General features: G+C 37.8%; 1 protein-coding gene across 1 annotated transcript; it reads left to right on the forward strand.

Moving 5' to 3' along the window:
* Positions 1-20,990: 20,990 nt before the first annotated feature.
* Ptchd1 (patched domain containing 1) lies at positions 20,991-54,143 on the forward strand. Its single transcript, XM_048796377.1, has 4 exons — positions 20,991-21,065; positions 23,136-23,204; positions 34,499-35,159; positions 47,146-54,143. Exons 1-4 carry the CDS (start codon positions 20,991-20,993, stop codon positions 48,798-48,800), a joined length of 2,460 nt encoding a protein of 819 aa, XP_048652334.1. The 3' UTR covers positions 48,801-54,143.
* Positions 54,144-68,709: the final 14,566 nt, after the last annotated feature.

A 68,709-nucleotide genomic window follows, 5' to 3' on the forward strand; every position in this document is an offset into this window, starting at 1 on the left:
GTAATTTAGCCAGTTCTGACAGTTGGAAATGACCCATTTTTTGATCGATGATCTACTAAGTGATGTTTCTCTTTGTATTTTTTTTCCCTGAGATGCTTCCATTGGCTTCCCCCCCCCCCAACAAACCATCACGCCACTGTGACAGGCAGTCACCAGTCACATTCATTCTCAAGGTTAATGAGACATCAACAGGCATATCAAATCTTTTTTTCAACTGGATTCTTTCTCCCTATTTAATTTTGATCAGTTCAGGACAGAAAAGCTTATTATAAGAGAAGGTTGAGACTAGATAGAGTGAAGCTGGCTTTGCCTCCTTGTATAAAAGGCAACTTTAAAGGACAGTGGTAGAGTCAGTGGACTGTTTTAAGAAATGAGGTGCGTTTTTCATGTTCTAGATGTCTTGATAAAATCAAAATCAAGGCAAATAGCAGTCAGTACTCAATTCTAGCCAATGGCTCTGTGGTCAAATGAGTTCATACAGTTTATAAAAACCCATACTTATGAACCTAGGGAACTGCCTTCAAAATATGCATTTTTCTTTCTACATCCAACCCCTATTTTTGGTAGGTATAGAACAGGGGGATAGGAAAATGGACCTTCAGTAGTCATGGTAATGTAAAGTGTGGGAGTAAGCACTTATTTTTTTTCTCTTTTATTTTCCATTTGGAAACAGGATGACTTGTCCTTTACAAAAAGTGTTAGGAGTGAAAGAGTCATTGCTACTGTATTACTAGGGTTATTCTGAAACTTTGTTGCTGGCATCAAGGACAGCACCAACAATTAACACTACACAAACCCCAGCAATCTCTGACTGTTTTGTGGCATCACATTTGAAATAAAATGAAATGGTCAGAATATAAGCAGGGCTTGGGAGCTTTCTCAGGACTACCAAATCAGAGGAAGAAACTTATAGGGCTGTGTAGGGTACTTCACAGATAATGTTCCTCTCACAATGTTTTGGGGTTGAACCTATTCATCGAACCTACCCTTCTTAGGATATTAGTGTAGCTACTTGATGACCTAAAATAGACTGGGGGGGGGTAATGACAGAAAATGAAAAAAAAAAACCAAGTTGACTTTTTATAAATGTAATTGAGAATATCACAGAGAAAATATTTGAAAATCCTAGTGATCTGGTTCAAAGGTGTATTCTCAAATTTGTTCAAGTAACACAATTATACTCTGATTCTATAATCTAGAATTTGACCTTATACTATGAGGGAAGTGACTCTCCCTAGCAATGGTTTCCTCTGAAGATTTCGGAGCAAAGATGTAATTTTGGGCAAAATGGATGGAACCTAAGGGTGCCAGTAAGGGTTCAACTATTAATTTCTGAACCTCTTTCAATAAGTGTTGATCTTCAAAGTCTTCATTTCACTAGAAAATTAAGTTTGGCTCATTATATTTTTAACAGAAAATCCACAGGGTTCATGTCATAGCAAATTTCAGAGTAGGGCCTCACAAGCTTTATGGATATTTTTTCATAATCAGCTAACATGAAATACAAGATCACATTTATAATTGATCTGGGTTATAACCAAGACAATACTTGATTTATCCCAAAATCATATATGTCAAATATTGGTGTAGCTAACTCCTTATGCTTATATTATCACCTTTATACTACTTTTTAGGTTATAAACATATAGTATGTTTAGATGTAATATACTTGGGAAAGTGTCATTATCTCATTTTATAGATGAGAAAAGCATTCCTTAGAAGTTAACTGACTTATTCATGGAAAAAACACAAGGACAGAGATACAGGGTTTTGGACTCCAAGCCTAGTGCTTTTTTTCACTATAATTCTCTGCCTTTCATATGATAAACTACTTGAATGAATTAAAATGTACATTTTTGTTACCCAAGTTAAATATATTTGACCCAAGTCTTGTATCCCATCCCACACTACCGTTCTTTCAGTGATCATTGGATGATAAGTATATTTTCATGATTTTGTCTGATGTCAATAAATTCTACATATAGAAATTTCAGATGCTCAAAGTAAAGCATTAGATATTTGTATTTAGCTATATACAATATAGAAAGAATATTTACTGGAAAAAAATCACTGGGTATTTGAACATAGCTGTTTCCTATAGGCATGTTTTTCTTTAGCAGGGTCCAGGTGGATTCAAGTCCAGTGCATCAAAAAGTCCCTGGCAGATAGTCAATAAATACTTGTTGAATGGACCTTCCCTAGTTTGCTAAAACATTTATGTGATTATTAAATAAATTTATCCATAAACTACTTTAAAATATATTTTCAAAATGACATTTTTATTTTTACAGTTTTACTGGCAACTTTTAGGGTTTTTTTTACCAAGACACCATTTTCCATTCCTTGATAATATCTATAGGCATATCAAAACATAATTTGGTTTTAAAATTGGGTAGGAACATTTCCTTTGTTCAATGCCTTCTTCAGAGGATGTTTACTCCCAAACCAAGGGAAGGACACATCCTTACTAAGCAGATGTTCTTCCACGTCTGTTCAAATATCAAGTCTGTTTTATTTGTCCTTTACATTTAAATACATTAAATAGAATTAAATTATAAGCAAGATTAATAGAATTTAACTTGGAGTTATTTAAATCAGGCTTTCCAAGTAGGACAGCATAACTGCTAGCTAAGGGTCACGAAGACCTGGTAGCTACATTAAGATCCTAATATTTCCAAAAACTATCTGAACACTTTCAATTATTATGGCAATTCATCATTTCTTCCTTTACAATCTAAGTTAAGCTCCTAAGCAACCTACCAAGACCCTGCCTCAAAATAAAATAAAAAGGGCTGAGGATGATGCTCAGTGGTAAAGAGCCCCTGGGTTCAATTCTCAGTACCAAAAACAAAAACAAAAACAAAAAACAACTAAGTTCAGCAAATTCAAGCCTAGTTTTGAACTTAAATGCTTTTACATTTTTAAAAGATTTTAAAAATATAAAACAAAGAAGGCTATGCAGCAGGGTCTGTAGGTGGCTCACAAAGCCTAAAATATTTACTATCTGCTTCTTTGCATACAAACTTCCCATGCTGAGTTCCAAAATTCCATTACTGGAGCCATTTTAGGATGTCAGTACTGATGAATTAACCTGGAAGGCAGTAATTCTCAGCTGGGGGAGGTCATTTTGCAATGCCTGAAGACAATTTTTGGTTGTCACAATGGTGGTGATGGGCAGGCTGTACTTTTGGCATCTAGTGGGAAGAGGTCAAAGATGCTGTATGCTGTAGTGCACAGCATAGCCCCCAGAACAGATAATTGTCTTTCCTCAAATGTCAGTAGTGCCAAAGTAGAGAAATCCTTCTTATGTTTTTGTTTTTATTAGGATTTTTTCAGCTACATTGATTATGTAAAATTTAAAAATGCCAAAGAAAAATTAAATCTTATAGAACTTTGGGGACAAATATATTACAATCTCTAAGGTGATGCTATCTTTGGCAATTAGGCAGACACCATATTTTCCAATGTAATCTTCCCCAAGATGCAGTAATCTTGCTCCCTCTATAACTCTGTCCCTTTTGGTTTAAATCCTGCCTGCTATAGAAGAACCCAAGAAACTGAATGCAATCTAACTTATTGAATGGCAAAGCTGCTGAACTGACACAGGCCTTTAAGACATCTCAGTTAGCAGAGTGCCCATTATTAGCACACCTAAAGGCTCAATCTGTAGCAGTTTCCCACTTAAGACAGGATTCTTCTAAGAGTTTAGAAGACTACTGTGAGTGGTGACCTGTCAAGGGGGCAGGAGGCAACACTTTGTTGCCTAATCCAGCTGCTTTGCTTTTCTGAGTGTAAAAGGACAAAAGAAGAGCTTGCATCCAAGGAGCATGTTATCAAAGATCCTTGGGTTCTTAAAGGTCATCTCTGCAGACATTGATGCAGGAATCTGCTCTTAACATCTCAGGGTTCTTTGTCTGATGACAGGTGCTATGATGCCTTGGGCAGTCCAGTCTCTTCTGTGAGTTATTCAAGTGGCAGATACTCTTTTTAAAAAGATTGAGCCCAGACCTGAAAGGGCAGCATTTGTGCATTTGCCCAGCCAGTCAATTGCTTTTTACACTTTATTTTTGCACTTAGGGGAAAATTAAGAAGAGATTGAGGTCACTTTTCAGTCTCCTTTCATTTTATAGGAAGTATGTCCAAATAACATAAGTACAATTTCATTCTAGTGTTGCCTGACATTTAAGTACATTTCATTTATGTGACTAAGTATCTCAAATGCCCACCCCACTTAACTCATTTAGATTTGAGGATCAATCTTTTTCTTTATCCATGCAGGTAAACATTTTGGGCAAACACTGGTTATTCATTTAAACTGAAATTTCAGTATAAAGCCACAAGAGGAAGCCCAATTTTTTAATGACTCGTGGTATCTTCATAGATGTCATATTAGAGTTAGGAAAGGATGATTATTTTTCTAAGTGGACACAAACTCTAAACCTCTCAGGATTCAACAGACCTATAAATCTCACAGAACAGTTGAGAATTAACTGGCAACACCTTATGATAAATAAGAGGAGAAGTAAGCTAACAGGATTTATTTGTTTTTCTTCCTGAGAGTTTGCAGCATCCCATGGCACAGGAGCTAGGGCACTGTGAGATGCGGGTGAGCTGATCAACATTGAATTGTGGGATGTGCCATCTGGTATGTGACTTTGGGGCTCAGTATGAGCCCCAAGTGATACTTGAGATAGGCTTAAAACAGACTTTTGAAGTCACCTGCTTGGTAGCACATCACAGCAAGCAGGCCTGTCTGAAGCACTGCCTGTGTCTCCACCACATACCCAGAAGGCCACAGAACTACTGAGGAATCCTGCCAGACTGATTTAATGACCAGCAGGGGAGGTGAGTAATCTCTAACCTTTAAAAGACAAGGGGGAAAAAGGAAATCAACACCAGTTGTTATTTCATATGGGAAGCCCTGAATAATATGTCATGCCTTCAACTTCAGAATTCATTTTTTTTAACAAAAGAAGGCAACAAGGGAATAGATAAGCTATTTTTATTTTCTTGCTGTCTAAGAAAGTCTCTTGAGAATATTGTTTCTGGTATTTTAGAAGATCCCCATTATTAGGACTTCCACTTTACGTTTAACTTGCACCGAGTCAAGATGATTTATTTGAGTGTAAAGCAGTTATCTTGGGAGGTGATATCAGAAAATGCCAATAAAGAAGTGGAGAACTAAAAGTAGGGAGTAGCAATTAGCCCAACAGGAAGGAAATACCAAACAAACATCCACTGTGGGCATCCAGGGCTCATTCTCACTGGGACTCTGGGAAACACTGTAGAATAGTGTCTGAGAAATCCCAACTTATGGGTAAAGAAGCTGGTTATTCCCCAACTCCAGTCTATGTGTCTGCCTGTGATGGCAATAAATCACTGGCATTTCCATACACTGAATTAGTCCTTATGACTGGATTTTTTTCAATATTCAGACAGAGCACTACAAGTGCTTGCAGTAAATAAGTCTGGCATGTAGAAGTGAGCGTGAACTGAGAGGATATGGGTGGAACCCTAAGAACATCTGTCTTAAGGGTCTCAAACCCAACCAGAGTTATACCTTTAGGAATTTAGGGCCAAGTTTCCAAAGGATATCCATCCTTCACTCTACTAGATGTCCACAATCCCATCTCCATGAAGCTAATAAGCATAGCTGTTATTTTTTTTAGTTTGACAGAAACAACTGGATGCTGGTTAAGATTATTCTAAACACATGGTTTTAGATGCCAAACCTCCACATTTGAGAGGCATATCCATTCTTTATGAATACAGAAGTCCGCACGTCCCCATCTCTTAGCCCCCATCTTCACACTTATACTGTTTTTGTTCTCCCTAGAAATAGACCCCCTCCATTTAAAGTCCAACTCACATGCTTACTACTTATGAGGCTTTCTCAGATTCATGTCTTTCCTAAATCTACCTGGTTTACACTTATATTCACATTCTTTAATGCTTAACTGCAGACCAATATATAATTTGCTATATGGTCATGCTATAGTTTCTCTTGTGCAAGATCACAAATTTTTCTAAGATAGGAACAATGTCTGATACTGCCAAATCTCTCCTAGACCCTAGCATAATGTGGAGTGTGCAGCATGTGCTTAATAAATTGTTGCTGCTTGATGGCTTAGAGGATGGGAAATGTGTTCTCCTTCGCTATTGATTTTTTTGGGGTCAAATAAATGTTTTGCCTGGTAGCACGAACACATGATTTCCTCAGATATATCTTCATCTTTCATCCTTGACAAATCTTGGTTTCAAACTTGTTGATAAGCATCCATTCTGGGCTTCCCTGCTGGCATTTACTTTATGAGGAGAAATTCTTAGAAAACCAAACACCTAACATCCTCCCTTCCTCTGGTTCAAGTTAAACTTGACCTTAGTCCCCATGTAAGAAGGGGGACCACTCTGCAGTTCACATAAGTATCCTGGAAGTCTGCTATTCACACTACAGAAGGATTTATTTGCTTGAAGCAAAATCTCAAAACATTGGGCCACACTCACACTCAAAAGTAAACATGACACACACTTTAAAATCAAGGACAGATGGTTTTTCCAGCCATACCAATCAATGTTAAAGTGATCAGCATTCTGATGTTATTTAGCCCTGCTCTTCTTTAGAGTGAGCCCAGGATAACAAAAAGTATTGTCTATGAGGAGAACTTAAAAAATGATACTGGTACAAAGCCAGCATATGTCTGAGCTTAATGAACATACTAGAACTATCAATTTTTCAGCTTTGAAGGTGAATATTCTTTTGCCTATTTGTCTGTGAAGCTCTCCCACTGTCATTAATACCATGACTTTGTCAATTCCAACTGTCAGAAGAAAAAACACATCTCTGCTATAGAGCTATCAATATAAGTGCTCAAAATATTTTTATGATATTTAATACCTAACTTTTGTGAGATCTGAGTTGTTGGATTTTGTTTTTATTCTTGTTGTGGTATAACATCTAGGCAAGTGGTCACACTGAAAGAAGTTTGATTGAACTCAGACTTTTTAACATGCACACACATCCCTTGTTAAAATACTGATTCTGATTCTGTGGGCTTGGGGTGGGAACTTCCAGTCTGCATTTGTGTCAAGTTCTCAAAAGAGATGCTGATGCTACTGGTCAGCAGACCACACATGGAGTAGTAAGGCTTAAATTAGCTGTTGTGAATAGAACACTGGATTTGGAATTAAAACAACAAAGTTCAGGTCTCAGTTCTCCTAAGTATGTAACTTTGGACAATTCACCTCAACTTCCTGAGAAACAGGTTCCTCATTTGCACTGGTGTCACAGTATCTTCTTCACCCACTTAAGGTAAGGATACAATGAGACAAGGTATGTGAAGGCCCTGTGTAACCATAGCCTTGTGTAGGTTGTGTTATCATTATTACTCTTTGCTTTGAAAATGACAGTTATTTTCTCATGTACTAGCTCTTTCAGAATGTTTTTTGCCTGTTGAGTAAATACACATGTAAGCATTTTTTCTTTGATCCAACAGGCAATAATGGGTGCTCAATCTACATTCTCAGTACTCAGATTGGCAATTTGCTGGTCTTTTAATGACTCCATCTGAGGCATTACAAATGACTGCATTCATCCTACTGCTGAGCACACAGCTCCTCCTCCTTTATAAAGTTCTTAGGCAGGCCTAGATGTCAGTAGAGCCGAGCCCTTTGCATTCCAACTCCAGATAGTTTCTCTGTGCTCAGAAACTTGTATTCATGCTTGAAGGCACCTTGCATACAAAAAAGCCTTCAGTCCCTGCCCAGGGAAGTGCCTTTGGAATTAAAAGCTCTAAGAGGCTATATAGGCTGTGGTTTCAAGGTTCTCTTCACCACTATCTATAGCACAGCATGCCAGAAAAAGGGATTCTCTAGCAATTTAGGTGGGAGAGTTGATAATTCTCCTCTCTCACTTAATTTACATGACTACAGTGTTTCCCTGGGAAATCTTGCCCACATGAGTAGATCTACAAGCACTTCAAAGGGAAGAGTGTTGTCAGAATTGCCAGAGATCAGGAAAACCAGGCAAAGTGATAATTGTAAAGCCCTTTGAAACTAAAATGTTGTAAAAATTTGCTGACTGAGGATTCTGATCATTTAGGTCAGTGTGCTTCCCCCCACCCAACACTTCTCAAATTTTCTTTTTATAGGGTTCTAAAAGAAATCAATAATTAGGCTCAAAATTAAATCCATCAAAGAAGATTCCTCTGTCTACCTAGTTCTCTAAGCCTAATCTCCTCAAATACAACTAGCCTTAGTGTGAAGGTTACTACTGCTTCTCAAGTTTGAATGAGCTTCTGAATTTCCTGAGAATTTCTATCAACATGCAAATTCTGACTTAGTAGATCTGGAGCAGCAGGCCCAAGATTCTGCACTTTTAACATACACCCAGGAATGCTGTTTCCAAACCACACTTTGAGTATAGTAGTGGCTTGGTGGACCTGAAGAACTTTTCTGAAACTTTGTGTATCCTGCCTAAATAAATACTCAGTGCTATTCAGTTGCCTCCATAAACTAAAGCAGTGAGTCTCCAACTTGAGTGGCTAGCCCCTGAAAGGCCTATTTAAACATACACTGTGGGCTCCACCTTCACAGTTTCTGAGTTAGTAGGTCTGGTATGGATCCTAATAATTTTCATTTCTACCAGTTCCCTAAGGTGATGCTGTTCCTCCTGGTTGGTACAGGGACCACACTTTGAGAGCACTGCTGTAAAGCATCCTAGTAATTAGCTGCCAGGACTAATTCCAAAAATGCAGTCTCTCCCTGTAGAAGCTGGCCAACAGATACAAGCAGGGTGAAAAAGTTATTTGTTCAGTAGTTAATTCTGAACAGTGCTATAATAGCTAGTGTACAAAGGGTACTACATAAATCTGAATATTTGAAGTTTACAGAGTAAGGCAGGTATATTGCACAGAGGGATCTGCTCCATTGCATATCTCCAGGAGCTGGAGTTTGGGAGAAAGGGGCTAAGTAGAGGAAAGGACATGCTGAGATGGAAGAAATCACATCCCCTACTCACACACACATAGTAGATGTTGCTACTGTACCCACATACATGATTGCCAAAGTTTCCTTTCTTCCAGAGATTTCCCACAAAGTCACCTGCCATTTGCCTTTGCAGAAACTTCCTTTGAAGCAAACCAGAAGTCACAGCAGACACAAATCAGAACTATGTGTTGTGTTTCTGACACAGTGCCCCAGTTGTGTTAGAGAAAAAAAATTACTCATAGCACTTGTTAAAGAATGATAAGGCAGACTTTATAGAGAGAAATGAGGAACTTTGGCAGATACCCAGAGTAATCAGATGAGGAGTTAGGGGATTCTGGCTAAATGGAGTTAATTGCATTCTTGATAAAATCAGGAATTTTAAAGCCAAGGCCTAAGTGGGAAGAGAGTTCAGGAGCTTGACTGGAGTTTGGTCAAAGACAGAGCCTTTGTCAGTTGTCAGAGGTGAGGTGTCCACAGGGACAGACCTGGTAGCTAATATTCAGTCTAAACAACTGTTAAGTGCTATTGGAGATGAAGAAATTCAGTAAGTACTGGTTTGGGCCTAATAGAGTAAGCATTGCTTAGAACCACAAAATTCTCTGTTTTAAGGCAATAAACTATTAAAGTGTCCTTGATCAAGTCACTTAACCTCTCTGAAAGTCTCAATTTCCCTGCTTATAAAATGAGACGAGCAATAGATGTTATGAAATCCACCTAGTCTTCTCCATAACAAAGGTCTGCTCTCCAGGGCAGGGGACCTACCAGAGCACAATTCTGAAACTTTATCTTATAGATTCTTCCTAGGGCAGTTCCTTCAATCCCCCTGTCCTACCTAATGAGGTTTCAGGGATTCAAGGAAGTAGATTTAAAGCACTGCAGCCAGGAAAGAGAGTAGAGGACAGGATAAAACATCTATGCCACTGGAGAAGTACTTGTTAAGGTCATATCCCCAAGGTATAGGCCCACTAAAAGAATGAGATTACTTTGGAAGATTTTATAACATTTATTTGACTTCTTACACTTTACCACCATATCAATAGGGCTGAAAGAGCAATAGGATACAAATTCTCTAAGGAGGAACATGTAAGGAAGCCCAAAGACAAAAACAGGACAATATAGGAATTTGAATCATCTGGTACCTATAGCTACAACAAATACTAACTGCATCCTTATTCCTAGATTAGCAAAAGTCCACACTCTAAAGGCCTACTTATCTTTGTTCCTATTTACATATATGTCCAGCTTTGGAAAAAATACTTATTTTAGTTTATACAGCAGTGGGGATTGAACCCAGGGCTGCTCTGACCCTGAGATAGATCCCCAGCTCTTTTTTTATTTTTGAGACAGGATCTAAGATGTCCAGGCTAGCCTAGAACTTGCAATCTTCCTGAGTAGCTGGAATCACAGGAGTGTACCACCACACCCAGTTTAGAAAAATGATTTCTTTATAGGCATGCAAAAAATAATTTATATAGTCTGAAATACAAAGCATCAGAACCAAACTCAGATATGACACAGATGTTATAATTACCAGACAAAGAATTTGAAATAACTATGATTAATACATTAAGGGCTTTAGTGGAAAAAGTAGACAACATCAAGGACAGGTAATGTAAGCACAAAGATGGAAACTCTCAGGGTGAATGAAAAGGAAATATGAAGTTTAAAAAAAACATGGTAATATAAATGTGAAATGGTTTTGATAGACTCAACAGTAGATACAACAACCAAGGGAAGCATCAGTGAACTTGAATATAGGACAATATAAACTTCACAAACTGAAACACAGAGTGTTAAAAGAGTAAACAGAACTCAAGCAGTATCCAAGAAATGCAGGATAATATCAAAAGGTGTAACAAATAAATTATTGTAATACTAAAAGAAGAGAATGAAGCAATACACATATTTTAAGAAATAATGACCAAAACATTTAAGATTAATGGCATACACTAAACCACTGATGGAGACAACTCAGAGAACACCAAGAAATGTAAATACTCAAAAAAACCACACAAAGTATATCATATTTCAAACTACAGAAAACCAAAGTCAAAAAGAGAAAACCTTGAAAGAAGCCAGGGGGTGGGGAGAACAAGTTACATAGAGAGGAACAAAAACAAGAACAGCATTAGCCTTGTCAGAAAAAAATATATGCAAGAAGAGAATGGAGTGAAATATTTGAAGTTCTGGGAAAAAAAACCCACCAAGTTAAAATTCTATGTCTAGCAATGTCCTGCTTAAAAGTTAAGGATATATGGAACTTTCTGAGACAAAACTGAGAGAATTCCTGCAAAAAAAATGTGTAAAGAAGTCATTCAGGCAGAAGGAAAATTATATAGAAACTCAGAACAAAGAGTATTGGAGAAGTAAATAAATGAAGATTAAAATAATTTTCTTAATGAATCTTAAAGCAAGAGTAGTAAGAATTTATTGAGTGATTATAACATGGACAGGTGCAATAAATGACAGTCATGGGGTGAGGCTGTAGCTCAGAAGCAGAGCGCTTGCCTAGCATGCGTGAGGCACTGGGTTCAAACCTCAGCACCACATAAAAATAAACAAAATAAAGGAATTCTGTCCATTTATAACTACAAAATTTTTTAAAATAAATGACAGTCATGTCACAAGGGATGTGAGGGAGGAATTGGAACCTCTGTTATAAGAGCAGTACATGTGAAGCATATAGTATCATTTGAAGGTAAATTTAGATTAGGTATAAATGTGTGTTGCAAGTGCTAGGGCAACCACTAATTCTTTTAAAAAGAAGTATAAAATAAGTATAATGGGGCTGGGGTTATAGCTCAGCGGTAGAGCACTTGCCTTGCACATGCAAGGCCCTGGGTTCAATCCTCACACCACATAAAAATAAATAAGATAAAAATATTATGTCCAACTAAAAAATATTTTAAAAAAGAAGTATGACTGATAAACTAAATGAGGAGATAATTGCTCAATTAAAATCAGAGAAGGCAGAAAAGGGGAGACAAATGTAACAGAACAATTATAATCACAGTAGATATGAATCCAATTATATCAAGAATTGGCTTAAAAGTGGATGGTATAAATGCACCAAGCAAAAGACAATGACTATTAGAGTGAATTATGAGAAAACAAGACCCAACCCTATGTTGTCTTCAGGAAACCCAGTTTATAAAAATGAGAACTCACATAGGTTAAATGTAAAAGGACTGGGCACAGTGGTGCATGCCTATAATCCCAGTGGCTCAGGAGGATTGTGAGTTCAAAACCAGCCTCAGCAACTTAGCAAGGTCCTAAGCAATTTAGCAAGATCCTGTCTCTAAATAAAATATAAAAAGAGCTGGGGATGTGGCTCAGTGGTTAAGCAGCCCTGGGTTCAATCCCTAGTACAAAAAAAAAAAGTAAAAGGAAGCAGAAAGAGATATCACATCAATGCTAATTTAAAAAACTCAAGTTGCTATATTAATTTCAGACAAAACTAATTTCAGAACTAGGGAAATCATCAGGAATAAAGAAAAAAGCATTACATAATGATAAAGGAATCAATTCTCCAAAAAGATACAACAATTCTAAATATGTATGCACCAAAATACATCTATGCATCAAAATACATGAGGCAAAAGCCTACAGAAATGAAAGGAAAAATATATAAATCCACCATTATGATCCAACATACCTGTCAGTAATTGATAGAATAAGTAGGCAGAAAATAAAGTATACAGATGACCTGGGCAAGTAAAGGGCAGGGTGTCTACTACTCTGGGAGGTGTCATGATCAAACTTTTATAAGGATAACACTTATAGAAGTATACAGATTAAATTGGAGAAACAAGTCATTGGAGATGAGGAGACCCCTCCTCCACCCAGGGAGCTGTTGTAAGCCTGTAAACAAGAGGCATGAAATAGGGTAGGTATAAAAAGAGAATGAAGATTAGACCACCCTTTTCCAAAACATGTTCTACGAAAGTTCCATTTGGTGCTACAATAAAATTGAGCTCTGGAGTAACTTTGGCAACAGTGCATGTTGTATCCTATTACATGTTAGCATATTAACAACTTTAGAAAATTCTTCTGTAAAGAAACCTATTTAACTCTTTCCTGTTTAGCATTTCACAAATTTATTTGATGTGGACATTTTTTTAACTTTTTTGGTGACCCTTTTTAACATTTCTGAGAACTTACAAATTTCAGAACATACACTAAAAATACTAGCCACAAAATAGGAAGATGGAATCAACAGTGAGGATTACCAGATCTGGGAGTAAACTAAGAGAAAGGGTGATTTTAGCTTAAAAGTTTCCCACCTGGGTGAGTACAAAGAGGGTGATGCTGTTAACCATAACAGGAAACAGGTGGAAGAACAAATTTGGAGGAAAAGATTCAGCTGTTGGATATATACCAGTTGAAATACTGCCATAGCTTGTATTTGCAAATCTTCAGGAGGCAGATGGAAATTCAGATCTGGAGTTTGGAAGAAAGGTGAGGTATTGATGTGAACTGGAGATTGATCAACATGAAGGAAAAGTCAAAGCATGGAAGTGGAATTCATTGCCCATGAAAAATTTATTTTAATGTGACAAGATGAGAAGTGCCAGAGTTGGAGCCTTGAGTAAAACCAAATGTATAAATAGGCAAATGAGAAGAATCAGAAGGACACAGAGAAAGCTAGGTGGAGAGACAGGAGGAAAGACTTGAGCCATGAACCTCATCACAGGAGAGAGGGAGGTTTCCAATCAAACCACAGATATTAACTGAACACCTTTGTTAAGCACATAATAGACATCTAGACTATATCCCAAAACGCAACCAAAACTCAACAGTGACTTCTGATAAATCTAATAACTACTTTTCCATCTTCATCTTCTTAAACTTTCAGCAGATATACATAGTTATTAATATAAAGTTAAAGGAGTACATAAAAATATTTGAGACAGTTAATCATGGAAGATTTCTGGGGGATTCCAGTAGGCTCCATTGAGGCCTGAGCATAGTTTCTACACTACTATACCTCAGAGAACTGTTATATCCTCCAAAGATCACACAGTCTTCAAATTCCATCATATAACTCAGTGGTTCTCAAGAGGGGCTACATGTTAGAATTACCAGAGGAATTCAAAAATATCATGCTAGACCTCACACTCATTGATTCCTATCCCATTGGCCTAAAACCAGGGTAATCTACTCCAAATGTAGTCCATCTACTGGCGGCATCAGCAGTATGTGTATCCCTAGGACACTGTTAGAACTGAAGTCTCTCAGGCTCCATCCAGACCTACTTAATTAGAATCTACTTTGTAATAAGACCCCCAGTTGATTTGTGTACACACAAAAGTCTGAGAAATGCTGAACTACAGCATGGTGTGGAGTGGAGTCCAACCATGGGCATGATTTTGAAGTTCCTGTAGGAGATTCTAATGTACAGAGTTCGGACTGACTCCTGGATAGAGAAGGAGATAATTTCACAACTTCATTAAGCAGTTATGATAAAATTTCATAGCATTCTACATGCAAAAAACATACATAAAAGCTGATGAAATCCAAATAAGGTCTGTTGTTGATAGTATTTTATTGAAATCAGTTTCCTGATTTTGATAATGTACTATGGTTATGCAAGATATTATCATTAGGGGAAGATGGGTGAGAGACACATAGGATCTCTGAACTATATTTGCAACTTCTTGTGAGTCTTACATTGTTTTCAAATTAAAATAGAGCATTTTAAGCCAAGAAAAATCTTGCCTAAAATGAGGAGCACCTGTTCATCATCATCTAAGAAATAAACAGGCTCCATCATTCATTGGGGGTGGGAGGCATTGGAGGATTTAAAGCAGAGGAAAGAGAACTTTGGATTTGTATCATAGAAAAAGAACTCTGATGACAGTATGGAGAGTAGACTTAAAGTAAAAATGATGACTTATGAAGCTGTTTCTGTCATTCATATAGGTTATAAAGGCTAGAACCAAATCAGCAACATGGAAATGGAGTAGGATAGGATGGATTTGAGATTTGGGAGACAAAATTGATAAGATTTCAGAAAGGATGCGAGCATGAGCCCTTGCCATGATTTAATGGTGTGAGAGTGGGCCCAGGCATCAGAGTTTGAGCAGTCCTACAGGTAGTTCAAATGGGCAGGACTTAGAGGGGATAGATCAGAGGCTCAGACTGAGGAAGCAAAAAGTGTAGATTAAGCCTCACGGGTTTCAAAGCACCCACCCAGAATAGGAGGGGAGGGAGTCACAAAAATATAGCCAGGAAAAATTAGGGTAGCAGTTTTTCCTCTTAAACATTTTTTTTTTATTTATAGACACAATATCTTTGTTTTATTTTTATGTGGTGCTAGTGCCAGGCAAGTGCTCTACCACTGAGCCAAAACTATAGCCCCCCTCTTACACTTTTTTATGTGGAAAAATTGTAAAGTTTTGAGTTAAAACGTGTAAAACCATTGTCTTTGCAACTTAACTATCTTCCCATTGGTTTATCTAAGCAAATATATATTTAAAAGAAAATAAAACAGTTCAGTTTTTATGCTATCCGACAACCTCAGCTAATTAAAACACCTTTTTGTCAACCTCAAAATTTGCAATATATATACAAAGGAATCTTCAGGAGACTGGATAGCAATGGATTGGGAACAAGGTGAAATTCATGGTCTTTGTTTGTTTTTGTTTTTGTTTTTGTGTGTGTGTGTGTGTATGTGTGTGTGTGTTTACTGCTACTAACACCTCTGCATATTCTAGAGAATACACCTCCAAGTTGTCTCCTAAAGTCCACCCAGATACCATTCCCTTCCTCTTCCAGGAAAGTCTTCTTTGGAGGTGGTTTGTGTTTGCTCCTGTGCAGCTTTCTTTGGAATCCAGCCATATGCTGCAACAGATATAGTGTATGGCTGTTCCTGTCCCCACCCACTGGGACTGCAAGACAGCAGGCTCTGCAAATCCCCCTCAGCACTCACTGCTGAGAATCCCTAAGGTGTTTTGAGAGTATACACCCTGCACTCAGACTAACAAGTGGAAAGTGTCAGCTCATGGTTAATGGACTGTCATCTACAGGGTGATCTGCCAAATCTACCAGTCTCTACCTCATAGAAAAACAGTATGAGATTTCCTCACTGAGAGGTGCTTGCTGCCTATTGGCATCTTCCTTTATGCAGCTGTATGCAAAGCACTATGAAAATATTGCCAATTCAGAATGACCTGTTCTTGAGCATTTCAGTTTTCCCCATATGGACATTTTTGTCCCTTTGTTGCTTAAAAGGAGAAGTCACAAAATTTGCTACTGCCATTATAATAATGCATAAGAACCTCATAATACGTAATAAGCACATTACAGATTATAACAATTATTTGAACTGATTAAGTGAAAAAACATTAAGGTATAATTTCAGGGATACTATGGTGTTCCAGGTTCCTCTGACACAATGTCTCAGCTTTCTATAGTTAAGTTATTTTCAGGGTAATAGAGTAACACCTAAGCTCATCCATTTCTTAAATGAACCCAAACTTAGTTCTGAGATCTATAGGATCTATAGGTTGGTTTATGTTGATTCTGGTAAAGCTTCTTCAGTTTGGAGAGAAGAAATGCTAAACTGAGAATTAAAAATCTCTTGACTCCTAATTCCAATGTGCTATTCTTCTATTCTTTCTAGAAATGCTTACATTAATATCTTTCTGTGTATTCCCTTGAGAGCTGGGCTGGAAAAGCATTGCTATACTTTTTGTTGTTGTTTTTAAATTGCCACAGTATCTTTACTTTTACAGTCATAAAAGTATATGTACTCACTTTAACAATTATCTATTCCCACATGTTCTGATTCCTCATTTGTTTGCTTTTGTGTTTGCTGTGCTTTGTTTCCTGAGTGATTGAGAACTAGCTAGTACTTTCACTTCATAGCTTCTCAGTATTTAACTAGGTTTCAGGACTTGCAAATGGAAGCTGTTTGATGCATACTGATGTTGCCAAAGAAATAAGTATATTGGCTTATCAAGAACGTTTGTCTTGAGTGTTGTATGCCTATTCTTTGTATGAACTGTGCTGGGAGTGGAGATAGAACAAAGAATAAGATTCAGTTCCTCCTGTTAAAGAGCTGAATGAAGATGCCATTATAATATGGCAAGTGATGAACTATGTGTGTCCATACATAGGGCACCAGGGAGAACTTTATCTGCATTTACATGGAAGGCTTCCTGGAGGATGTGATGTCTCCACTGAGCCCATCACTCCTCATAAATACAAAATCCTAGAGGGAGGGGAGGGGACTATGACTTGGCTACTCACTCTGCAGCCTTTTCAGAAACAGTCCCAGTTTCTTATTAGTGCTGATTTGTAGCAGCTTCTCCCTCAAATAGAGGACAGGGCTCTAAAAAGTGCAATGTAGATTCTTCCTGCCTCACATCAAATAACTCACTGCAGAATATCATGTTTATTAAATATTGCCAGTGTACCTCCCACAAAAAGAGAAGTGCTACTTCTCAGAAATAATGTAACCCTTATATCATGACAGAGGCAGTTACTCAATAGCAATGACACCACCAGACAGTGAGGAAGAATAGGTGATTTCTAGGTATTAAATTAAAACCATCATGTGCTTCATGAACAGCAACTCATGGATGAACATGCCAGCTCCATTTTGTGATAAAGATGAGGAAAATGTTCTTGGTACACAAAAGAGTACTGACCACCTGTGGTGGGCTTTTCTGCCAGATATTTTCTCTCTATTGTCTCACTCAAGGATCAATAGCACTACGAGATAGTAATTCAATTTTGATGATAGGGAAATTGAGGCTCGGGATGGATAAATTTCTCAAGGTCCACAGGAAGTGTCCTAGTTGGATATGAACACAAATCTGTATAACTCCAGCGTCAGGCTGTTTCTAGCATGCTGGGCTGCCTCTGGAACTCTTCTTTCAGTATTTTCAGTCAGTCTAGTCTTGAACTTAGATATTCTCCTACAAATCAATAAGGTAAAGACAAAACAATCCAATAACCAAAGGAGAAAAAGGCTTGAATGGACACTTTGAAAAAGAGGATAGCCACAGAGCTAAGGAGCATGCAGAAGGGTGCTTAGCTTTAGTTACCATGGAAATGCAAATTAAGACCATAATGAGATACCAATGTATACCCACCAGAATGATAAAATTTAACAAGACTGATAATACCAAGTATTGATGAGGGTGTAGGGCAACTGAAACTCTCATATATTCCTGGTGGCAATGTAAAAGAATGTAATCACTTTAGAAAACTTAATCTAATTATATGCCCATTCTGTGATCCTGAAATTTCACCCCTAGATCTATATACCCAGTGGTGTGCTAGGGCTGCCCTCCTAAAATCTGATTGGGCACATCTCTTCCTAACTCATATCCCCTTGGTAACCTGAAATTTGACCATGGAGAGAGTATTTAAAAACACAAACCAGATATATTTTTATTAAATAACTGATGGTTAAACATTTACCAGCACACCACTATATATACCTGAGAGAAATTAGGAAGTATATCCAGGAGTGTCCACAACAATTTTATTTATAACAACCCAAACCAGAAATAACACAAAAGGTCCACCAACAGGAAAATGGAAAAATAAATTGTATCTGCTCACAAAAGAATACTATACAGCAAAATAACTAATTACTGATAAACAACATAGATGGATCTTATAGGTCATCACTTGAGTAAAAGATGACAGTTACAAAAAAATACATACTGCCTGATTCCAAGTACAGGAAGCTCAAGAAAAAGCAAAACAATGTTGATAGAAGTCAGAACATTTTTCCTCTCGAAATGGTGGAGGTATTAACTGGGCAAGGACATGAGGGGGCTTTCTGGGTGCTATGGATATTCTGTCTCTTGATCTGAGCAATGTTTATATGGGTGTGTACATATAAAAATGCATTGTACTGTACACTTTAGATCTGTAAACTTTATAAATTACACCTCAGTAATGAAAAATGTACACACACACACACACACACACACACAAATTCAGTGAACCCTGTGAGTAAGGCAGAAAAGTTGTAATACCATCCCAGAGTACAGAGCATCCAACAATAGTGAGTACCAACAAGAAGAAAAGCAGCCTGAATTTTGGCAGACAAACCAGCTCAGTTTTACTGACATCCGACACACTGCCATCATGGAGACTTTCAACACCTGTACTGGCAACAGTGCCGATGCCTAGAGAATTTGTCTCCACCAGCACATAATCCCCAGGCACATCACTGCCTGGGAAGGAATCCAGTGAACACATCAGCTGTCTCTCCCACACACCTACTGCCATAACAGCAGAAATACAGAAATGTAAAGATAGGGACTCTCGTCCAACTTGGGCAATATGCCAGCATTTGCTGTCAACAGAGAACACTGAAGCTTGAGACCTTACCTACTGAGATTTCCCAGAAGGACGCACAGAGGCTTCCAACTATATTGCTAAGCTTTTTTCAAATAAGTAAAGTCAAAACCATGCCTGTTTCCTTTATTACCAGCAGGAGAAAAAAATGAGAGATGGTATCATTTCTCAGTTCTCCATTCTTGGCAGGATGCAGGCCTGAACCCTTCTTGAGGAGTTATGGTATATTCTTGTAATTAATATACCCATGATCCATCATGTCATCAGCTTTAAGCCTTATGAAAAGATTGGGCTATGCCTATCTATGAGGGAGAAGTATAGTTGATAACATCTGGCCATATATACTTATGAACTTGTTCAGGGTTATTTGGAAAAATATGGATTGTATACTGTTTTAGTCAGCTTTTTTTGCTGCTGTGACTAAAGGACCCAACCAGCACAATTGTAGAGGAGAGATTTATTTGAGGGCTCATGGTTTCAGAGGTCTTAGTCCATAGAAGGCCAGCTCCGTTCCTCAGGGCTTAAGGTGAGGCTGAACATCATGGTGGGAGAGAGTGGCAGAGGGAAGCAGCTCACATCATGGTGATCAAGAAGCAAAGCTTCCACTCGCCAAATACAAATATATATTCCAAAGCCACACCCTAATTCCCACCTCCTCCAGCCACACCCTACCATTTCAGTTACCACTGAATTAATACCCATCAGGGGATTAATTCACTAATTGGGTTAAGACTCTCACAACCCAGTTGTTTTTCCTCTGAACTGTCTTGCATTGTCTCACACATGAGCTTTTTGGGGACATCACATCTAAACCATAACACATACCTACTATGTACATCATCAGAAAAAAATGTGTCCACTGTCAAAAGATGCAGTATGAATCTCACAAGATCCTAACTTTACTCCCTAAGGGTTGGGTTTTATTTCCACATTAGTAGCTTGGAATATACAGGACATTGAGGAGTTGGTTTTAGACTGCTTTTGTATTTGAGGACACCTGGAAACTCAAATTCCACAGGCTTTGCACATTATTAGACATTGTCTTAGTTTGGGTTTCCCTAGAAGAAAACCCTGGAACAAGAAATCAAGTATAATCATTTTATTTGGGAGGTAAAAGGCAAGAAGGGGAACAGAGGATGAGCCACTGGGGAAGAAGCCTAAAAAGGTATATAATTAAGTAGTCCACTTCCATGAGCAACTAGAGCACAATCTCATTGGGGAAGGTCTGGGAACCAGTTTAAAACACACTCACCTCAGAATGATACTATCCGTGGGAAGGAAGTTGGTGTTTTCATATACCAACTCCCACCTGTCATTGGTTGAGGGCTGCTCCCAAGGAGTGTTAATTCCCTAGCACTCTGGCCTGCCAAGCAGATGGCGAAGTCGGCTCTCTGACAAAGAAGTGTGGGTGCTGGCATTTGAAGTCAGGCAGGTGTGTTCTCAAGAGATAAGAGCTAGAGGATATGAACAAGGTGCCAACTGCATCTGCTACTGAATAACTTGAAACAACTGGCCAGAAATTCCTGTGTTTGTATGGTCTCTAGCTGCACTTTAGAAATGTACACTTTAAGAAATGAAAGGCCACACATCAGCTAAATTTGCACATCGATAAATCTGTAATTGATAGGTGGCACATTAAGATCCAAGCCTGGAAAATGCAACCCAAATGTTTAGCAAGTACCATGGAGCTGAAAGTTATCATCCAGTTTTACTCCCTGGTTTACTTCCTGGGTCAAGCTATCCAGATATATAAAAAGGTAGAGACATAAATCTGCATCCTTTAAGCGAGTATGACCACTATGAATCAGACCTTCATTTCACCAGTGAACTAGTTTTTGCATTAGAGATTTATTCCATCTCTCTGCCTCACTCTCCAGCCTTCCCAATGTAGTTATCACACTATAGGCAGAGTGATCTTCACAAGACAGATCTCATCCCCCTTTTAAAACCTTTCATTGGCTCCCAGTTGCCCACAAGACCAAATCTGTCTTCCAATTCAATACACAAGGCCTTGTGTGGTTTGAACCTTTCTTGCCTCTAACTTTCAAATTTCCTATCAGCCTAAATTACTTCCATTTACCCTGACATCTTTTTTCTGCCTCTGAGACTCTGTCGGTGCTAAAGCTTCCACATGAAACATTCTCCCCACCAGTTCCTCACATATGGATAAGCTTCTGCCCATGATTAACTCTTCATTCTTTGGTCCTAATTTACAAGTCACTTCCTCCAAGAAGTCTTCCCTAATGCCCACAAGTCTAGCATGGATGTTAGTAAACTGTACACCTTAGTAAACTGTACATCTTACATGTTAGTAAATTGTACATCTCCCATCTTAGAAATCCACAAATTTTGTAATTGCCTCATGGTGTGTCTTTATCTCAAATCATCTGCATTCTCTGTGAGGACAGAGACATATTTGTCTTGTTCACATGGCTTAAGCTGTGATTTACTCATAGATTCTAAAAAATTTCATTGAATGGATGAACGAGAAAATCCTCCCTCATTTGACCCATTTCCTGTCCGATTTTTACTTCATTGCACTCCCATCCACTACTATTATGTATGATTATGTGTGCACATGCACACAGTAACAGATACCCACACTTACACAACACACCAACATACTAGACTCCCTGTACCCTATACCCATTAAGCTTCTACTATCATAGTACTATGACACTTCACTTTGTGGTTTGCCTGTGCTAACCAATTCTGACAATATACCTATAGTCTTTCCCCAGACTTAAGTTTCTTGAGGGTAAGATTATGTGTTAAATTTCTTTATATCCCCAGGGCTTACATAATTCCCAGCATAGGGCATACATCTAATACATGTAGAGTAAATGAATTGTTATTATAAATTGGTGATGAGGTACAGAAGACTTTCTCTAATTCTCAACAAGATTTATGTCTCTACCTCTCTGCCCTCCCACCTGCCCAAGGTCTGAGATCCAGCACAGACTTCACATCTATAAGCCTGAAATTTTTCAACAACCAAATCAGCAAGCCACTGTCAGCATTAGAGCAAGATAGACTCACCCAGAGTGACATCTTTGGACATTAAAGCAATCTTTGCTCCTGGCTGTGTAAACCACTTCCAGAAGTCTCTGTCAGCGAAATAGCTGAATGGATGCCACCTGTTGATTCCAGCAGGGTTGGTGTACTCAGGGAAGGTAGATGAAATGTTTTGAGAGTTCTAAAGATGCACTTCACCTCTGCAATAGGAAGCAAAACTGGGCTGCAGAATAGCTGGATTTTGCAAAATATCAGAGCCTTGTCATGGAAGAAAATTGCAATGGTGAAAGAGTAGGTATGGTTGGAAGTGATTAGACATAGAAGGTTTTCTTTTCTTTTTTGAATGTGTTCTCTTTTTATTATAATTACCAAATCATATTAATTATACAAATTAGCGTGTTTCACTGTGACATTTTCATACATACACATACCATGCTTTGATCATATCCACTTTCCCTACTACCCTCTCTCACCCTGCTGTCTCTCCCTATCCCCCTAGTCCTCCTCCCTTTCCCTAATAGTTCATCCAGAAGGTAGAAGTTTTTCCAAATTCCTTTCCTGGGGTCCTTCATGATGATAGGGTAGTTTCATGAGCAATATTCTAGGTTGCATTAGCAAATTAAAAGATTATCATCCAAGGTCCACGTGAGGCATTGAAGAGACAAAGTCGCATCAGTTCTTATATCCTCTAAAACATCCACAGTTAGAACTCACATTCTATTTGCCTGTGTTGGTACCACTTTATGCTTGATATAACTGAAATTAATGGTGCCCTGTTGCACTCTCATAATTATTCCAGTTTGATAAATTAGATGGCAACACCACCTATTGACAGCAGTACCAGTAGTGGCAGAATCTTCAAATGGACATGGCTTTTAATGGTAGGTACAGAGGAGTTTTTATATTAGTCTCTAGATTTGTGTATTTTTTAAACTTCTAAAAAAATACAATACACATAAAAAATTCAGACTGCCCTATAATTAAGCATAGCACATAATTATTTTAGTCCCCAATCTCCTACCTAAATTGTTTCTCTGCTCATGTACTTTTTTAGAGCATAGTCTAACAATATCCATTTGTCTAAAGAGATTAGCCATTTGTCTGCAGCATGGAAGCAACAGGACCAAATTCAATGTCATCCATTTATTTAAGATGTAAATGATATGCATGTGGCACAGTAGCCTTTGGGTACAAACGAAACATCATTCAATGTCACCAGTGAAAATATAAATCAGCAATAAGGAACAAACCTTTTAGATTCCTTCTTTTCCAGTGCATCTTTGTTGAGTTCCTTCTGTATGCCAAGTACTATTGTAGGTGCCTGAATACAGGACTAAATGAAACAGACAAAGCCCCTGCCCTCATGGAGCATATATATTCTAGTGTTAATCTGCCTTTGTGGAGGGATGGATACTCAAGTCCTTTAACCCCCCTCCCAACTTCAGTCTGATGTTTTGCAATAAGTCCCCAAGCTGAGAGCCCTTTTTACCAAAACATCTGCAAATTTTTTTTGTTCTTTTTCTTGTGTTTGTGGCTGTGGGGGAGGGGTAAAATAGGAAACATACATGATACAAAGGATACTATTTGGACTTATGTCAGTCTTGTATATTTTTCACATCTGTTTTCATCTCCAGCTGGTTAAGCATGGCTGTCACTGGGGATTGTGGCTTTCTCTGTGGTTTTTATTATAAATATCTGGAATTCACTGGGCTTCTATGTGCAGTACAGGTCAGAATGTTGTTGCTTTTCCTAGGCTGCTTTGTCATATTTGACCCCTTGACTTTTCTATGGCAGTACCATATCATGCTATGATGGATCATGCTTAAACCTAATACCAGAAAGCAAATTTGCCAATATCCAAATGTCCAAAGCAGAGAGATTAAGAAGTAAAGTCTTTGCCAAAGAAACTCCCATTGGGGAACAACCTTCTAAGTCTAGCATTTAAGTCTGGGCTGATTGACTTATTAAATTTGTGACTGTGGGCAGGATTATTTAGGCTCCGTTTCCTCACCTGCAAATGAGGGTATAATATCTACCTCCCTCAGTTGCTGTGATGATTAAATAATAGTTGTAGCATTTTTTGCACAATGTCCAACACTTAGTAGGGACTAAATACCTTTTCAGTTTCCTCTTTTTTACCTACCATATTTCCCTGACTGTCTGAATTCCTTTAGTTGATGTGCACAACAATATAACTAGGGAACTAAGCTGAAGAACATGGATGGTTTGCAGACTGGAAACTTATGTTGGAATTAGGGAGTACCAACTTTTAAATGCTATTCACTTAAAATATTTATACTAATGCATGCTGCTAACTCTGTTTACCCCTCAATCATATGGCAAAATCTGTCACCTTTACATTTCATTGAATATACTTTTCAAAACAACTGAATAAGTTTCATTACTCAAAGGAAAAAAATGGGAGGGAGCATGGCAAAACAGAAGATCGAAATGGGACATTCTGTTTGTTAATTTTGATTTTGTTATCAAACATTTACTGGGTACCACTTGTGTGTCAGAGGCTACACTGAGCAGTTTACATTGAATTGCTTATTTATCCTCCAAAAATCTTAATGAGGTAGGCACCATTATTGTCACCATTTTACAGATGAGGAAACTGAGGTGCACATCCACAAATGCCAAAGCCAAGATCTGAGCTCAGGAAGTGTGTCCATCAAGCCAATCCATTTCACTAATATTAGCACCTCCTGAAAGAGTCAAGGCCTTAGATTTGAGGCTCAGTTTGCTCTCTCAGACCTCTTTTCAGATCAGGAAAAGGAGAACAGCAGCTATGATACTCTTGTGATTTTTTTAAGGGTGTTGACTTTGTATAAGAACCTTGAGAACAGAGGGAAATTATTTCCAAGAAAATGCACTATCAGGCAATATACTCTTTTATGAATTGCATCAAGTACTCATTCTTGTAAGGCTCATGGTCCATCATTCAAGATAGCAGTTAGTACATCATTAGGTGGATCTTTTTTCTTGTTTCTTCTTTCATCAGCTATAATTTTCATTGTTCTCAATCTTGGTGCCCATTGAAACTTAGTCCTTTCAAGGAAAGAAAATGCCAAAGAGCTCATCCAGTGGAGACATTTATTCATATTTTTTCAATTTAATGTTGTTACTAATTCAGTTTTAAATATTTCGGAGAGATGGCCTATATGGATCTTTAAAAATATTTTCCATAGGCTTAAAAGTGTGCATTCAAATTATACAGGGGCTTATGCCGAGTGTGTACAACCTTGTTTACACTTGTGGAAATGGAATAAATGATGGATAAGTAAGACTTTCCTAGCCCAGAACCATTGTCTTTTTCCTGAAAGCCTGCCCTGGTACACTAAACTGTCTCTTGAAAACCAAACAAAATTGTTTGATACACCTCTTAGGGAAGCTCAGTTTCTGACAAGACTCTTAGGGATACAGAGGGGATAAGAAAGGGAAAGAACAAACACTCACTGAAGGTCAATTAGATGAAACACATAAAATTGCCATTCCTGACCCACTTTAAAAAAAAATTAGATGTTGGTGAACCTTTATTTTATTCATTTATTTATATGCGCTGAGAATCAAACCTGGTGTCTCACACATGCTAGGCAAGTGCTCTACCACTGAGCTACAACCCCAGCCCCTGACCTACTTTTGAACCTATAGAAAGGGCAATTTCATATGGTTTAATCCAATGCTAAACGCCAGACCAAACACCTTTTTTATGTTATCATAGGGACTCTATGGGGTAAGGATTATCTCCATTTTACAGATAATGAAACTGAATTAAATGTATAAAGTCATTGTCTTACTTTGGTTTACCCTAGCAGCTTATCTGGAGTTAAGGACTCTATGCAAGTAGTGTATTTGGAAGACAATCCAAGGAAGCACTGGGAAGAGAATGGCCACGTGAGACAGGGAAGGGAAGCAACTGGTTATGAGAACTCTGTGGAAAACTGGAGCTTAATCATCCTAGGGAACTCTGGGAAACAGTAAGGAAACATGCTGCAGGGTTATTCAGCTTGGGGGGACATGTGAGCTGGGTTGTTTATATACACACTGTCTTTAGAAATAGGTCCAAGCTGCTAAGTATTGTGGTACTATGTTAATTTTCTAGTGTTTCCACATTAGGCTGGAAGTAGGGCTGATGTGCACTGAAGTAGAAGTGGGGGGATATTGAGAAGGCCCAGCCACAGTCCCAAAGCTAGTACTAACAAAGGAAGGGGTTGCACTTGTGACATTCTGACATTTTTAACCCATGTCCTTTTCATGAAATACAAGATGCTATCAAACTGAAAAAGAACGGGGGGGGGGGCTCCAGAACAATCAGGAATCAACACTAGATTATGTCTGAACAGATCTAAGACCACTAGCCAGAGGAAATACCATCCATGCTTCCTAGTGTGTAATAATAGTAATTACATTTACGTAGCCCTCTAGAGTTTACAAAATCCATTATATCCATCACCTCACTTGGCCTTCATCATGCCCCTAAGATAGACTTTAGTTCATTTCCGAGATTATTATACCCATGTGTTTACTTCACAACTATGGAGTAAGTGTTCCAGGCACTATTCTAAGTAATGAAGACAGAGAGATGGGCCAGACAGACACACAATTTAGCATGGCAGAACTCATATTCCAATGGAGGCATCAGAATAAAGAAACAAAGACACATAAAATGTAATGATATATCATGATTGGTTTGTGAAAAAATTAAAATGAAATGGTGATGAATGGTGTGTGTGTGTGTGTGTGTGTGTGTGTGTATGCATGCATGCATGCATGTGCACATGCTCTTGTGTGTTAATTGGGGATGGCATCAAGGAAGATGATTCATTTATGCAGGGAAGTGAAGGAAGTGAAGACAAAAGTTTTGTAGGTTCTAGAGGAAGGACTTTCTAGGCAGAATCAAGAGCAAGAAGAGAAATGGGAACATGGTGAGATATGAGTCTGGAGAGGTCAGCGAGGAATATCCCACATTGGCCATAATCAGCACTTGGGTTTGGTTCTGAAAATAATGAGGAATTTTGGGGGGGTTTACAGAAGAGAAGTACTATGTTTTCATAGACTCACTTTTTGTTTATCTCTGTGTATATGGCCAGCAAAACTCAGAACCAGGCCTAAAATGAAAGACTTCTGATTCCTGATGCAGTACTTCTATCAGATTCACAGTCATCTTGAATGTCTTTGGCATCCTGTTTTTCCTGCCCCTTACATGGTTGGTTTTGGTCTCTTGATCAAATCTTAAAACAGCTCTCAAGTGTTCCCCCTGCGCACTTAGCTCCTTTGATGTTTGTTTGACCAATCAATCTAACGTTCTCCCATTTCTATGAACATCTGGTTCTCTTAAAGCTATTCAGCAAAACTCATCACCCACAAACTTGCCCAACTACAGTTTAAGCTTGATCATAAAAGTCCAGTGAGGACATAGGGAGTTAAAAATTAACCATTCTAATCAGAAAACTTAACTTTACAGATATCCAGGCATCTTCATAATATCAAGAATTTTTTTTAAATTAATCAAGTTTCTTCTAGACTATGGAAATTAAAAAAAATTATCAGATCTGTGATGATTAACTGTATTGTCTTTCTCATTCAGACCAATGTGGAATCATTGCAAAAGTTGTAGTGAGATATTGCAATTGTATTTTTTCTTCACCATTACTGTTTTTTGTTTCTAAAATCTCAGGTTTATTTCTTTCAAATCCAAAGCTGCTTTCTTATTCCAGCCAAGGCTGCAAAGACAAACTCAGCATGTTTGAGGGAATTACAAATTGGGACTGTCTTAGATGATTTTCAGTGTCAACACCCACAATAAGCATGTTTAACCCCACCCCCTGAAAAGTAAGGAGCAAACCAGAAGTGCTCCACTTTTCCCAGACCTGTACTAGAATTGCAGTATTGACAGAGGTAATGATTTGGCACTCAGGACACACGTGCAAAGGAAGAGTGTGGCTAGATAGTCACTTGTTTGGCTTTGTCCACAGCTTAAATTTGGTGTCCTCTGAAAATGTAATGTTTCAAAGGCAGAATGATTATTTCTGTTCACTTATTAAGGGATGACTAACTTGCTTTTGGCTGCACTACAAATGAATCACGGTAACAATCCCCAACTTGCGACTTCTGGTGTTCTGATGTAATGCATTTCTATTAAAAGAAGAGGAAAGAGAGTGGGTGAGAGTGAGATCATGCAAAGACAGAACATAACACCAAGGGAGCTAGCGTAATTTATGAACTGCAGAGACCAGATCCATCCACTTCAAGGTGTTTTCTTGTGTCCTAGGTGAGGATACCTTGCCAATTGGTACCTACCTGTATATAGTTGCAGAATCTAGAGCTAGATCAAGATCTGAAAGGATTCAGTGAAGAAACTATTGATTTAGAGGTGAAACACAGATATTCCTTGAAAGCATTTTGAAGCAATTTTGGTTTGGTATCGATTGGAAGGTAATATTTGGGGATAAATGATGTAGGCTTAGGAAGGCAAACCAACAATCTTCCTTTTTGTATTTTTTGAAATGCATGCAGCTTATTTGGAAGGAATAGAAGAAGGAGGGTAAGAAATGAGACAAGGAAAAGAAGGCAGGTGATGAATGCGATGTCATCAGGCTAACTCCCATTGGAGATGACCAGAGCTCCATCATGCTGGAGACCAATGGAACCCATACCTCCTCCAAGTCTTCCCCCAAAGTTGAGATTGCTAGGGTGCTTGAGACTGCTCCAGAGCATGCTAATTGCCCCCAGATGGGCAGAGTGGCCTTCCTGTCTCCCTTCTTCCCTTTTTAACAAGAAACAAATAAAAGAAAGCAGAAATATATTGTATAAGATCCTCTAACCTCACAGGTATTTTTCCTATGTTAATCGCCACTCAGGAGCAGACACTTCCTTTCTCCCAGATCCCTTCTGTACTCTCCTATACAAGGTGTCCCTGCTGTCTTCTGAGGAAGATCTGAGTGTGCCAAGGAGAGGCAGAGAGGAAATTAGACTCTGGCCTGTCGTGACCAGCAGCCCATACTGGCTTTGTCCCAGGCTCTGCCAGAAGGGGATTAGAAGAGCCAGTGCCTCCCCAGAATGGGAAATCACTCAGGGAAGGGAATCTTTTTCTTTTTTAAAAAGTAAATCTTTTTTCTTTCTGGGTTTTATCTACTATCAGATCTGTCATTGCCCTAAAAAGAACTTCAGTATGTCAGAAAAGCATACCTAAAGCAGCTGTAATGAGTATCAAATTGATATTTATGAAGTTAACTTTCTCTCACCCAGTAACTGATTGTATAGTTTGTGAATGTCATTCATCTTAGAATTATGTAGTGTTAGAACTAGGAGGGTTTTTCCTTAAAGATGACATAGACCAACCACACCTTTTATTTTTTTTTTCCACTGATAAATCTGAGACTTGAAGTCTCAGTCCTGAAAAAGTAGAAGTCCTAAGGTCTAAGGTCTCCAACACACCCAAGGTAAAGACAGAAACCATATTGGAAGCCAAACCCTCTTATGACTGGATTCCACTATGTCCCATGGCCTTTTTTTCTTAGCAAGTCTGTCTAAAAAGTTTTATTTGGAAACTCCAGAGATTGGAAGGGAATGGGTTTTGAGTTTACTGACTTTTCTTATTTTCCTTCCAATCTCTGGAGTTGCCAATAAAACTACTATGTAATACTGCTGTCTAAAGATGAGGCTTGGCTGTTTGTATTATCTCTAGCCCTTATTAGACCTCAGATTAGCAGTATGGTTGGCTTACATACCAGATATTTTCACTACCAGTCATTTGAACCAGGTGGACTGACAATTCTTCATTATTCTTTAATTTCTCTTCATCCTCACTGCTGATTCTGTGTTGGTCTGGGGCTAACTTTTCTTCCGTGAAGTAAGGCTTAATTTAGAATCCTGTACCTATAATTTTGTTGATTATTTTGGCTTCCAATGTGGTTTCTGCTCTTTACTTTGGGTATGTTGGAGACCCTCTGTGGATTATCTGAAGAATAGCTTCCCTTTACTTACTGGGTCCTTTTAGGTGACTTATTGAAATTCTTTAAGCCACCGTTGTTCCAACTGCAAAATAGAGATTACAATTTAACCATTGCCATAGTGTCTTTGTATTGAAAAAGTTTTTTTATAACATTATTGTATTTTCTATACCTTCATTTTATTTATTTTTATATGGTGCTGAGGATTGAACCCAGTGCCTCACACATGTTAGGCAAGTACTCTACCACTGAGCCCCAACTTCAGCCCCAGTATTGAATAAGTTTTTAAAACTACATAGAAAATACTTAGTAGACTAGTTGGTATTACAATCATCATTCTTGAAGAATGAGAGAACAAAGAAGCTAACAAGCAGACTATGAACTCCCATTTTACCCCGTATACATATTGCAGAATCACATGCTTGAATCAAATGTATGAAATATGATATGTCAAGAAAAAAAAATAAATAAATAATAAAAAATAAAAACAAACAAAAAAAGAAGCTAACAATATAAATGGTATGTTTAGAACCTTAGAATGGAATGCCAATTTAACCTGCAGTTCTGGCTTCTTTGGCAGTAAATACAAAAATAATAAAAAAATATAATGATCAGTAAAAATAATAAAAAATATCATAATAAGAATTGACACTGATTGGACTTTACTGGTACAAAGTGCTTAGTGTTGTTTATTATTAGAATCTTCCCATTCTTTTGGACATCGTATCTCATGATTTTTAGTGCACAAGTGCAAGCACACTAAATTCAGGGAACTTATCCTATTATATTAACAACACAGATTTTATGAGTACTTATTGAATGTGTATTGAGTGAATACTAGAATCTAAACAGACAAACATAGATTATACACTGATTCACATGACAGATTCAAACCCTATTAATGGTCAGGACTATTTCCTTTGTGTCATTTTCCCTTTTTTTTCTGAAAGTCTCTTACTCAATTTAATAATAAGCTTATGTGAATTGTGGTTGTACATTTTGTGGATTATCTGAAGCATAGCTTTGATCTCTGACTTGCTTTTTCCCCTGTGAATATATCTGGTATATATTCACAGTTTAGAATGTCTGCTAATGTTTCTGCTGTCCTGATCAGGGCTCCTTTCGGAAAGTAAATCAGGGCATTCTAAAACCATGTACAGGCAAATGTTTAGGTAGTACATGCAGCATGTATGACTACAACTATACAGAGATGCAAGAGTGAATTGTATGCTTGATATGTATTCATGAGAACCAAAGATCAGAACTGAGTTGTTTGAGAAATCATAGAAAGGAGTCTGAACTCTCACTTCCCATTCCTTATCATCTCCTCACCTTTTATCCCACTGAAGAATACCACAGACTCCCCTTGCCCAATGAGAAGCTTCAGCCAACACCCCCTGTCTGTCTGCTTTGTCACTCTGCATCACCCTGCCACACAGAAGCAAGAATGACACACATCCTACCCACCACTCCATTGGAAATCAAGGCAGCTGCATCTCACAGCAGCTCTGATGCTGAGAGTTAAGAAACCTTCCCTCTTAAATTTCAGTAAGGTTCTCATTTTCCAAGACTCCCTTCTATTGTATGATGGTACAGAGGTGAACATGATGTGCACTTCAGAGTATGGCCCCAAGGGTCTGTAGCAGTAGATCTGCAGAGTTGGCAGATCACCGAATAGTTTATAACTCCCCACTCAGCAGGGCATGGTCACCTTAGAGAATGGATGGAAAATATCCCCTTGCTATAATTGGGTTTAGCCCTGTGGCTTTACACCATCTTATTTGGCAATCTTTTTACTCTTGACATATTTAGTAATCACTCTAAGGGAGATTTATTACACTGCTCATGGGAACAAACAATGCACTAAATATTACACATATGCATGCTTTCAATACCACTCCTTTTCTAGTCTATTATGAATCTTTCCCCAAAGTCTTTCTTTTAATGCTAATCAAAACTCCCTCATATTTAAATTTAAATTCTTCTTCATTCTTCCTTCTTCCAAAATAACCATGTACATCTTGAAAATTTTTGTAATTAGCCTTTTTTTCCAGTACTGTGGATCAAATCCAGGATCTTGTTCGCTAGGCAAGTTCTCTATCCTATGTATGTACATATTTAGATAGATATATAGATAGATAGATATGTACATACATACACACATACATATCTATCCTCAATCCCAGGAACTTTTCAATCAAAATTTGTTGGGACATGCTTAAAGAAGAATAGATGAAAACACATTTTTTTCAGTCCAAAACCACCGAAAGACATATTGCTGACTATTAATCCCAAAAACAAAACCAGAAATTTACCATATAATTAGGGTTGTGAAAATAGCCTCTTAGGTATCTCTGGGAAGTTGGCGGGGGGGCAGACAGAGATAGACATATCAAAATATTTCAGCTAAACATAATTCAATAAAGTATTTTCTAAACCTCAAATTTGGCACTCTTACAGAGATATGGGGGAAGGGGACAGTGAGAATTTGGATTAACAGCTCATTGCCTGTGCTAACTAAAGGACTTCGACAGCTGGTGCCCCTCAGACATTTTCAAAAAAGCATAATATCCCACTCACCCAGACATATGCACAGCAAAATATCTTAACAAGTTAATCAATCTAAAACATATTTGAGAGAAAATATATCCAAGTCATGGAGACACTAAGGGGAGAGTCTACTCAGTGCTAGGCACAGTCCTAGATGTACTCATTTACTTAACACTCAACTACATATCTGCCACTGACCTAATTTTGCAGACTGGCCCACATTTTACACAGAAAAGGCAAAGCTACCATAAGAATGACTAGCTGGCTGGTCAAAACAGCTAAATTGGGGACCCAAGTAGGTAGCTACAGCTGAAACAGTTACATGATGACATTTTAAAAGACAGCAATTAACCCTACCACCTCTATCTTCAGGGTTTTCTCAAGCCCCAGTTTTCTCAACTGTAAAATTAATTGTTGAGAGAATTTAAGGTATATAGCCCTAACACATGGTAGTAGTTCATTTAAGTCACTTACTCCCCCTCCACCACCACACCCATATTTTCTCATCTTTCAGTTAGATTACACATATTCCTACATATCTGAACTTTTAGGGGCAATACATTAAAAGCACAAATGCAGGAATTAATGGTGGCAAGAACCCTTATTCAGCTGCTGGCTTTGCTAACCTAGAGGTGTGTGCTAAGGGGCTAGAAAAGCACAGATTCTGGAGCCAGACTGCCTGATTTAGCCTAGCCCTGCCTCTTATTACATGTGTGACCTTAGCAAGTGACTTGGCTTCTCTTTGTCTCAATCTCCTCATCTGAAACATGAGGCTAGTATTCACACTACATTATAGTTATCTATAAGAATCCAGTAAGCTAATCTGCATAAAGATCTAGCACTGCAGTAGGGGCTATTCAATTAATGTTTGTATTCTCATATGTACTTTGATGGTAGACATATACATTATCTGGGCATAGTAAATTTGACAGGAGGCAATGGGTAGAGTAAATCCTACTGGGCTCTTTTAGTATGATTCCCATGATCCCAGCCAGCCTCTTTCAATTTTGTCTCCTTTCCCATATATGCAGACAAGGAGTACCAAAGAATACAAGGGCTCTCAAGGTGAAATTCTTATCTATTATGGTATAGAGTGATTAGATGAGGAGATTATTTAGTTCCCAGCAGTGGCCTGGACTGCAGAGGAACTCTGCATTCAGAATTGTACCTTATTTTCTTTTTAAATAATGTTTTCCAGAGGAAGACAGAACAGGGGACCTATAATATTGTCAAACATTATAGACCAACTGGGTCACAAATAATAACGTGGAAATAATGCTGGTGCTTCGATGCAACACTTGTTGAACTTTAACTGCATCAGAACCCCTGGAGGCCTTGTGAAAACCCAAATCCTAGGATCTACCCTAAGAGATTCTGATTTACTAGGTCTGGAATAGGGCCTGAGAATCTTCATAAGCTCTAAGGTTATGCTGATGCTGCTGGTCCAGGGGCCACACTGTGAAAACCACTGGTCAAACATGTGTTTTGCATCCCTTCTACTCATTTCAGATCTAAGGTTTCAACATTTCATTTGTACATTTTGGCTTATAGATGGAATACATGATCCCCTCCTTCAAAAACACAAGGGAAATATTTGAACTCAGAGTAATGTTACTTCTTAATGTCTAATTTTATTTAATAAATACTGATTGTTATTTTTTTCCCCATAGTTGCATGCTGCTGTGACCAAGATCCAGGTTCCAAGGCCTGGTTTTAATTACACGTTTGCCCACATATGTATCCTGAATAATGATAAGACTTGCATCGTGGATGACATAGTACACGTCCTGGAAGAGTTAAAGAATGCTCGGGCTACAAATCGGACCAATTTTGCTATCACATACCCGATCACCCACTTAAAGGACGGTAGGGCCGTATACAATGGGCACCAGCTTGGGGGCGTCACTGTGCACAGCAAGGATCGGGTGAAATCTGCAGAGGCCATTCAGCTCACCTATTACCTGCAGTCAATCAACAGTCTCAATGACATGGTGGCTGAGAGGTGGGAGTCCAGCTTCTGCGACACTGTCAAACTGTTCCAGAAATACAACAGTAAAGTCAAAATGTACCCTTACACATCCTCGTCACTGAGGGAAGATTTCCAGAAGACCAGCCGTGTGTCAGAACGTTACCTGGTCACCAGCCTGATCCTGGTAGTCACCATGGCCATCCTCTGCTGCTCTATGCAGGACTGCGTCCGCAGCAAACCCTGGCTAGGCCTGCTTGGGTTGGTAACCATAAGCCTAGCCACTCTCACTGCAGCTGGGATCATCAATCTTACTGGTGGGAAATACAATTCCACCTTCCTGGGAGTCCCTTTCGTCATGCTAGGTAATTACTGCCCTTCATTTTTTCTTTTTTTCTCCTGTTGATGGTGTTAACTGGGTCCCTAAAAGGTCAAAAATAGCCATATAACAATTTTGTTTCATTTATGCATCTTCATTGTGCTCAGAAGTCCTAGGATCCATTCTAAAAGGTGCTGGTCATCAGCAAGAAGCAACCCAATCTGATACATGTGCCAGAAACAGAAAGACTTGGGTTCTAGCCCTGATTTTCCATTAAATAGCTATGTGTATTTAGCAGACATTAATCTTCTCTGTGCCCCAGTGTTTTAAGTTGGGTTTCCTCAGAAGCAGACCCTGAGACAAGGATTCAGATACAAGGCATTTATTTGGGAAGAAAGCCCAGGAAGCACCAGTATGGCAGTGACAAAGTGAGACAGGGAAGGCAGACAGCTCAGATTGATGATCAGGTTACTGTTCTAGGCATCTGTGGCTCAGTCCTGCTGGAGACCTTTGGGAGAAATGGAAGAACACACCTCAAGACAGGTCCTCCCCTGAGGGATGAGGAAGCTGTAATATTTTTTTAAAGAGAGAGAGAGAGAGAGAGAAAATTTTTAATATTTATTTTTTTTAGTTTTCGGCGGACACAACATCTTTGTTTGTATGTGGTGTTGAGGACTGAATCTGGGCTGCATGCATGCCAGTCGAGCACGTTACCACTTGAGCCACATCCCTAGCCCAGGAAGCTGTAATATTTACCCAGAAACCCTGTGTGTGATTGATTCATTGAGGGATACTACTCAGGGTAGTTAAGTCCTCAGCACTTCCCCCAGAAAAAGTAAGCACACTCCTGCAGCCAAAGAAAGCCCTCAGGTAACTCTGTAGCAAGAAGCTTTCATTAAGTGCACGAATGGTGAATGGGAGGACACATGGGTTAGGCACTGATAATGTATTCAACCCACAGTTTCCCCACCTTATGGATAGGGTGGATGTGAGCAGCAAACAGAGGACAGCAACATGTGACATCAATAGGAAGTTTTCTTCTCCCTGCTTTTACTACAAACTCAAGAAAATATTTTAAAAGTGATGGTGATGGTGTGTTTTCAGTATATTCGCTCTAGGGGGCCTCAGGAATTCCCTGACAGAGATAATGGTGAAAACAAAGTCACTGTGGTCATAACATCAGTTGCTTTGTGCATTCAGTAAAAGAGATGAAATGTCCACCCAGCCTGATAGCAGAGCTCCTTACAGGCCAAGGATTCAAGCAGTTAGCATTCTCCCTTTTTTGTGTCAACTTCTCATCAATTCCTTTAGCAAAATTAAAATGTCATTCGGAATTAGATACTAACATTACGAATGAAGTGGCATTTTTTGTTGACTAGGAAATAACCATGATTGAGTTCATTAGTATGCCTTCTGCGCTATTTTGGAGTAGTAGAAAAACAAAGAATTTTCTCAGGAAATCTCAACTGCTTTATGGTTAAGTGATAAGCAGGGCTGGTGGAGCTGCAAGGCCACAAAATTACATTCTTCCCTCTATGCTCTGTGGCCTGAGGGAATTAAGACCTCGTCAATAAACATATACTAGTAGCTTTTGTGGAAAGTGGGGCACTGTGTGAAGACTAAGCAGTCTGAGAATTTGCTAGAGCAGTTTACTTGTCACTGCCAAAAACAACAGAGAACAGGATTGCAGTACTTCTTCCTGAGTTCAGTCTGTTAAGAGGGCAGTATAACTTGCTTCTTTAAAATAATCCCAAGACTATGTGGGTCGATTCTGGAATACAAGGAGGTGCCTTGAAGAGTGAGTAGGACTGAGTATTAGTAGCTTCCACAGAGACTTGAGTCAAGGTTTAAATTAAGATGTTTTGTTCATGATTAGTCACATGCTTAAGTGGTTGGGGGGTGGGTGGAAGATTTTAGCTTTTCATTTTAAAAATAGTGTTTTTTGTTGTTGCTTTTGCAGGAGGAAGATAAACAGGAATAAGAAAAGGGTGGGGGACTGAAGGGAGATAGTAAGGTTCTTAAGGTGAGGGGAAAAGAATGTCAGAGCTAGAAAAAGGACTATTGCTGCTGGCTTTATGACACTCTAGGTTGTTACCAGTGAGCTTAAAGCACATTACAATATTTAAAGCTTCTTAAAAATTAATTGTACTAAGTAAAATAAAACTATGATTAAAGTTTCTTAGAATTAATTTTAAATAAAATAGCTGTATTCCAAATTCTGAAAATGAATTTTATTATATAAAATAAATTGCAGTATTTAATCCTTCTTAAAACTTATCTTTGTACTTTTTGAAGTAGTTTGAAATATTTTAAGTAAAAAGCAACACAAAAAAATAATATGAGGGGCTGGGGTTGTGGCTCTGTGGTGGAGCACTTGCCTAGCATGTGTGAGGCATTGGGTTCAATACTCAGCACCACATATAAAGAAATAAAGATCCATTGACAACTAAAAAAAATATTTTTTTTAAAAGAATATGCAACACGTGAGACATCATTGGGATTGCTGGGGCTGCAAGGCCACAGATTTTTTTTTTCCTATTCCTGTTAGGAACTCAGGGGAAGGTTATAATGTGGTGGTGATGGTATATTCACTCTGAGGGGCTATAGGAAATCCTTGAAACAGAAAATGGTCAAAACAAAGCCACAGTGATCATAGCATCAGTTGCTCTCTCTGGTAGTACTAGATCTGGAAAGGAGGTAAGAGACGGTGGAATAGAATGATGCTGTAAGCACAGAAGTGTCTTTTAAAAACAAGTCCAGAAATAGTACATAGCTACACAATTCAACAGAGACCAAGTATCGCTGAACTTTACATCAGAGTTCAATTCAGAAAAATCAGGCATTTTTAGTGAAAGAGAACAAGCACTGCAGGTGCCTAATATTCCCTTGTTTGCAATTTGTGAGGAATGTTACATGCATTGATTGTGATGGCAGTTTTCCCTGCTGACAATCAGTGTGCAACCTTTCTGTACATATTCAGCCCAAAGAGTTCTCAAATTACCCAGTCACAACATAAAAGGAAGCTATGCATTTTAGTAGCTAAGGCCCATTTGCAATAAATACTTTGTGTGATATAATGAGTGCTTAATATGTTCATAAAGCTAACAGTGCCTGGATTTAGGACGGTTGCCCTTCTAGATTTCTCAGATAAACTCTTCATTCTTAGAGTATGATTGTAAAATGAAGTATAAGTGAGAGCAGATTCATAAATGTTGTATTCAAGACCAATGTTTAGTTGTGCTTTTTTTTGATGATGATCTGTCCTAAAATACCAATAAAAAATTCAAATGACCAAGAATTAATGCAGTGGTAAGGGTTTTGTACAAGTCAATTAACTGTCCAATTTGCCTGCCCATAACATCATAAGTGCTATGCTTAATCTAAGCAGATTTAAGCAAAATTTCTTGATTTTTAGTACATTTTATAAATAAAATATCAAATCAAATTTATTTATGATCTCATTTAGGGGGAAAACTATCTTAGAAAAAGTCTCAAATGCAGACATTTTCCTGGCTGTCAATAGGTCTATAATAGATAAACATTATAGACTTAAAATTCCACAAACATTCTCAGTGTGATGCCGGTCACATAAGGCCAGATCCAGCCACATGCCAAAATGGCAATAGATTTAGAATGGAAAATTTTAAGACCACGTGTGTTATGCAGTATTAAGCTGACAAAATTCCAGAAGAAGAAAGAATTTGGATAAACTCTGAGAGTTCACCATAATGGGATATGATTGTGTGTTTCTAGCCAAGATGATACGTGACATCTCTGGCAATAAGAATATATCCTACACCGATGAATCATTTTGGCAATGATGTAAGCATAGATACATCATGATTTAGAATGTTTTTAATCAGTGTCATGCATATTAGACCATCCCACTTCTGCCAAAACCTCTGTCCAGATGAGTCACATCAGTTTATTTAGAGCTGAAATCCTAAAAGGTCTATAGTATTATACATGCTCATTGATATTTTTTAGTTACTGTAATTTGGAGAAGAGTTTATTTTGTCTATGTTTAATATCATGCATAAAATAACATTCCTTTTTTCCAAACTATATTGATATCAGGTAGTGAGGTACTTAGAATTTGTAAATATATCACACATCATTTTAATTCATTATCAAATTTCCTTTAAATGATGAGAATTCACACCGTTGTTCTCCAGTTGAGTATGATTTAAGAAATTGGCATAGGTTTTGTATGTGCAAGCTCTCCTTATAGGCGTACTATTTCCATAGCTTTGCTGATCAGACACAAATCAGGAAAGGAATGGAATGTTAGAGAATATAGAAGAAACAGAAGGAAGATTTTTCTTCCTTGTGCATATGGAAAGTTTGTTGCTTCATGTACATTCTGTGTTGCTAAAAGGAGAGAACTGAAGTCATGGTGAAAGATAGTTTAGGTATTAGTTCCTAAGTGGTAATCTATTTGTAAGGGTCACTTTGCCTTTATTGAGATACAAGACCCTGGAGATCAGATAAAATAAAAAATACTACTCAAGCCCCATTTCAAATGTTTAGAAATTTCAAAGAACACAAATATCCAGGGGTGCCCTCTTCCTTCTTTATTATCTAACCAGTCCATACAGATTCAAGGATGTGAAAGGAAGAAAATGTGGATTAAGTGCTAGGAGAAGAATAATAGCAGGGAAATTTGGCTTCTTCCAGCTATTATACCAAGATTTGCTGTATTTTTAGCAGAAATCAAGTTGTATTCAGTTCTTTAAGGCTTTGTTCTCATATTATGCCACTTGAAATATGATGCAGCATATAGAAAACATAAAAGTGGTTTGAGACTGGGTGTGGTGGTGCATGCCTGTAATCCAGTGATTCAGGAAGCTAAGGCAAGGCAGGATCACAAGTTCGAGGCTGCCCTCAGCAATTTAGTGAGGCCTGGCCTCAAAATAAAACACAAAAAAGGATTGGAGAAATAGCTCAGTGGCAAAGCAACCTGGGTTCAATCCCAAATACCAAAAACGGGGAGGGGTAAAAGTTCTTGTGTAAGAATTTAGGTCCACCTGAAAAACTGTATCTCTCAATTATTTTTACTCTAAACATAAGCAAATTTGAAAGTTTTTTTTTTGTATTCTTATATATTCCTACAGTCAAGAAAAAGATTAAAAGAAGGGAGGGCAGATAATAATAAAGTTGGAACCATATGAAATTAACAGTATCCAACGGTTTTTGACCTAGAAAATTGGTACCAATAGGCAACCATTTTTGAACTGCAAAGATGATAATTTCATATGGTTCAACCTAATATACTATCTGCATGACAGAAAAGTCTTCAATTAGAGTGCCATGGAAATACATCAATATAAATCAGTAGTGTCTAGGGAAAAAAAAAACATTTATAAAGGTTTTGTTGTTCACTTTTTTGGTGTACATGTGGTTTAAAATAAGAGTAAATCCATACAATAATTTCAAGGTTTGTTTCCTATCTTTTTTAATAATGATCCATGGTTCTATGGGGTTAATTTACATGGAGATTGTGTGATCTAGTTTTGTGATTAGTTCTCACCCATTTATTCTTGTGCTCTACAAATCATATTATGGTGAGGGGGTGGTGGAGAGAAATGGATTTGGGGAAATAGAACAAAAAAAGGTTTATTGTTCCATTCCTAAACATAAACTAAGATGGAACCAGGATTGGAACACAGATCCAAGAAGGCAGAACTCAATTACGTACAAGAATGCCAAGGTATTTCGTCTTTGACCCAGGTCTCCTAGGTATTCTCTGGGTGGTCTATGTACTTGGTCTTGCCCAGGGAATGGGGAAGTGGAAAACCTGATGAAGGCTATGCAGCAGAAAGCAATATCAGGGCACTAAGCTGATAAAAATAGACCATGAGGCAAAATACCTACTGTCTACATTTGGACCAGAATCTCAGAAATTCACAGTTGGTCAGTCTTCATCAGATGTGTCTACACGAGCTAACAACCCAAGAAAATTCAGTCATTATCAAGGAAAGCCTGAATTTCACCTAGTTATTACTCACCAAGAAACAAAATGTAGACAGATGGAATCAAAGAGAGGGATTCTAGTCCTTTCTCTGCATTGATTTGTGTAGCAGCATTAACATGCTCTGCCTCACCAGTAAAATAAATTTCACACCAGCCTCCTATTCATCTTGTGTATGTGTGTGCATGTGTGTGTAATCTGTGCATAATATATATTGTATTTCATATTAGCTATATTAGATGTCCTATGTAATAAGATATGTAATTATCTCACATTATGCACTTATATTTTACAATGAATTTATAATACAGAACATAGTTTGAATGTTCAAATATAAATACTGTATATTTTTCTGTATATAGTATGTGGTATACATTCAAGCATTTTATATGTAAATATATAGATTATGCTTGAATAACACATGCCATATATTCATACATTTATATATTTTATTTCTCCTATATGAAAAGTTATTACACAATGGCCACAGCATATATTATGGGCCATGTTTATACACACTAGTTTTGTATAGTATATATACATACAGAATCTAAATACTTCATCTTTAAACAAGGAAGAGCTATTAGCAAGTTTGTTTTTTGGACTTTTATTTGCAGCAATATAGTGAAGGAAAATCATTTTTCAGATTCAAACCCAATGCCATGAGGAGAATTATCAAAATGTGTCAAGTCTCAAGTAGAAAGAATAAGATGCATATATTCCCTCTGATGTGAGCATCTGTCTTTACTTAAGCAGAGTACACCTTTACTCTTACTCTTAACTGTGAGACAAAGCAGGCTACGATAAACCAAACAATTCAGCTTATAAAGTAAATGTTTATAACTGGCAAAGTGTAAATGTAACCCAATTAATGAACTTCTCACTGAAAACAGATGTTACTCAATGTAGACATATATACACTTTAAATTTTTTCTTGAAAAAACAAAATCATTAATTTATGTAGATGTCATTGAAAGAAAAGAATTTTATAAACATGAACTACTCAGTGAAGCTTGTCTCAGAATAAAATATGTTTTAAGCAGAGTTTGCTCCTGCATGATATTCTGTGGATTTTTTTAGAAAAAAAAATGTAGTCATTTCATTTCCATGTGTGAAAATTTGGTACCCCCCAGGCATGCTATAAATAGCTTCATTGTCTCATGATATTAAATGTTTTTGAACTGAAACTGAGAGATCATCCATCAGCAAGCCATCTCACTTCACCTCCTCATCTTCTCAGCCATTCAAGCTGAGGAAATCCTGCGAGTAGGAAAGGGATTAAAATGTGCAGAGCACCAAAAGGCATCAATCAGCCTCTGTGCTATGTCTGTGTGAACTGGGGAAGGTGGGAGAATCTGAGCCTGAAGAAAAATCATACCTGCAAAATCCAGATATACAAACTAGATCAATTTGCTTATGGATATTCATTGACAAAACAAATTACCCAAACTGCCTCTCATAGCAAAACCATTAAATAAATTTAAAACACAATTCACTTTATGAACAACTTTCCACAATCGTGTCTACTGGGTAAAGTTAGGTTAACTCTCGACTATTTGTTAGTGGATTCTTGCCTTAGTGGATTAATAAACAACCCTGAAGGTTTTGGCCAGACCCCAGAAGAGAGTCTGGGTGAAGAGAGAGATTTAATCTGTGAGTCTGCTGGAGAGTTTCCCTAAGTGACTGGAGGATTAGCTAGTTGAGTTTCTTCCACCAGCAATGTTAATTATCATCTGTGCTGTTTTTTTTCTTTTCAATAGCTCCAAAGCCTCAAAGTTCACTGCACATACAGATACAAAAAAGTATCTTTGAAAAGAAGAAAAATTATAGCTTGAATTCTTTAGCATTTGATTTTACTAGATGGCAGTCCCAAAGTCTACCTCTAATAAAATTAATAAAAGCAGTTTCCTTTTTAAAATCGTATTTCTGATCCAAGTTGTATCTGAACATTAGTGAAGAGCTCTACGATCCTTACCCCAGGGCCTGGCTAAAAGCCCATGATGCGTCAAAGCAATCACCCATGAATAACTAGAACTTGAATCTGTGAGTGTGTGTGTCTTAACGCATAGTGATATGCATGTGTTCCAATGTACATAACAATACAGACATTCCATGTAATAAAAATAGAAACATCCTGAATGTGCTTTTAAAAGACAAGCAAGTCTCTATCTTCAAAATTTGATAGATTACATATGTTTTGTTTAACAGTTCCCTTTGGCAACATATCAGCTTTTACTATGACTGTAAGAGGAGGAATATCTTGGGATATGATGGGTCCTGAAATCCTCACTATAATATAGTCTTTTACTCCCAATCTCTAGCTGTGACCTACCCCCTTGATAATGAGCTATGATTTCCATTACTACCATAGAGCCTCTGGTCACCAACATAAAAATCTACTTGGAACTTTGTGTTTAGGCAGCTTCCCATGCCTATCTCTGTAAACTCAGTTACTAGGAAATCCTTGTGAACAGACTTGGGACAGATGTCACAACTGATGCCTTGTGCCAATGATACAGGACCCTTAGTCAGATTTAACAGAGAATCTTATAGAGCTCCTACTTCATAGAAATCTACTAGAGTACAAAACAAACAGTAATACTTTTAAAAGTGCCTTTTTAAAGTGAGGGAAACAATAGTCAAACCTCAGAAAAGTATCTTCAGTCCACATGCAGTATGTTTGCCTACATCTATAATATTTGGCCTCAAAGTCCTGCCTGCTGGATTCCAGCTCCAAGGTTAAGAGTACTGTGGATAATGGAAATGCTGAAGGAGGGACCCACCATCTGAGAGAAGAAAGTAGAAAGGAACAGAAACTATCAAAATTTTCTTCTCTGTCTTGCCTTGACTGATTTGCCCAGTTTCTGGGATGGATGTTAAAGTAAGGGCAAGACTGACCAGAGGAAAAACTGTGAAGAGCCTATTCTGTGAAATTCTCTCACCTGCCATTTCCTTTTTCCCCCAGTGCTGGGGATTGAACCCAGGGCCTTACACATGCTAGTCAAGCATTTTACCACTGAGCTATATACCCATCACCACCATTTTGTCTTCACTCCTTCCCCATCCCCATTCTCTGTCTCATTTTTCAGACCTACAGGGAAGTTGCTTCAGTAGACCATTTCCAAGAGAAGTTTGTATTTAAAAGGATAGCTTTGAAGGCCAAAGGGAATTCAGCTATAATTCCCAGAAGAGCAGGTATTGGTGTGTGGGTGGAGGCAGTGAATAGTATGGAGGATAAGGAGGGTATTTCTCATGTCCTAGGGTTCTTGGAATGTGTCTCTCTTTGAGTTCAAGCCAAGAAACAGGGTCTTTACAGTTTAGTTTTCCTTTAGGGTGGTAGACTGAACTCTTCAGCATAAATACTCAGCTGTGAGCCAGGTTTAGTGCTAGCAAGGCACTCCAGGCTGTTAATCCCTAAGAGGTACCTGCAGCTGTTGGCACTCATCCCTCACATGACTGACTGAGCTACAGGATGAAGGTTCAGTTATGGCATCAGCAATTGTCCTAGAAATCCAAAGGGCTCTACTAAGACACTGCACATCTCCAGTTTGGGGTTTAGGGTATATATATCTACCAGAGAGGTGTGCTTGAGAAAAAATATCTGTACTATCAGGAATGGGCAGGGGGTCTTTGGTGGCAAGGCCAAGGATAAGCAGCAAATGCTGAGTGATCAGATAGAAGATTCTTTCTCAGGGCATGTTCTTGGCTCTGTGAGGATCTGCACACATATACCTAGCAAGAGGAATGAAGGAAAGGCATTTTACCAAAAGTCCCTAGAAATAAAATTAGAATCCTCTTTGAAGCTACCCTAGAACTAAAAACATGCAGAAAGAGTCAGGACTCAATTAAAAAAAAAAGATCAAACTATAGAAGGACCAGCATTTGAAATGCAGCAACTCAAGAGACAAATTAATAGCCTATTTCTAACTTTCCTTGAGTTTGAGTATTTTCATTCTGGACCCTCACTCTTGTCATCTAATAGCTGTGTTAATTCAAATTTATGTTTTCAATTAACTTCTAAGATTATTCAACAGTGAGGTAAGAAAGGGATTCTTAGTGTGTTTTCCAACAAGACTCGGAGTCAGATAATGTCATCATAAAACATCACACTGATTTTAAAAAGGACTACAAAACAGATTTAGTTTAAATTCTACTATATGATTATTTTTAATTCTTCTATGTGTATCTTATCGTATTTAATGAGTAAGTATTACAGCCTTGTTTTAAACTACTCTTTTGTTTCTAGCAAGTAAAAACTACAAAAAGTATTTGCCATTTCAGCAGCTTCTTGAAGTGTATTTTACCTTTCAAAGCTTACTTGTTCTACATGTCTCCATATTAAATGGTCAATATCATTTCCCCAGAGTGCTATGCCTCAGAAGTATGTTTAACTCTTTTTATCAACTCATTGCCAAGGAATGGTCTACTTGTAATGAAAAGTTAGTTGGTCCATCCTGCAGTGGAAACAGATTTAATAGTTTTCTCTCCTGAGAATAGACATTAACTACCTAAAACATAATTAACAACAGGTTGCCAGTCAACAAGTGCACTTTTTCCTTCATGTCTGACAGTTTATATGCCTCCAATTTAATAGAGGCCATGGTGCTAGTTATGAAATTGATAGTCTTGACCTGAACTCCAAAAGTGGCTGTAAATTAAGATAAATGCCAAATCCCACTGAGGAAACAAGTCTTCATTACTATGAAATAGGCATTCAGGTTTGAGGTTAGGACTTCGCAATAAGAATATAAATACCAGGCAGAGCGCAAGAGAAGATATGTGCTTGATTATTGTACACACAAGATAACAGTGACTCACTTCACTCATATTATGCTTGGCTGAATATTTTAAATTCCTTCTTAAAAACAAGACTATTGTACCACAGTGTAAAGGTTTTATTATCCTCAATAATGGGAGTGAATATGCCAAGGCATGGAAGTAGAAAATTAGATCTGCTGATTCCAGTGCCAAGACAGGAGTTATTGAAAGCTGCAACAGGTCAGTCTGGTGGGTTTTCCAGTGCTGCAGTGGCCTGGAAACCCAGAGAGGTACAGCATGGAAGTGTTTGGCTCCAGCTAGGAAAGGTGGCAGAAGTCATGTTAGATCTCTCAGGGAGAAGAATTGAGTCAGAACATGGACCCTTACTGTACCTCTGCTATTTCAGTGTTGCTGGAATACTAATCAGGGAGGCAGAGGCACTAAGCAGTTAAGGAAAGAGGTTACTGACCTGGCTCTCTCCCACAGAGGCCACTGCCAAACAGTACAGAAAAGCCAGCAGAGTCACTGCCTGCTTGATGTGTCATCTATGAACAACCAAAATTGATCAAACAAATCCCTAAAGACAAAATGCAAGTCATAAACCTTCAGTCTGAACTCTAATTTTTAACAATAGGAGGGAGAGTTCATATGAATCTTGTTCCTTCTATATATTCTTCCCTCTTTCCTCTTCATTCAAACTTGTTCCTACTTATTTTGCTTCCCTCTGTTTCTCAGATTTATTGCTTCCTGCCCTGATATTTGGGGAAGGATAAAAAAAGAGGTTATGATTTAGTTTCCTGTCAAGACTCAAACTAAATACAGAGTCTCTTTCTCACTAAAACCCTCTATTTGGCCAATTTTAAAAGAAGTGATGGGACATTAACTCAGAATCCTCTGACCACTGCCTTCTTCTGTGCTGATGCCTAGCCAGACCTATGGGAGTAGAAAAGAATGATTAGTGTCCAGCCAAACTGTGCCAACAACCCTAAGCTATTAATGTATATAGTTCCCAAGAGACATACGGATAAGTCTATTCAGATTTCTATAGGCAAAGGTTCATCCAGCTTTATTAAGCCAGAAGGGAACATGAAGGAAGATTCTTGCTCCTCCTGCTGCCTGTTCACATCCATTGATGCTTATGATTCATCAAAGCACAGATCTCTCTCCCAATAGGACAAATCATTGGCATTTACATACCTGCCACCACCTGGGCATAGTTATATTTCTCATGATCAACTTGGTTCCCCTTTTAAGAGATTAGTTCTTTAAACTTTTTGCTCTGGTCTCTTTCTGCCCCCCTCAGGTCATGGACTATATGGGACTTTTGAAATGTTATCCTCCTGGAGGAAAACTAGAGAAGACCAACATGTTAAGGAGCGAACTGCAGCAGTCTATGCAGACTCCATGCTCTCCTTTTCTCTCACCACTGCCATGTACCTGGTCACCTTTGGCATAGGGGCCAGTCCTTTCACAAACATTGAGGCAGCCAGGATTTTCTGCTGCAACTCCTGTATTGCAATCTTCTTCAACTACCTCTATGTACTCTCGTTTTATGGTTCCAGCCTGGTGTTCACTGGCTACATAGAAAACAATTACCAGCATAGTATCTTCTGTAGAAAAGTCCCAAAGCCTGAGGTATTGCAGGAGAAGCCGGCATGGTACAGGTTTCTCCTGACAGCCAGATTCAGTGAAGAAACAGCTGAAGGAGAGGAAGCGAACACTTACGAGAGTCACCTATTGGTATGTTTCCTCAAACGCTATTACTGTGACTGGATAACCAACACCTATGTCAAGCCTTTTGTAGTTCTCTTTTACCTTATTTATATTTCCTTTGCCTTAATGGGCTATCTGCAGGTCAGCGAAGGGTCAGACCTTAGTAACATCGTAGCAACTGCGACACAAACCATTGAGTATACTACTGCCCAGCAAAAGTACTTTAGCAACTACAGTCCTGTGATTGGGTTTTACATATATGAGTCCATAGAATACTGGAACACTAGTGTCCAAGAAGACGTTCTAGAATATACCAAGGGGTTTGTGCGGATATCCTGGTTTGAAAGCTACTTAAATTACCTTCGGAAACTCAATGTATCCACTGGCTTGACTAAGAAAAATTTCACAGACATGTTGAGGAATTCCTTCTTGAAAGCCCCCCAATTTTCGCATTTTCAAGAGGACATCATCTTCTCTAAAAAGTACAATGATGAAGTTGATGTTGTGGCCTCCAGAATGTTTTTGGTGGCCAAGACCATGGAAACAAACAGAGAAGAACTCTATGATCTCTTGGAGACCCTGAGGAGACTTTCAGTCACCTCCAAAGTGAAGTTCATCGTCTTTAATCCATCTTTTGTGTACATGGATCGATATGCCTCCTCTCTGGGAGCCCCCCTGCACAACTCCTGCATCAGTGCTTTGTTCCTGCTCTTCTTCTCGGCATTCCTGGTGGCAGATTCTCTGATTAATGTCTGGATAACTCTAACAGTTGTGTCTGTGGAGTTTGGAGTGATAGGTTTCATGACATTATGGAAGGTAGAACTGGACTGCATTTCCGTGCTATGCTTAATCTATGGAATTAACTACACAATTGACAATTGTGCTCCACTGTTATCCACATTTGTTCTGGGCAAGGATTTCACAAGAACTAAATGGGTAAAAAATGCCCTAGAAATACATGGGGTAGCTATTTTACAGAGTTACCTCTGCTATATTGTTGGTCTGATTCCTCTTGCAGCTGTGCCTTCAAATCTGACCTGTACACTGTTCAGGTGCTTGTTTTTAATAGCATTTGTCACCTTCTTTCACTGCTTTGCCATTTTACCTGTGATACTGACTTTCCTGCCACCCTCTAAGAAAAAAAGGAAAGAGAAGAAAAATCCTGAAAACCGGGAGGAAATTGAGTGTGTAGAAATGGTGGATATCGATAGTACCCGAGTGGTTGACCAAATTACAACAGTGTGATAGTGTCTGTTTGGTATATTTTCACCCTAGGTCTTATCAAGAGCAAAGAGATTGTGTTAATGAAACAATTAAATTCAAAGTTGTTCCCATTTTTAAGGACAAGAAACAGGCATTGCAAAAAAAAAGTATAAAGGACAAGGGGGGTAATGGGTATGGCATATTTTCAATCTTTAAAACAAAAGGGTTGTAATAAGAAAGAATTTAAACACACATATTCTCTCTCTCTCTCTCTCTCTCTCTCTCTCTCTCTCTCTCTCTCACACACACACACACACACACACACATACACACACACCCTCGGAGACTTAGAGATTCTTAAGCTAAGATGAAATAGAATAAAGCTTATTAATGAGCAGGATCCTGTTTTATCCACTCTGCAGATGTCGCTAGTATTGTGATAAAAGCAACTGATTGAAAGGTCAGCTGCCAAGGCAGAAATAGCTTCAAGCATTATCTAAACAATGCTTCCAAAAACTTGTGCAGAGCAGTACTTCTCACCAGGGTCTATGGTTTGAGGTCTTGGCTGTCTCAACTGGATCCCCAGCACCTAAGGAGATGCTTGTGAAAGTTCTGACCAGCAAAAGCAAGCCAGAGCCTTGGAAGCAGACATGGTAGTGACCATCACTCATAAACTGAAATTGAATCACACTTAAAAATCATCTGGATGAGGCACTTTGGTTGTCTAGAATTAATTTATCATATTACCCCAATGATACACTTTTAATATTTGTATATTTTGTTTAATACACCTGAAAACCAATGATAACTCCAGCATCATAGAATTGGGACAATTCTATTTTGGAATATTTTGTCACTTGTCACCAAATGGGTCTGCTTTATTAGTTACAGATTTTGGCAGTGGGGCTATGGGGACATAAAACCACAGAGCCAAACTCAAATACCTGGCATGATGAGAAAAAGTGGGTGGCTACTGGAACCTAGAGACAGTATCTTCATTTTAATAACAAAAATATATAGCCATCTGGTACAGCTGTTTGTAGTTTGGCCCTATATGCATTTTTGCATGGATACCCAGAAACAACATCTGCCCACATATAGCTAAGGAAAGAAAAACAAACACAGGAATGGTTATCTACCATAGCTTCCAACTTACAGTAACAGTCTGCCTTTGCTATGAGACATGACTTCTCAGAGACATAGAGGGGAGGGAAGATCTTCGGTAATCCTAAAGTCTAACACTGAAAAACTTTGTAGAAGTGCAGGGAGATAAAGGGACAAAAGGAAAACAGATGGAAATTACTGGAAAAGCGATCATTGATACAAGTCTATCAGTGACAGCAGTCAAATTTGTCTACTAACTGGCCATACCTCACCTCTCTGGTTCCCCCAACACACCATTTTTACTGCACCTCTACTTCATCATCAGGCCCTTCTATGCATTTACAAGCCCAGATATTTACATGGTTAACTTATAGTATCTATAAGAGAAACGGTTCATAGATTTAAACAGAAATGGTTTGACCTGAAGAGGATGTGTATGCTGCCCCAGACCCCTACATTTTTTCAATCTATAAAACTGAAGCTAAAACCAAGTTACATTTGAGGCAAACTTCCACAGTATTTTTCCCTTTTAGAGATGTAGCTTCTTCAGATATCTATAGTGGTAAGTATTTCCCCAAAGCATCTTACCTTTCTGAACTTTAGCAGACATGCTGTGCAAATTCCTCATCCTCCACAGAGGGGGAAACTGAGACTTAGAAGAACAAAGTAACTCACCCAGGTCATACCCTAGAGGATTTCCTCATTTCAGCATGCTGAAGACAGGAAGATCAATTTTAGGTTTACTCCTAAGACAGCTTTATCCCCCCACCCCCTTGAAATACATTTCTAAGATAGAACATAGGACTTTGTTGGCCATAAGGCAGATATTTTTTAATGTTTTAGATTTAGGTTTACCATTGTCTCTCTAAATAGCCAAAAAAGAAAAAAAAAGCAAGCCCAAATGATTCACATGTAACAATACCACGTTGAAACCTGTGCTTTCTGTTTCATGTACTGTTCTCCATACAGTTCCAAATACTGTGCAAGGGATCGTAGCTAGTGTATTACACACTTGTTCAGTCTCCCCTGCAGACACACTAAGTGATCATACCAATGTGTTATACACTCAACAAGAAGATAATGAGCTTTAATCTGAGGACAAGTACAGTCCTCACAAAGGGCAAGTTTGCATTTGCATAACAGATCTTCAATCAATTCTCTCTCCTAGGGGCCTGCAACTGGGCTATTATTTATAAAACACAACTGAAGAGGGAATTGGTTTTATTCTTAAATCACATGTTGCTAAATCATTTTCTGAACAGTGTGTTCTAAATCAGCCATTGATTTAGTGTCAGCCACATGGAGCACCACAGCTTAAAGTGACTCCACAAAACTGACACAACACACACAACAATTAAGTGGATTTTGTTCAGAATTTAATCATTCAATTTGGTCAACCAGAACGACTTACTATGGAACTTTGGTTTATGACAGATAGTAGTTTTCCAACTTGATTGAGTCTCTGTATACCCTAGAATATTGTATTTTTAAATGAAGGGCATTTTCAAACTTGTCAACTTCTCTTTTCAGCACTTGAAATCAAGGCTTATGAAATTCTGACTGTGAAATGAATTTTTTCTATTGGGGGACTATGCATGCCAAGATTTGTTATTTATTATTAGATAATTATTATTTGTTAATATTGACTACTGATTATTGCTCTGACAGCATTGGTTTAGCCTCACCATGGAGAAGACACTTTAGAAGTATCTCAAAATCACATTTCCATAAAATTTAAGTCTTTACATCATGAAGTTTTATTTTTTGAATTGCTACAAAGAGAGAAGGAATTATTCCAGCAAACACTTGAAGTTTTTTTTTTTCCTTTATTTAATTCCAACCAAGACATTAATGTCCACTTTACCAAAGAAACTTATTTGGTTGGTTTTGAGTTGGTGTTTGTTGTTTGTTTACCAAAGAAAATATTCCACTCATCAGAAATATTTCTCCTGGTCAACTAAAAAACTGTGATACTTGGGATTTCTTGGCCTTCGTAAGGAAAATAAGAAAAGCCAAGGTAAGAGTTATGATACTCTCTCACTTCATGAAATTCATCAGAAGATGTAAATTCACAAGGAACTTGGGGTTTGCAAGAAAGAAAATGATACTTGAAACAGGGCATTGTTTAGTCCTCCAGCAATGTTCCAACAAGTAGCACTAGGACTCCTCAGGCTAAAAGAAGTACAGTTTATTCCAGAGAAAATATAGGAAAGCATCATGAAAAAATCCTCTCCATTGTTCCAGTCCATAAGTTTTGAGGTTTTTTGGTGTTTGTGGTTCAGTTTGTGAATTTTGTTTGTTTCTCTGTTTGTGTTTGCTTGTTTAGCACCTGTCTTTCCTACCACTTTTACCCCCTCAATCTTCAGTTAGAAATGAGATCATCAGATGCCATCCTCCATGGCCACAGTTATTTATACAACATACTGCTATCAACAAGACCCTTGAGAACCATTTTGAATAACCACCACCCAGTTGTAAGTGGCATTCTGGGACCATGACACTACTTTCTTCCAGCCTTAGAAGCAGATTTTGGAAATATCCCTCATAGGAACAGATGAGATGGAGCACTGCCTTAGGGATGTGGTCTGAGGCATAACCTCTTAGACACAAATGGTATTCTCATAGTATCTTTATTCCTTTAGATTCCATTAAAGTATCCCTGCAGCTTTCATAGTGCTTGTTCTCTATGAATCTCTGTTTTCTCATCTGTAAAATGGGGGTAATAATAGTAAATGTCTTTAAATTCAGAAAATATTTATTGAGTGCCTAATATCACCCATGTACTGTTTGAGAGATTGGAGACACAAGAGTGAACAAATCAGATAAAAAATAATCTGCCCTCTTTGAGTTGACATTTGAGTGATGTTTGCTGTGAGGATTAAGTGAGATGACACATGGAAAACACTTGTAGCAAAGCCTGGCAAAGAGAACTCAAGATGTTATTATTTTTAACTTGTCAATCTCACACAGTAGCACCAGGATGTAAAGCTAGAGAGATATAGATTTGGGACCACAATTAGGGCTATTTAAGGATGCAATAGGTTGCCACAAAAAAAAAATTAGTTAATTCCTGGTCGTTTTAGGACATTCAAAATTAGGCTGGATCACCATTTAGTGGAGCAACTGTAAAGGAGGTGCAAGCCCTGGATGTTGGGGTTAGACTCTAAACCTAGAAAAATGGGATATAGGCACTTGGGGTAGGCAATGGGAATGGGACAGTACTAATTATTAACTATGCCTGGCTTGTCTGAAGATATTTGAATATTCTTTTTGGGTGATTTGCTTTTAAATTTTTGCTCAATAAAAAGTATCAGGTATTTGAAGACAAAGTTCTTACTTTTTAAAAGCATGGTAAAGTTGTAATACAAAGGAAAATATTAAATTAGTACCATACTGGATTAGTTGGCAAAGAACTGAGAATAGATAAAGCCAACACATTGCAGAGTTCCTCCCTGTGGTGGTTACAACTGTTTATTTCTGTTTCATGCCAGTTCAGGATAAAGGAAAGAGGAAAGTGAATGAGCTAGAATCTGTTCACCTGAATAGGCAGTCTCAGGATGTCCTCCCCAGCCTGCCTCACATCTGCCCCACTCCCATCTGCCCAGGTGATCTGTTTGAAGTGCTCTTTGATATCTATGAGGGAGCCATGCAAGGAAGAGGAAGTGAGATGACCAGAGAGCTGTGGTCTCTACAGATTTTTTAGTTATATTAAAATTAGTACCACAAGAGTTCAGAGGAGGCTGCCTGGTAGGGAAAGAAGGCTTTTTTTCAGAGTACAAAGAAAGCAATGTGTACCAAGGAGGCAACCTGCAGAAGAACCTTGGTGGAAGGAATGATGTTCGTGTGGAATCTGCCAGCTTCTTCTCCCTCCAGAATGTTGACCCCAGATGAATTTTTGGATAGAAATAAGCCTAATCCCCCCCCCATTTTTCACATGAGAAAACTGAAACCTAGAGAAGTAAAATTGTGTTCAGAGCTAATTAGAAACAGATGCAGGACTGTAACTGAAGTCTAGTTCCTACTCTGTTCTTTCTCCATTCTGCCACTTTACTGCCAAATTCTATGTATCTAAATTTGGAAGTTTAACCTAGGAGTCATGAATGAGTTGTGGGAGGGAGGAACTCAGAGCTCCCTAAAATTAAATATATACAAAAAAGTGTGTATATGTTCAATATGTGCATTTTCCTAAAGAAAGGGTTCATAGATTCCAAAAGAGGTCTGTGACCCAAAAAGGGTAAAGACCACTGTCCTAAATTAATAAAGACCTCATTGGGAGTGTGATCCTGGTGTCCTCATTTTGGATAATAGGCAATTAAGAACTTCTCAACCATCTTTTCTCCAAGGAGCCAAAAATGCTTCCAAATATAGGTTTCTTCATGCCAAGCCCAGTACCTACTTCTGTTCATTTATCTTTTACTCATTTTTTCACTCATTCATTTGTTTATTCTGCAAACATTTTCAGTGCCAGTTTATGTTCCAGCACCAACTAAACATGCTCTCCAGGGTAGGATCAGGATAGGACCCCTCTTGCACTGTGCCCTGTTGATAGGAAGAATACCAGGCTTCATTCTCACTGTTATAGGAACCCCTGCCACAAACACAGAGTGGGTCAGCCAACAAAATCAACATATAAAAGTGTGACCTGTCAAAAAAAAAAACAGGGATAAAGAATTTCCAGGTTATACAGTTACATTCTACTTGGCAGAAGCATACCACTCCTTGGAAAGCTGCTCTCAAGCAAGTTCTATTCTGAAATGTGTACACCAGGCATACTTACTTGCACACACTGGTAGTGTGTGCACAAACAAGAAGAGAATAAATCACATTTATCTTGATAATACTGTAGTGAGAAAGTAAAAAATTATGGCCATAGACAGATGGATACACTTAAACACAGATGTGTCTTGGACACAGATAAGCAAATAGAATCCCAGTTCTCTTGATTACTAGTCAGAAGCTAGATATAGTATAGGTTATAGCAGAAGCTGGAGAACAAATGGCTCTACCTTTACCAGTTGGCTCTGCTTCTGGTATAACTTTAGGCACAATGGCATCCACTTGAGTTTGACCTATGGCAAGCCAGAGAGAATCATTGCCTGGCCTTCCCTGAAATACAAAGGACTCATAAGTGCCACTTAAACCACCCTCTGCCCATCTATGATAAGGGAAGACTTCTACTGAGATGAAGGAATATTAGTCCCACTTTGTAGCATCTGATATGAGGTTTGAGAGCTTTATTCATTGGGATCTACTAAGTACTTTGTCTAATTCCTAGAAAATGACAAATATAACCCATTTCCATTATCTATTCCAGGATTATTCTTGAGGAAAAAATATAAATTTCTCTGTCAAAACAATATCCTTGATTTTCCAGGATAAATCCTGAACATGTTTGGCTCAGTCTTTCAAATATTTATTCTTTAAATTAACATCTTGCCAAAATTACCTTTGCTTGCTGTCCCAGAATCAACATGGCAGTTGACATGATACCTCCCAGGACTATGGATGACAATGTGAAACTGGTAATGACCAACTGGTTCTACTTCACATACACAAACATGCACAACACATACACACAAGCACGAATATACAGATATGCAAATATGCACACATACATGTGTGTAGAACACACCTATAGCACACATATACACATACACATATGTACATAGACATATGTATGCACATTTAGCACACGTGTCTGTACACATGCATACCACCTTTTACAATCTGCCTGACACATATGAGACACATTAAAATGCCTTGGCAGACCCTGTGCTGTGGTTTTTTTGGGGTTTAGTAGGCCAAGGGCTCTTATAGCTGTCAGCAAGAAACCCTAAAAATTATCTTACCCTACTATTTACTCCCTGTGCATGAACATACCTGAGAATAGCCAAACAATATACTCTAAAGGAAAGAAACCTGAGAAAGTAAATGTGCCTTGCAATTTACAAATTGTTAACGAATAGTTTCATAGTGGAAAAACTGCATTTGATGGAATTTTCCAAGTCAAAAGTAAAAAAAGCAGAGACTCAAAACCACAGAGATCTCGCCCAAGGTCTAGAATTACAGAAATGTATCTGGAATTTTTGCTTGGTGATACAGAGAAAGGGAAAAGGAGTGGGGAGGTAGGAGGAAAGACATGTGGGGGTAGTCACTCCATCTTGGCAACTCTGGCATAGAAAGGAATGTGTATTTGCCATTTATCCCTAGTATCAGATTGTTGAGAAAATGAAGGAGATGCCATCAAGGGAAGCCTGCTGATTTTACATCAGTTTAGGAGAAAAAATCACTCAAGCAACAGAAGAACTATCCAAGACCAGAAATCTGTAACATACACACAAAGTTGGGGAAATGGACGTCCAAAGGAGCCCTAGTGCAGTTCCTAAAAGTTTTAGGCATAGAGTGTGGCAGGAAAAATGTAATTAGTGGGAAGCTGAAACCAATCAAATCTGTAGGAAATGCTTAAGTATATGAGCTGAGAATAATGGAGTTGTTTGGTATTCACTATCGGATAAAGATATAAAACCTGAATCTGTATTTTTGTGAATAAACCAAAAGGAATCCACATTTTCTTTTGAATTATTTATTGACACATAATTCCTCCTCAGTAACTTTGTCAGAATACACTCAGGTTCTCTTCCTATTGTGTTTATGATCCCATAATTTAACAACCCTACTATTTGTTGTACATTTATACTCCAGCATAAAGCCATGAACAGAATTATTGAATGCCAGGCCTGAACAAGGAAAAATTCAGTTTGGTTTTAGTGATTCCTTCGTCAAATTTCTCTCACTTATCTAAATGTGCAAATGTTTCAAAGCTGTAAAAAGTGCATTTACATAGCCAATGCATTTACTTATTTTATCAAAACTAACTTCCACCAATAAATTAACAACAAAATAATCCTAACAGTTCCTTTAGCAGTACAATGCTAATAGGTGAGAAAGCAAAATGGAAAGAGCTTATACCAAATATTTAGTAATGCTGGGAAAAACTTCATCCTAGTCATAAAATAATTTAAATAACAAAATGTGACTCTTATTGTCAACAACAATGAAAGAAGTTCCTGACATGGCATATTATTTGGTAAAATTTTGGACTAAATCATAATAAAATGTTAATTTGCCATCCATAAGACCATAAGATCATAAGACCACATCTTGTTAATTAGAGTAATGATTAATATAGTATTCAGGAATCTTACTATCTATTTCTCCATAAAAGACCACAGTTACATTTTCCAGTTTTCAGTTAGGTTTCTTCACACCAGGCAAATAGGTGATTCTGTAGTAATAAATTATTTTTAAACTAGGAAGCAGTATTTAAATGCTAGAGCACATAATTAATTCATCTTGGTCAGTTCTGAAGCAGGTAAGCATAAAACCATACTGGGAAAAATAATGCAGTTGCACCCCAAGATTGACAAATTGATTCACATGACTTTCATCCATGGCAAGCAGCACCTACTGAGATGGAATTTAATAGAAAACTTATCCAGAACAATTTCCCACAAAAGTTAAAATACTTCCTAATAAGGAGCATTAATAAACTATAATTTTTATCTAAGGTCAAGAGATGGCTGGGTGCAGTGATGCACACCTATAATCCCAGCAGCTCTGAAGGATGAGGCAAGAGGATTGCCAGTTCATAACCTGCCTCAGCAACTTAGAGAGGCATGAAGCAAATTAGCAAAACCTTGTCTCAATATAAAGTAGTAGGGATGTGGCTCAGTGGTAAAACACCTCTGGGTTCAAGGCCTGGTACCAAAGAGAGAGAGAGAGACAGACAGACATACAACATTTTTGGTGACCCTCTACTTCATCATGGCAATGCTCTTCTTTCTGTACATTAACAAGCCAAGATTATATCCTGACGTGCAGTATCTGCAGGGGGAATGATTCATGGATTTAAAAGAAATGTTTTATCTGAAGGCTGTATATGCTGCCCCAGATCCCTGCATTACTTTAAATCTATAAAAATGAAACTAAAACCTGATTACATTTGAAGCAAACATCTACAGTATTTTTCCTTTTAAAGATATTTAAGAAAAATCAATGTAATAAAAATGGCTAACGCTTCCAGAAAAAAAAATCCCATATTTTGTATTACTTGAGCTTTTCTGCTGCCTGAAATATTTATTTACATCATTCCACACCTACACAGAAACAAAATCAGCAGGGAAAATCATCCCACTGATTATTGGCAATCCCAGTTTCTCTCCATCTGACCAGCTTTAACCAGAGGGCAATATTTCATGCTTACACATGGAGTGTATACAGACTGTGATAGCCCATGCTACTTAGCACACTAAACCTGGGAAATGGCTCATGCAAATACAGTAGTCTTTCATTGACTATCTTTTCATATTAAAATCTCTCCACCAAAGCATCCAATTTTCAATCTTGGTATTAAATTCCCAATATAAAGGTTTCAAACGTACTGCTTCTGCCTTTTCTTTTGAACCTATTTATTTTTAATTGACATATTAAAAATTGTATATATTTGTGGGATACAATGTGATGTTTTGATATATGTATGCATTGTGAAATAATTAAATCAAACTAATTTGCATATCTGCCACTTCACATACTTATCCTTTTCTTTGCTTTCACTTTTTCATGCATGCTTCAAATCTTCTCACAGACACACACCAAAGAGTGAAATGGCAGTGAGCTAGGGGAATATCTCCTGTTGGATTTTTTCCATTTCTTTCTTTCCTTATGTACAGAGAGTTCAGTGCTCTTTAACAGCAATTAGTATGTGTTCCTGTTGTTTTGTTTTGTGTTTTCCAGATGAGCAATCAAAAAAAAATGTGTATATGACTAAATGTCCTACAGATTGAGGTTTGGGGGTTTTTTGTTTAGCAGCAGATGTCTTTTTATAAACCCTGCATATGGTGCCTAAAGATAAGCTAAAGATAGCTTAATGGTCACACTTCTGTCTCTGGAGAAAGAAAAGAAAAACCCATTTCCTGGCCTTAGTTTAATACATAATCTCAAATGAAGCAATAAAATTATAGCAGGAAGCAAGCACCATATGTGCCTATATGCCTGGGCTTACAGAAAGTCAGTAGAGGCCTAAGAAAGAATCTGACCTCTGTTTTCTACAGATTCTGCTTTTCTGTGAGCATTTAGATTGTGGGGGAGAGGAAATGCTGAGTGTGCATTAGTTTATAGGTTAAAACCTATATGGAGAGGGAGAAGAAAAATATAGGAAAGGAATAGCAAAGCAGTATATATTCATGGGTGTCAAAGCAATTGTTGAGGGCTGGTGAATGTATTTTCTTTTTTTAGCTCATTTCACGGGGCTAACTGAATGGATGAGTGATTATCACATCACAAAGAAAGACTGACTCCAAAATTGTATGTTACAGGTCCCAAATTATCATATTGATCTAGTAATATAAAGGATTGGGATGATTTCAGATTTTGTCTCAGTAGTACTGAGCTAGAACTCAGCAGCTGGGAATTGCAACGAAGTCGCACTCATACTCCTGTCTGTTAAAGTCCTTATTTAGCCCATTTCCATGGAAACTGAAATCAGATATCTCCCTCCCCCTCTCTCTCACATACATACCCCTTCTAGACAGGATAAAATTGTCTAGAGTTTGGGGGCATGTACATATGTAAGCATAATGTGTAAGAATAATTTCTTGGTGGACACTTTCTCATCAGTGATATCTTTCCAACAAATGGAATAAAGGGCAATCCAGGCTGACTTCCTTTTTCAGAAGCCAAAACTGAAATGCAGATGAAAGACCCAGGTTATAAAAGTAAGTATATCACACTAGGCCTTCATTACCAATTCCATGGGGCTTTTCATAACTACATGTTCAATTAATTGAGCTAAACGAAATATTTCATGGTGAGAAGACATCCACAAAAACTAAATTTAATCTCTTGAATTTTTGCCTATTTTGCTTTACTCTGAAGCATCGGCATTTCCCTAAATAGCCCAGAAAATAAGGGATAAGAGAAAAGAGAAAGTGATTGAATTCATTTTAATTTTAACCTATACTTGGTTACATTTCCATCCTAATGGAAAAATAATATGTGCACAATCCAGATTTATATTGTTATTTTATAATATATGATTCCATATAGTTCGCATCTCCCTTGAAGACAGGCCAACATTCATGTTACTATAAAAGGACACTGATAAAAACTATAGTAAGGTTGAAAGAAGAATGAATACTCTCCTTTTCCATCTATCTCCAATGAGGTCTTTAGGAAACCTGGAAGCTTTCTATAAATGGACAGTTTTTGATAAGTGTTAGATTTTATTTCCCATTTTGCCTCTTTTTTTCCAGGAGAAAAGATTAAATACAGGGTATTTTAAAAGAATTTTTCATGTTAAAATGGACTGTAGGTAATGATTTTGGTCTTGAATTAGGTTCTTTTTACCAACCCCTCTTCAAAGTTTGTGAGGGTTGCAACTTAAGATGTATTTAGCTTTTGCTGGAACCCAAACCAAGAAGAAGAGCTATAGGCTTCAGCTGGCAAAGATCAAGAAAATAACAAGATTTTATCTTAAATATAAGTATTTTTTAAAAACCTCACTGCAGCATATTCTCATTTAGGCTTCATTTTGAATGGATAGTCTCATAAAAAGGTCAGGGTGCTGATAATCTATATTCAAAACTGGAGCAAAGACAACCAATAACTATATTTTTAAAAGAAAAAGTGATTTAGAATTAGAAAATTGATAAATGGTAAAGTCTATATTCAAAGCTACCACAGGAGACAGTGATTTTATTTTGTCAACTGAAAAAGTTAGGAAAGTGGAAAAATTAAAATTTCTCATTCTAAGGCACAGTTCAAAATGCCAGGCCCTGCCCTCTTTGCAACAAATGATATCTCCCTCTAGGGGCTTACAATGAGACAACATTTCACCATCTACATGAAAAAGCTTCATTTCTGCAGAGAGCATCTGACTCACAAAAAATATAAAACAAAACCAAAAATTTCCTTGAGTCACAGCACTTAAATCTCCAAGTTTAAAACATTCATTAAACAGGAGCTGTAAAAGAATGTGCAATAAGGACCTATCATTACAGCTTATGCAGGAACATAGATGTTGAATCTGGAATATGTAGAGTGCCTTGAACTTGAGACCATCAAATAAAGGATCCCAAGCTGTGATATCTGTCTGCATTATATGAATTAAGAAATAAAGAGTTATTAGCACAAGGAGTACACAATTCTTCACTTGACCTTGAACTACAGGAAAAATTATTTTTAAAATGACCCAAGAAACCCCAAAACTTGGAAATAGTACTGAATGTGGTTAACAGGCATTGGCAATTGATGTTCCATGACTAAAAAGTAAATTTTAGAAAAGACCTCGTACTACCAAATAATTTATGTTCATATATACTCTAGTCAAATGCTTAAACCTTAAATAACTATAGTTGTAGTTCTCTGAGATTCACACCCCAGCATTCCTTTTATGAAAGGAAAAGTAAATCTGGAAATTCAGCAACTTATGAAATATAAATTCATAATCTATCTTTATGTTCAATCATTTAAGGGTCTGAGGATTTCCATTATTAAAGCAATAGGACATCTTTACAATGAAAATATTTTGATCATCATAATTTGAATGTTATTCCCTATCTCTAGAAGTACTCCTCCCTATCCCTTATTCTTTTACTACTTCGGATGGCAAAAAAAAAAATCCTTAGGCTTCAATTAATTTGGATCAAACACTCCCCATACAAGCTTTTGATTATAAGAATTCCTGGGTTCTATTCAAGCTGGATGATGCCCCTTCCATATTAATTCTATTCTATGCAACAGCAGCTACAGGACACAATTATAAGCTGAAGTATTGTGACACTGTGTAATGTCACACAATCAAATTCAATGTTCAGTAAATAGATACCTGCCATTTTGCATTTATTAATATGGATTTAAAAATAAAGCAAACAATTAAAAAAAACAAGTAATGTGTGTCCCTTTTGCATTACTTTCAATCTGGCAAAGGGAAGATAACAAACCATTTCAAAATGTCTGGCCATCACACATCATTAAAGACAAAGCAGAGACTGAGTTGAAGAGTTAAAAATGTGTAATCTGCCAGCCAAGAATCTTCTTATGCAGGTATAATAATATAAGCATTTTTCAGAATTTGGTTCATAAATGTCTTGCAATCTGTTATTGGCATAATAATGTGAGCAATGAGTGTCTCAGAATGAGTCTTTCCCAGAAGCAGACTCAGAGACAAGATGTGTATTCAAGCAGTTTATTTAAGTTGATCCCAGAAATATCTTCAGGGATGAGGGAAAGTGATACTTTGGGAAGGGAAGGAAGACAATAAGGGATATGTTAACCAACAGGTTACTTCTGTGGGGCCCAATCCCATTGGCAACTTTTTGGAATAGTCGTGGAACATGCTTCAGAGTAGTTTCACCTGAGGATGGAGAAAGCTCAACTGCTAACAGACACTGGATGAGAACTCCTTATTAATGCACCTTATTAATTCTTCTTATTAGTTCTCTGAGACACCATGAGTATTGGAGCTGTAGGGACTTAAGGCAGGTAACCAGTCTGATTAGGGGCTCCAACATAATAAGACTACTAACAAGAGACTAAAAACTGGTTAATATTAAAGAACTAAGGCTATAACCATGGTCAACACAAATGATGATCTTGACCCATCAGGTACTCAGGAATGCCACAGTCTGGCTGGGCACAATTCAGGAGCCACTTGTCAAAAGAAATGAACTTTATTTTTAGAACCACACACGCCAAACAAAACCGCTCCTCAGGAAAAACCCTCAGAGCCCAACTGCCACCACCGGCTTCCCACAAGCCTCTCTCTCAACCACCAGCCTCCCCACCTCCCACAATCCTCCTGCTCTTGAGGCCGATTGGCTGGGTCGCATGGGCGGAGCCAAAAAAGTCCCCCAATGAGCAGCTCCGTGGTCTGAAAGGGCAGAGAAACAGCCCAATGAGCATCACGGCAGAGGAGCCAATCAGCTAGATGTTGCTGGGGCCGCTGTGAGCCAATCATCAGCTGGCAGTCTGAAAGGGTGGGGAAACAGCCCAATGAGCATCACCACAGAGGAGCCAATCAGCTAGATGTTGCTGGGGGCTGTGAGCCATTCATCAGCTGGCAGTCTGAAAGTTTGCTGGGGTCCCTTCGGCTGTGGCTCTCAACACAGGAAGCCGAATCATTCTGAGGTATGAACAAGACTAAGAAACCAGGTGCCTGGAGAAAAGCCAGGTCTAGGACCAAGAAGACCTCTAATTTTAGGTTTATCTTTCTATGTACAAGAAACTTCAAATCTGGAGCTGTACTGATAAACTTTGTCAATTGGCTGTCTGGGGAAAAGGGTGCAAAACCTGTTCCAAGCTACTCATAGTTTAGTATCTGACTTGTTAAATTCCTGAAAATTTAACAGTTGGCTCTCACAGACATAAGCTGGCTTCAGCACACCGTGACTGCCTATATCTCTCCACCCAAAACAAAGCCAGTATTTCAGGTTTGAAGGTTCATCTGATTAGACAAAGAAGAATGAAGGGAATGGAGAGGGGATGGGAATAGGAAAGGCAGTAGAATGAATCAGACATAACTTCCCTATGTTCACATATAAAAATACAACCAATGTAATCCACATCATGTACAACACAAGAATGGGAAGTTATACTGCATGTTAGTATGTTAAAATATATTCTACTGTCATGTATGACTAAAAAGACGAAACAATTTTTAAAAAAGAAAGAAATTGGCAGTTTGAATAACAAAGGACTCAGGACTGTCATAGGACTGACTGTTCTACACCACCAAGGGTAGACAAGAAAACCCTTCAAACATAGTTCTCTAAATGCACTGCTTGTCTGGGAACCACCACTTCCATTCGTGGCCATCATCTATTCTCTAACTCTTTGCCATCCATCCTTCTTCCTGCTTCTTGGGATTTACCTCTTAGCATCTAGGAGGCCAAGATCCCCCAGACCAACAGAGCAGGCACTATTCTACTGCTTCTTCTCTCTCGTCAGGCATGGCACTACTTTATTCATCTTAATTTTTGCACTTATTTTTTCAAGTAAAAACTAGAAGACATACAGGTGTACCATTTAATGAAGAGGTGACTGCAAAGCAAGAAGCTGTAAAATAAATCATAGGAGTATCTTATTGTCAAGAAGGGCAAATCCAGTTCCTCTGTGGCTTCTGCCCCTTACTGTCATTTCTCCAGTACCCACAATGCAGACCAGTCCTTGCTTTTGAGATACTTCTCAATAAAAAAGTAAGTTAGCTGTTAGTGAATGTCCAAGTCATAATATATGCCTGTAATTCTATACTCCAGTACTGGAAAAACTACTCAAATGGCCTGTACTATGGCAGTGAGTGGGTCATCAACAGTATTTATCTATATGAAGGCCAATATATTATAAGGCCATAAAAGATTTCTTCCTTTAGGGGATTCTTTTTCTATGTTTTTTGTGTGTTTCACTTCAGATCCTCACTTGCCTTTCAAGTTTGATAAATGGAGTGGCTTGTGGTCGGAATTGTTATTGGCCATCAGCAAAATTTAATAGCACTCAATTAATTTTTAGGAAACAACAGCTTCATTAAATGCTGAAGTCTGCCTGAATCATTCACCTGTACAACAGAGGTGTGCCTGGAAGCTGATGGTTTGTTTTTGTTTTACTACAGTACAGCAGGCTGCCCTGACATGACATATTCCACCAAAGGAGAGAAAGCTAATTCAAGAAAGACCTGCACCATGGAAGTACTGTATGTTGTGTATTTATTTGATCTCATTCAGATTTATTTATCATTTCTAATGTATGAGGAAACCTTTTTTCTATTTTAGCAGTTTTACTATATTACAATTGGCATCAATTAACTGTACATATTTTAAGTGTTAGATTTGATATATTTTGGCATATGTACACACCCATGAAATATCACCAAAATCAAGAAATGAACATATTCATTACCCCAAAAGTTGAGGAAATATTTTTATATCAAGAACTATAATTCTACAGATTTCAATTGAATGTTGGTTTAAAGAGAAGACAATAGTACAAGTCATGTCTAAATATAAAATTAGTGACAAGATATCAATTCATCTGGCCAGTATCAAAGACAGTGATTCTTAGAGTTACAAAGTTATAGCATACTTTTGTTTATTTAGTTTTCAATGGCTTCATATTCTGCCCCAGAATAGCATAGTTTTTTCTTTTTTTAAAAAAATCAAATTTTATTTTTAACTATTTTACAAAACTCTCCTTACACATCACATAGTGTTTGAAGTTTCCAGCACGTCCAAATATCTATGGTGTATAATTTAGGCTGTTAGTTGTGTTTATTATACATGAACTCTGTCTCCATCCTTTGCATTAACTGGATCCCCTGCCTCAAATACTTTTTGGTGTCTCTGAGACTTTAGTTTTTTTCTTAACTACATTAAAATTTATTTTACTTTGAGAGGTTTATCTTTTTAAAATTCTATAACATACTTCAAGGTCAGTGAAAGCTTCAAGATCATAATAAAATCTAGAGTGAAGAATTGGTGATTCAAAATGTTAATAATTAAATAATACAAATTGAAACTAGGTCAACATTTTTAAATTTTCTATGCCTAAAAGTAGAGTTTGCCTCTTCTTTTTTTAAATATTTATTTATTTTTTGTTGTACTTGGACACAATACCTATTTATTTTTGCATGGTGCTGAGGATCAAATCCAGGGCCTCACATGTGCTAGGTGAGCACTCTACTGCTGAGCCACAACCCCAGCCCAAGTTTGCCTCTTCTTTAGAGCATTTTTTTAAATAAATCACCCAAAATTTAGCAAGAGCTGTGCTTCTCAAACTTTGGCACAAGAATCACTTGAAGGGGTTGTTAAAACACAGATGACCACAAATAGGTGAGTCTACATTTTGTGACAATACAAAAAAAAATCCAAACTCCTCACCTTTTCTCATGGAGCATAATAAGGGCCCCCCTAAAATATCAATCTCAATATTTCATATCATTGTTATCATTGTCATGAGAGCCATAAGCATGCATCTAGAGACAATATTCACATCCACTTAGGATTGGAAAGTATGACAAAACTAAATTCAGGTTCCAGAATCAGCCATTTAGGTTAATGCTATAATCCCAGGTAGCAACTGACCATTTGTTTCTCGTCAATTCTGACTATCCACTTTGTTGTCACCAATTAACAAACACCTATTCCTTAATTTAGGGCAGAAAATGCTGTGGACACAAGAATATTACCTAGGAGTATGGATACTCCTTAGGAAGAAGTAAACAAACCTAGATAATAATGCAAGCAGTGTGAATCCAGGTTGCAGAGTGAAAAAAAAAGTCAACCAGTTATGCATTCACTCTCTAATTTGTACAACTTGATTAATTTTTCCTTTACCACAGTTCCACTTAATTAACTGATTAGCATGGGTAGGGAGTTGATGAGGAAATAAAATGGCAATAAGCAATAGTTGAGTTTCTTATTGACAAGGCAGGGAATAGGAAACAAATATTTGCCAGCACCTCCAAGTACCAGTCTTGTGTTCATTCCATAAACAGTTCAGCCCAAAACTTGGTATATTTGTTATTTTCTCCATTTACATACAAGGAAATTAAGGCTCAGGAAGCTTAAGTAACATGCCAAGATTACTGTGCTATGAAGCTTCAGATAAAATCATGCTATTTCAATAATCAATAAAATCATGCTATTCCTCTACAAAACCCCTTCTAGGGCAGCTTTTCTTACTAAAAACTAACATTTACTGAGTGATTTCTGAGCATTTGTATAGGTTGTATTTCAATGCTCACAGCCCTATAAGATGGGCACTAATATTATCCTCATTTTACAAATTAGAAATGTGAGATTCTGAGAAGTTAAGCAATATGCCCAAAATCACATAGCTAATGAATGGTTGTGCTGGGATTTGATCCTCTGCAGTTAAGATATAGACCCATGATCCCAATTACTACTACATGTTACATTGGGTAACAGAACAGACAATCTGGGAATTATTAAAAACAATAAGTTGTCTGTAATACACCACAAATTATAAGAACTTGAGGCTTAAGAGTACTCTGAGTGTGGCACTGAATGAAGAGAAATGGGGTTAATCTTGGAAGACTTTTGAATAAGTAAGTTTTTGAATGGGGTGGGACAAGGCCCAAAGACAGAGGAAGGAGAACATGATATTTGGAGGAATATTAAGAAGATAAGGAATCTTGGTTAAAGAGGTAAGACAAATTTGGCTTCATGAGAAATATTAACTGAAGTAGAATACACTATTGTGGCATCTAAGGAGGAGCTATTTTAAGACTACAAACTATCCTGAAAAACAAAACATTCACCACTATTCCACCAAAATGTACCCCAGTCAGTTTATACACTGTGAAGTGACTTTTCAATATGAACAATGGTTTATAGGGAAAGGAACCACTCAAATTGTCTTTTTAGACTTTCTCTCTTCTCTATGGGGCTATTTAGAGGAGTCTGCCTAGGTTAAGAATATGCTGCACTCTTCACTGGAAGAATCACGATAAATGTTCAAAGCTGTAAGGCAATTCATCAGAAAGAGCATGTATCTTTGGGACCTCTGATATGACTATTAAGAAGCAGGAATTTCTAACTTCCCTGTCATTCTTCTCCATTGTTTGTAATCCCAATTTACACCTCAGGAATGTAGTCTCCAATTTCATTTGAGTCCTCATGAGGCAATTACCTTCCTCTTAACCTGAAATATTTGCATCTGTAGTGCCCAGCTTCAAGAGATATAACTACCATAGTTCCAGTGGCTGAGACAGAAAATCAAACTCAATGAGGAAGAAAAAAGAATGAAAACATTATGCAATGTACACATGAAATAAGGGAGTATGGAAGGCCAAATACCTAAAGGAGATGTTTTTTGTTTAATAACAAACTATAAACATAAGAACTCAGCCCAATTCTAGACCCACTACAATCCGTGGTTAGGATTTGAAATACCCTCAAGGCTCATTTCAAGGTTTGGACCCTAGCTGGTGACACTATTGGGAGGTACTGAAAACTTCAGAACAAGAGGCCTAGTTGGAAGAATTAGGTTACTGGGGGCATGTTCTTGAAGAATAAGCCTTGTGCTTGTGAGAAGTTTCATTCTCCCATACCCTCTCTGCCATGACGTTCTGACTCACCGTAGGCCCAGAAACAATGAAGCCCAGTGATCATGGAATGAAATTTCAGAAACCATGAACCAAAATAAATATTTCCTCCTTTTAAGCTGTTTCACTTAGATATTTCGCCACAGCAACAGAAAGCTGACTAACACAAAAAAAGTTGGTATTGAGAAGTGGAATTGTTGCTATGACTACATGTGATCATGTAGTTCAGAAGCCTCTGCAACTGGTTTGCAGGAGGAATCTAGAAATGTTTGGAGAAGCAGATCAGGGAAAGTTTAAATGGTTATAAACAGAGCTTAGGTGATTCTGGTGAGATGTTAGAAAACCAAGAATGCTGACAGGAATGTGGACAGAAAAGTCTATGCTGATAAGGTTTCAGATTGAAATGAGGACTCTTTTGGAAACTGGATTAGAGGACATTCATGTTACATTCTGGCAAAGAACTTGTATACATTTTTCCATATCCTGAGGCTTTGTGTGAGGCTGAGTTTAAAGGCCATGGATTCATTAATCTGACCAAGGAAATTTCAAGGCAGCATAACATTCTGTATGTGGCATGGGTACTGCTGGCAGCTTTTTAGCCATATTTATAGTGAGAATCAGGAGCAAAAAGCAGAGCAGAAAGATTTGAAAAACTTGCAGTTTAGCCAGAAAAGAAGCATGAAAGTTGCAGTCAAGGAGGGTATGGTGACTAAAAAGATAAGTGCCATTAAA

The sequence above is a fragment of the Marmota marmota genome, unplaced genomic scaffold (genome assembly GCF_001458135.2).
Source record: "Marmota marmota marmota unplaced genomic scaffold, marMar, whole genome shotgun sequence".
NCBI lineage: Eukaryota > Metazoa > Chordata > Mammalia > Rodentia > Sciuridae > Marmota > Marmota marmota.

Bases quoted from the DNA above. Each gene is read 5' to 3' on its own strand.
- Ptchd1 (XM_048796377.1), top strand. From the start codon at position 20,991: ATGGAGCTGAAAGTTATCATCCAGTTTTACTCCCTGGTTTACTTCCTG. The intron at 21,066-23,135 runs GTAGAGACATAA...TTGATAAATTAG, and splicing joins CTATCCAGATATATAAAAAG to ATGGCAACACCACCTATTGA. The intron at 23,205-34,498 runs GTAGGTACAGAG...TTTTCCCCATAG, and splicing joins AATGGACATGGCTTTTAATG to TTGCATGCTGCTGTGACCAA.